Source organism: Alnus glutinosa, chromosome 13, assembly GCF_958979055.1.
Source record: "Alnus glutinosa chromosome 13, dhAlnGlut1.1, whole genome shotgun sequence".
In the NCBI taxonomy this organism is placed as follows: domain Eukaryota; kingdom Viridiplantae; phylum Streptophyta; class Magnoliopsida; order Fagales; family Betulaceae; genus Alnus; species Alnus glutinosa.
Window position 1 is genome coordinate 13,263,684 of NC_084898.1, and position 72,089 is coordinate 13,335,772.

Consider the following 72,089-nt stretch of genomic DNA (forward strand, 5'->3'; position numbering starts at 1 on the left):
TTAGCTTCGATTACCTTCTCTTCCTTCGAGGACCCCTTCTAAAACTGTGGCTGGATCGCTGTCAAGATTGAATTTTCTTTTTGGTCTTCGTATTTTGGATTTTGTAATTTTCTGTTTTTGTGACTGCGCTATTTATTTGTATTTATTCTTTACTCATCGATAATATAAATAAATAAATAAAATAAAATAAAAGATGTAAGCACATTTAAGGTATTAAAAATGCAAACATTTCACAAAGTCAGGGTGACCAGGCGATAATATGAACACTCATCCTAAACTAGCATCTCAACACCAGTTTATGGCCTCTTTGGCCCTTAATTAAACGACCATACAGGCTTCACTTGAAAAGTTCTACGACCTTTACTCTTTTTTGTGTTTTTAACACGTCGACGTAAGAGAGAGATTCAAACTAGTGACATCTGTTTTATGAGACGTGATCCTCAGCTGATAGAACTACCCCTTGGGGACACGACCTTTACCACCCACACGCGCGTCCTCCTCCATCGCCAGCCACTACTACTAGCCTCCTCCCTCGGATATGTACCCCACACGCCGTTGTGGCGTGCATGAATTATATGTGTTGTTATTCTTTTTTTTATCTCCTGCAGCATATCTCCTTCATCACAGCACCTTTAGTTCTCATTTGTAAAGCTCTTTTGGTCCACCAGAAATTCCGAATCCTGATCTAAAAAATATCCAATCTTTGTATTTTTTGCCCCACCGCCACAAATAGTGCCCTTACACCATTGTACAACTACCTCTTAGTCTATCCAGTTCTCCCATTTATTTGTATTTATTCTTTACTCATCGATAATATAAATAAATAAATAAAATAAAATAAAAGATGTAAGCACATTTAAGGTATTAAAAATGCAAACATTTCACAAAGTTAGGGTGACCGGGTGATAATATGAACACTCATCCTAAACTAGCATCTCAACACCAGTTTATGGCCTCTTGGGCCCTTAATTAAACGACCGGGACGAAAGACCCTTTTAAAAGTGCTCATCTTTAGAATAATAATAATAGTAATAAATGTATAATAAATTATTGATTCGGCGCGCGATTTGAAAATGGTACCTCACTTTTTGATTTTAAATATTTACTTTTTAATCTTTTTTCACATTTTTGAATTGGATTCTTTCGTCTATTTTCCATCCAATTTTGTTAACTCAATTTGGCTGAGTCACCATTTAGCCATGTTTCCATCAACAACTAAGTCTAAAATCGACGTCATTTCAATATTTTATTTTATTTTTAATAATTTTATTTAAAAATACTAAAATAATAAAAATTGAAAAAAAAAAAAAGGAAAATAAAAAGAAGGGGGTGGCCATTTTGGCCAAAGGGGTGGCTCAACAACCCCCTTGGTCGGTCTGGGGCATGGGGGTGGTTCGGCCACCCCATGGCAGAAAAAAATAAATAAATAAATAAAAATTGATGGGTTTGACCATTGGGGTTGCCGAACCATCCCTGTGGGCCATGGGGTGGCTCGGCCACCTCCAAGGGCCAAACCCTCTAAAAAAAATTTAGAGTTTATGGGGCCCAAAGGCCAAACCCTCTAAAATCTTTTTAGGGTTTGCTGGTGGCCGAACCACCCTCATGGGCCACAAGGGTGGTCGAACCACCCCTATGGGCCACAAGAGTGGTTAGGCCACCCCCAGGGCGGCCGATCTGGGAGTAATTGAACTACCCTGTGGCCCTTGGGGTAGTTCAGCCATCACCAAGGGCCAAAACCCATCAATTTTTATTTTTTATTTTTTTATTTTTTCTGCCATGGGGGTTGCTGAGCCACCCCTTCTCTCTCTTTTTTTTTTTTTTTTTTTTTTTTTCCTTTTTCTTTTTTAATTTTTATTATTTTTAAATAAAATTATCAAAAAAAAAAAGAGAAAATATTAAAACGGTATCGTTTTTAGGCTTAGTTGTCGATACTGACGTGGCCAAACGATGACTTAGCCAAACGGAGTTAATAAAATTAGATAGAAAATGGACGGAATGACCCAATTCAAAAACGCGAAAAAGTTAAAAATTTAAAATTGAAGGACCAATTTTAAATCGAGTGTCGACTCAAAAATTTATTATATATTTACCCTAATAATAATAATAATATATTTTTTTTCCTTTCTTCCTTTCTCTCCAAAGAAACTAAAAGTCTAAAACAGCCCATCTTTCGGTAATGGGCATAATTGGGAAGCTTGCGCTGATAGATAATGCGATATCATCTTTCAACGAAGTAATGAGAAGGGGATGACAGATTTTGATTTTTGACAATGGTTACCATTACGTATGCTTCCTCAAAGATGTCAAAAACTTTGGCCCCACTAAGACACCTGTCACTCTAAGCGTGACAGAATCTTAAAATCAGATGGAACATCTGTTTGGTAAACCACTCATTAAGTATTTTTTTTTTTTTTTTTTTTTTTTTTTTTAAGCTGGCTTATATTAAACAGAAGAAGAATACTGATTTGACTCATAGGAAACAAACCCGACACACAGGGGGGGAAAGAATCGAACCACACTCAGTTCTGCGGGAGAGAGATCGGATATTTAGCTAAAGTGTAGGCTACCTTGTTCCCTTCACGTTTTACATGAATAAACGACCAACAGCCAAATCTTCTTAAGAGGATACGAATTTACCCTATCAAATTACCGAGGTGACCAGCATCCTCATTTACCCGTTGAAGCTCTTGGACGACCTCCAGAGCATTTCCCTCTAGAATCATAGACCGAAGCCCCAGAAACAAACCAAATTCAGCACAAAGACGAGCACCAAAGGCCTCCGCCACAGAAGAATCCGAAATATACCTTTGGGAGGAACACATAGCCGCAATAACCTTCCCTTCAAAGTCTCGGGCAACAACTCCCACCCCTATCAATTTCTATTTCTTGTCCAGAGCAGCATCTCAATTTAACTTGGAAAAACCTTGAGGAGGTTTTGTCCACTGAGCTAGCAGAGAGGGAGGCTGAATTTGAGAGTTCATCGACAAAAGACCGGATATGAGATTTTTTTTATTTTTTATTTTTGAATGGTTGTAAAAAATTATTGACGTAGTATAAGTAAAAAGAATTTATATAAAAAAGTGGAGAAAAAAAAATTGTATAGTAATGAATTTTTTTATTTAAATAGTAATAAAAAATTATTGAAGTAATATAAAAAATAAAAAAAGTTACGAATGTTTTGAAATTGATATTTTTTGGAAGAAGTGAAAAAAAAAAATGGAAGGGAGAAATGAGGGGGTTGCCAAATGGAACCCAATTTTAGCTATGTCATGATCTTGCCCTCATTAATAGTAATATCACGTCACTTAGTTTAATGCATACAGAAAATCACAAATATTTTTTTTATATTTTTATTTAATCATATTAATCTATAGAAATCAATTTTTATTCACAACTGAAAAATATTAGGGAAAAATGTACATACATCTTAAATTACCATCTCATTATTAATGTTTCTCCATTGACAAAAATATTTTTTATAAAATTATTAAAATCATATATAAAAAAGTAAATCTATAAATTATATAAAAAAATGATTTTTTATTTTTTATTATGATTTTCATTTTTTTTGTTTTTAAATTTTTAAATTTTTTTTTTTTATATTAAAAAAAATCACTTTCTTAATTTTCTTTTGTTTTAATTTTATTTTTTAAAAAATTTATAAGGGCATTTTTGTCTAATTGAAAAAAATTTAAGATCATTTTTTTTCTTTTTATTAGTATTGTGGAGACATTGATATGTGTTGGTAGTTTAGAAAAAAATTGACTCAATTAGTACTGTATTCAAGCCGAGTCGAACTTGAGGCTATCGGATTTGGCTCGAATACATAAAATAGGAGGTCGAACCCGACTCGAGCTCGATCTAAGTTTTGAAGGTTTGTTCAAATTCAACTTGTTAAGAGCATAGCCAAGTCCGAACTTGACTCAAACTCGGTTAGCTTACAAGTCGAGCCTCCAATCGTGCTTAAGCCGCTCGAGCTCGATTGGAGTTTTATAATAATTTTTACTTCAAAAAAAAAACAAAAAAAAAAAAAACCAGTACAATTTTAACTTTAATCTATTTTCACATTCTAAATCAAACGTTTATAATATTACATATATTATGTTAATATTTATACACTATAATTTATAAAACTTTATATATATATATATATAGACACACACAAGCAAGCTAACTATTCGAACCAAACGTGGCGAGTCGAACTCACGAGGTTTGTCTGAGCCGAGCCGAATTTATACGAGTATGTCTCATTCAATATATGGGCAGATTATTGTGTTCACAAATGACTCATTTATTTTTCAAATCAAAACTGAACCAAATTTAAGCGAGCCGAGTCGAATCGAGTTCATGAGCAGTTGGCTCATCTAACAGAACATTGACATTTGTTGTTGTGGAGGGAAACCTCCTGGTGATTTTACGGTTCGTAGTGCGTACCATATGGAGTTAGAATGTCATGAGTCCATGTTGGGAGAGAGCTCTTATCAAGGGGATCTACAGAAGTCATGGAATCTGATATGGGGGCTGAATGTACCTTATCCGGTTAAGATGTTCACTTGGAGAGCTTGTCACAACATTCTTCCCACACGGTCGAATCAGAAGAAAGGTATTGCTCTTGATCCTTTATGTTTATTCTGTCAAACTGAGTTGGAAACGGTTCGCCATGTCCTGTGGGATTGCCCCTCGACTTCTGATGTTTGGGGGGCTTGTGATCGTAAAATTCAAAAAAGCAATGTGGGAGGTGATAATTTTTCAGATGTGGTCCAATATATGTTTGATCGATGTTCGCATGAAGAAGTGGAATTGCATGTTGAGGTTGCTCGTAGAATTTGATTTCGACACAATAATGTGGTTCATGGGGGAGAGTTCACCCATCCAAATACTGTGATTCTTTTAACTTCTACTTTTATAACTGATTTTCGAACAGCTATTATGAAATATGAGGCTTTGGGGAATACAAGGAGTGGGCAGGATATGAGAGTAGCAGGCCAGTGGCAACCTCCACCCCCAGGGGTTCTTAAATTAAACTGGGATGCAGCATTAGACTCGAAGAAGCGAAAAATGGGTTTTGGGTTTCTTGTCAGGGATTCAAACGGGAAGGTGTTTGATGCTGTTAACTGTTCAATGGATTCTTTTGGAGGGCCAGTTGTTGCTGAATCTATGGCTGCTCTACGAGCAGCAGAATTTTGTAGGGACCGAGGTTTGGATAATATCATTTTGGAAGGAGATTCTCTACAGTGATAAATGCTTTGACTCATCCGGATCCTTCATGGAAAATGCATGGTCAAATTGTGGAAGATATTAAGCATGTCCTTCGGTCGTGTCAGTTTTGGATGTTCTGTCATGTAAAGAGGGGGGGGAGGGGGGGAATTCTGCTGCTCATCAGCTTGCACAGTTGGGGATCCAGAATGATCATGAACATGTTTGGGTAGACTGTTTCCCCGGATTGTATTAAAAATATTGTTGTTTCGGAGTCTAGGACTCTGGTTGTATAGAGCTTTTGCTCTGGGTTGTTCTTTTTGTTCAGTTTTATGAATCGAATCAGCATCTTTGTCTAAAAAAAAAAAAAAAATCGTAATATCGCTTGCCAAATTACCAAATGTTATAACTGGTTCATTGAGTTGCAGAGCTGGGTGGTTTTACATACCTTGTGTCATAGAGACATGATTCTTGTTGCTGTACAGGAGTCTAGAGACATTGGTTGGGACACCGGTAAAGGCCTTCTACTTTTTAAATAAAATAAAATTTGAGGACTTGTTTGGTAACTCATCCATAAAATTTTCATTTTCATTTTACTTCTCTCAAAAATATCAAATTAAAAACATTCTTACTTTTTTACACTTTTTACATCACATCAATAATTTTTTATTATTATTCAACCAAAAAAACTCACTATAAAACAAAATTTTTTTCACTTTCTATAAAACATTCTCAAATTTTATATCACATCAATCATTTCTTACTACTATTCAAATAAATATTCTAATTCACAATCACTTACCAAACAAGCTCTGAGTCAATCAGTAATAAAAAAAATTCTTTCAAGAAGTCAAAATCTTCCACCAATCAAAACATCAGGCGAACAATTATGAACCGTCAAATAAGTTGACCAGTCAACACGTGTGCAGTGACGGGCAGGTAGAATAAAACAACAGAACACCTAAAAAGTTAAAATGATTATGAGAATTCATGAAAAGAATATTCATATTGTCAGTTCAAAATCATCCACCAAGACGAGAGAACTTGCCTAGATGCATCAAATGAAAACTGATAATCATACAGATATAAATTATCCAAAATAGTGTCATAAGCTCTACCAGAGTTTCCTTTATAGTGTCATGGCACTATGAATTTGATAACATAAGCAGGAAAGTTCTATGTAGTCATATAACATGGAATTGAATGCTCCAATTCATGGCCAATCAAAATGAGACTCACAACTTCAAGCAAAACATGATCGTGAAGAATAGAGATTAATTATATGCGCATAACTAATTCCACAAGCACAACATAGAAAGCAATAGTCTCCAGATCCTTTCATTTCTATTGATGAAGGCAGATGAACAACAATTAAATCAGTCATTCTTAGAAAGAAATGCAACATTCCTTTAAACCCTACAACACAACAATAATAACCAATAAAGCAACAAGCACACTTTTCATGCATTAGAACGCAAGCATTTCTTCATCCTCAGGAAGGGAAATATTGATTTAAGGGTGGAGGCACCAAGTAAAAAGGGACTAAAGCTAACTAGCTTTTTTAACATGTAACTGAAATTTGCGGCAAAGAATGAGTACATCAATAAGATTGAAAGCCCAAACACATCACCAACACCTCTGCATTAGCCCAAGTTAGGATTACACTCCATAGCCTCCCTTTAGGTAACAGAAGGAATCATATCAACAAGACACACACAAATGTGGCATAATGATGTTTTCCACTTCCATTACCACAGTCAAATAGGATGTTACTTTGAATTACAATTACAAACTCAGAGAATCCCACGCCACTCTCCACATCCTTAAATACCTCGATGACTAACACAAAATTGGAACATAAGAAACTAGGAAACTTGAAAAGAAGAAAACTTTGAGAGGCATCATTTTCCTCAGCAATAGCATCGGGCGCTCGACTAGAGCTGTAAAATGTCTACGATTTTCAGATGCTATATCGATGGCTTATATCATCCACCATCCAATGTTATGACAAAAATTGGAGGGAAGAAGAAAAAAAAAAAGAGAGATTATTTATCCACGTCGCAATTTAGTTGATAAAATTAGCTGTTTCACCATTTCCGCACTACATACTGCTAAGTCAGATGCAATCTACAATTTGTCATCATTATACATGCATGCCATTACCTCAAACGGCAAAGAGGGCAGCAAGGGATACACACATGGATATGCTGACCTGGGGATAGCTAAGAAACTATGTAGATAGAGAGACAATAGTTCCTCCCATTCTCTCCCCTCTCAGGCAAGCAAGCCAGGAAGGAAACCGTTGAAGATGATTGTCAATGCTGACAATGGAACTCAAACCCAAGTCTCAACTGTTCCACCACAGACTAGCAGCAGCTAGCTGGCATCTTGCATGGTAAAAGTATAACCGTGAGAAAAACAAGCGCGCACAATCTTCAGGGGCTTCAGGGGTAAAATATGGATCAATAAACAATGGTAACCAAGACTACCATGAACATCTTTAGGTAACTACAAATCACGCGCAATAATGTATTTTACACTTCTTTTAAAACTAATTGCTTTACTCAAGACAACCAAGTGATCCTAATCATGAAGCAGCATTTGACAGATTCTTCAAATATGTTCAAGATGCCTAGAAAGATTTACCAAAACCACTACTCCTACAAGGTGCCATCCCCATTATGATACAAATACGAAAACTAGAACAGAAACATAGTACAAAATATAAGAATTTCCCAACATGTGCATCAGAACTTTTAAAAAAAAATGCATGCCTGAAATGCTTTTGTTAATCATCTTGTATTCAGATCGTGAAGAACACTTTCAAGCAATCTTAAACAATGAATATGATTAATAATGGGCAAAATGTGAAAACATAAAAAGGAGACATGTAATCAATATAAACAGTCAACCTCATCAGAGATTCCACTTGGAAAGCTCAATTGAAAGGAGAATAGCTCTTCAAGAACCAAGGAAGCAAGCAGTGCCTCCAGTAATATTATTCTATAAATCCTGTATCGAATAATGGTTTTGCAAACTAACTATACGCTTGATATTCTGCCCCCCAACGATGTAGGGAAGCCTGTCAAACATTGTAAACAAATCAAGTAATCAGAATTCCTTCAAACAAGAGACAAATCTTCCAAATTCACAATACCATACACAGCGCTGTAAAATTAAACAGATAATTAACATTCAAATTTGGACTATTCTATTCACTATATGTACATGTTTACATCTTAAAACTACTTGCCCACATGTAAAAACCAACTAAACTCTACCCCTACATCATAATCCCAGATGCGTACCACGGACTGGGAAAAAAAAAAACAAAAACAAAAACAAAAAAACAAATAAAAGGCAAAGAAATTAAATATCTCTTTTCTTTTTCATATTCTTCCATCTATTGATAACTTGGTTTGCTCGTTTTTTACAAAATTCAGCGCATTATACCTCCAATCGAGGTCTGAATTTTGCGGGAACAATGACGCTGAACCTCTCCAGGCTTTCACTAATCACAATTTGCTGTGGTCGTATCTACCTCTGTAAGACACGTCATCAAAACTATTAGCTTCCTCTCCAAAATAAATAAGTAAATTACCAACAATAATTAAAAAAAAAAAAAAACGTACAAGCAGGGAGAGAGAGAGAGACCAGACCTTCGTATGAGGAATTTTAGTAAGCATGAGCTACGAGCATATCTATCTCTGCGATAAAAAGATAAGAAACTTTTAGTACCCAATCATTAAAAATTAGCAAAGCCAATTTCATAGTGAAACAAAGAGCATGAAAGAGAGAGAACCTTCGCCGGAGCTTCGGCAACCCGATAAGAATCAGCTGTCGTCCCCACCAACCACATCCCAGGAAAAACATTCTAAAAATCAACAAAGAAAAATGAAAAGAACAGACAAAAAAAAACGTTAGTCTCTCAGCCACCACACCAAAGCCTAAGCACATAAACAAAAGAAAAAGAAAAATCAAAGAGAGAGAGAGAGAGAGAGAGAGAGAGAGAGAGTTATTACGTCGAGCTGTTTCTGGATGTTCTTGGGGCGCTTCCGGGGCCGGCGAGCGGGCCTGGAGCCAGTCATAACGAAAACGTCCTCCTCGATCTCCTCCTTGGAAAGCGCGATCCAAAACTTCCTCTTCTCTGTGCTCTGCGACTCTGCCGCCCCCCTCAGCCGCAGCGACTTTGGCTGCACGTTCTCGCTCTGATGCTGCTGCTGAACCCCTGCTATCGCTATCGCCGCACTCTCCGCCCGGATCTCCATCATCGCGCTCCTCTGCGCGGCCTTCCTCGGCCTCAAATTCCACGGCTTCTGCGCCTCCGCTTCCTCCTCCTCTGTCGCTTCCCGCTTCCTCTCTCCGCCGTCATCGGCTTCCGCGCAGCTCTCTCCTCGCTCCGGCTTCTGAGATCGGTCGGAGATGGAGCAGGGAGAGAACCCGAACCGGTTGCGTGCGGACCTGGATCCTACCCGCGGGGGCGGCGGGTCGGAATCGTGGTAGTCAGAATCGGGCTCGGAGGATGCTGGAGATACGGTTCGGCGGTAGCGGCTGGTGGTGTTGGTGTGGCTCTTGCCTCCCCATTTCAAGAACGGCAGCGAGAAGTTGTGCAGTGGCTGAGACTGCACCGGTGCCGTAGCCATTGCATATACCTACACAACAATCGTGTATATCACTCCCTTCCCTTCCTCTCTGCAAAGTGCAAAGCCAACAAGGCTTTCACAGGAAGAGGGAGAAAAAAACCCTAAGACGTTGAGAGAGAGAGAGAGAGATGATCTTGTTTGTGGTCCTGTGGAGAAGAGAATCAGGTTTTTGAGTGTATGTATAGCCCAGGCCACATTCTATATACACACAGAGGAGCCGTTTGGTTCTATTCTCCGTCTACGGTTTCCTTCTTTTTACCCGATTTCCCCTTCATTTCCTCCTTATTTCCATTGGTGTCCTTTTGCGGGGCCTTTTATATTTACTTTTTAAGTACAAAATATATTTTAAGCTTCAAACGGAATTGCTCTTTTGTTTTTACTTTTTATGCTTTTTAAAATGCTTTTTATTGTAAAATATTTTCAATAAAATTATTTTTCAAGAAAAATGAATTTTTTGAAAATATTTTTCGGCATTTGGTTCGTACGAAAAAATACCAATGACGTAAAACGGAATCCGACAACATCTGGCTGTCGCTGTCAAATTCCGAAAAGTTTCGCCGGAATTTGGCCTAGTTTGGCCGGAATTCGGCAGAAATTGCCAGATTTCAGTTGTACTGGCTGGAATCTGGTCTGCCTAAATCCGACTGTACTGGTCAGATTCTGACCAATGCCGCCGGATTCCGACAATCAAATACCAAAATTCGAGGATCTTCGACAATAAAGTCCGACTACCAACAAACTCTAATGCCCGGCAGTGGCGAATTCCCATAAACATACGTGCAAGAATTAAGAGTTTAAATCCAGAAAACGATTTATAGTTTTCAAAATCGTAAATCATGTTTCAAAAATTAAAGAGGCTTTTATGGTCAAACTAAAAATTATTTTCGTTGACCATTATTTTCGCCCCCACCAATTTTATGCTGAAACAAACGAAGCATTAATCAAAATGCGTGTTCGTCCGAACAAATAGTTGTCATAATAAAAGGCCTTGAGATAAGATCGTAATGGTACATAATTTAGTTTGGTTTAATTTTCATTATGTGTTTTGGTTCAAAAAAATATAAGTTTGATATTGTTAGGAATTGGGCTGACAATTAGGGCCCAACCTGCTAGCGTTGTTACCAATCGGAGCCCACCATTGAGTTTCACCTCCTAAAGTCCACAATCGATCGAGGTCAAGGCTTCAATTAGAGTCCTCAATCTCAATGGCCAATAAATCATCCTGTCAGCCTAATATTAGGGATTCAATCTCATTTCTCGCAAAATTCGAGATCCTGCCTCCTACTCGCCTGATTGGAAAGTAAAAAAAAAAAAAATCTCCCCACCATACCTTGAATCTCATGATTTTAGGAGTACGAAGATCACGTTAGTCCGAACCACACTCAGACCATACTCCCAATCCCATGATTCGGGGGTACAGAGAGATGATCTTCACTAACACATAACATTTGGCCATACCAACGCCATATCCCCCAGTCCCAGAATTTGGGGGGTACGAGGTTCAGCTCCATCAAGATCGAGCCACTATATACCACATTCGATAGAGATAAAATGATTTTTTTCTTTTTTTCTTTTTTGAACTCTCAGCAAAAAACTCTTGTGATTTATCATTATCCACCTTTAGTGGGATAACTGACTTAGGCATCAAAGCTATCCCCCATCGGCTCACTATGGCAAGCTCTTGTGCCTGCTTGTTTTTTCTTTTGTAGTTGCTAGCTCACCAGTGATAGGAAACTGCACTAACAGCTTGACGTCATCTAAGAGAACGACTTTGTTGTTTCCAAAAACAATTCGAAATGTTGAACACAATATCGCAAAGTGCTCAAGACACTAAGGGAGGGTCGAAACTATCGGGGGAAAGGCCCCTCGAAGGAAATAAGAAGGTCGCAGGGACTTCCAAGGACCTAGAGGGACGTGTTGAGTCCCTAGAAGCACAATTGTAGCGCATGACTCGAAGAGTCGAGACCCTCACACAAAACACCGTGTTGGCATGTCAGACCACACGCATTACAAGGCAAGGAGAATCCCCTCCAGATCCAAGGCAAGAGGAGCCTTCCCATCATTCCAGAGATGAAGACCCTACTTATGAGGAGTAATGATGAACAAGAGGACGGAGAGATAGAAGAGGATTGGCATAACAGAGCATCGTCTCATGGTCGCCGTGATGCGAGAGAAGAATACCATCAGGCAGAAAACATTGTGAGGGGGGAATGACCAAAATGCGATTATCAATGATGTGCAGATCAAGTATGAAGAGATGGCCCAGAAGATGAAGGGGAAGCGAACGGCGGTGGAGGATCTACTCCAGAATACGAATCTATCATTCACTGAATGAGTAATGAAGTTTCCTTTTTCGGAGACGTTCAAAATCCCCCATGTTAAAATGTACGATGGAACCACGAATCTAGGGCAGCATTTGGAGACTTATCAGGCTCATCTAGTCCTTAATGGGACTTCGAACGAGATATCTTGACGTGCATTTCCCTTCACTCTTAAGGGAAACGCTCGAGATTGTTTTGAGAATTTGCCTCCCAACTCAGTTGACAACTTTGAAAATCTGGGAAGAATGTTCATCACGCATTTCATTGCAGGCTGAAGGCACAAGAGACCGCAAGCATACTTGCTTACCCTAAGCCAGAAGGAACCTGAGTCCCTCAAAGACTACCTCCAACGGTTCAAAAAAAGAAAGGTTGACCATAGAAGATGTAATAACCCCGACCCCCTTTCGAGGGTAGAATAGTCTTTACCACCTATGAGAATGGATAACTAGACGGGATTAATAAACACCTGATTTTATATATGAATTTTTAATTCTTGATATTAATTCATATTTCTTGATATTAAATAACCACTCCTATATTTTATTAAAACACCTACTTTTAAATTTAATAAATTTATATCAATTTAAGTTCCACTTTTATATTTTATATTTATATTAAAATATGAGGACCAGTTTTTATATTAAAAATATTAGATATCTGATTTATTATTATTAAAATACCTGTTTTAGTATATAAAACCCTAGCAGCCAAAGAATGAAACTCTACTCCTATAAATAAATCTTTTAGCCGTCACTCTCTCCTCTCATCACAAAAAAAAAGTTTTCCAGCCTTCTATCCCTCGCGTTGTACGTACAAGAATTTTTAGTTTCCTTCACTTCTATTTGCAAGTACTTTTTCATTCTCTTTGTTTTTCTTTTCTTCTCTTTTTCTTCTTTCTCCTTACTGTATAGACGTAACCCCCTGGCTACTGTCTTTTTCCTCTCTTTCACTAAATTGGTAGAATCACAAGCTTGACTATTCTTCTCTTTTCTTTGAATTTTATTTTCTTCCTTTTTTTCTTTTTTCTTCAAGTGCAAGCCTTAACGATTTGTCCTTTTCACCCTTTTACTTTTATTTTTATGTTTATTTTATTATGATTCCCTATTTGTGGTATGATTTCCGTAGCCTGGCATGAGTAGTCTTTCTAATTTATTTTGATTCTTTCCCTTCCTTCTATTTGTGGTAACATAGAATAACCGTGTTTTTCCTTGTTCCATACCTGAACATGTCCTTTGTCCATTGGTTATTTACACTCACTTCTTTTCTATGGAACATGGGGACCGTAGTCTTGCATTTATTTATTTTTATTTTCTTTGTATTGAACAAGTCTGTAGTCACAGGAGAAATTATTTTAGCCAAGTATTCATTGGTTTTCCCCTCTTGTTACCTTACTCTTGGACCTTCTGAATTCTCCCATTCTATTCACAATAAGTTTTCTCATGCCATGTTTCTATCTTCCCAATTATTTTAATTAATTCGCATCTATTCCACAAAGTTATAAGAAAAAGAATTTTAATTCAAGGGTTTTGAAAGTTCTTGTAAATTCCATAAAAATCATGGATCATTTTTTATAAATTATTTTACTTAAGGGTATAGTTTGTGATATCGGAATTTATTAAACTCTATAATTATAAAATAAAATATTTCTAATGACAATTACCTTTATGGAGTCGTATTTCTAATGTCAATAAAAGAAAACGTGTTATTACTTTTTTAATGATTTAATTATTATTAGAATAATTAATGTCGTTAAACATATCTAGAGAATCCATTCTTAGTAGGTTAGCAAGACAAATCCTAGTGGTGTTAGTGTGTAGTTTAATGTCTAGCACGAGATATTGATTTATATAAACCTGTATCAGGTGACTAGTTAGCAGTCGAGATAGTCCAGCGACTTATTGCAATCAGAGAGGTAAGGGATCCTCTACCCCTTTTCAAATTGTTTTATGTCATATTACTTTATCTTATTTTTAAGCCTATTTGCAATTAATTGTTCTTGTTTTATATTTCAAATTATATTGATGCCGAAAGGACTATTTTAAAAGTAGTTTTGAAATGAAAGTTGACGGTATAAATGTTATTCTTGAAATTACAGTTTTTAAGAGAAGCTTTGGTTATAAAAGATTTTTCTAATTATTCGTAAATTGTGTAGTTGGTTCCCAAGACGGGAAGTTACAGCTTTTTGAAATTAATGAGAAAAAGAGAGTAAAAAAAAAAAACCCTCCCACACGTTGCCTCAAGAGTTATCAAAGGAATAAGAATAATTTGTGAGAATGAGATTTTTATAAATGAGGCACGTGTGTGGAGGAGACTATTATTTTGGCCCCAGATATATTCACAGAGATTTGCAGAGATTAAGCTCGGTACCGTTGCTTGGATGGAAGCGCAACCGCTTAAGGACTTAGAGAAAGCGGATCCATCCCTATGTCATGTTAAGTGCACTTCAATTAATTAGCTGACGGGGCAGGGCCTGTGGCCACAGTTTACCTGCCTGAGGTCGCAATAGACCGCGCAACCCTAGTACACAGGGCGTAATAGTGTACATGGGCCCTACATATGAGAAATTTATTTATTAACCAGAAATTTTATGTGTTAAGTAAAATGCTGAATTATTATTTGTATTCTATAAATTTAGATTTCAAGTGTATTTTAATAATTGTTTTAAAGAAAATGAAGTTAACTCAACCGTTTTATGGTTGAGGGTTACCTTACTGAGCATTTTTCGCTCACCCCTTATTTTGTTTTGTTTTCAGGTTATGAGTAGAGAGACCTAGGCGGCCGGGATGGGATCTAGGCTAGCATTAGGACATTGCATCTCAGTTACCTTAATAAGTGCACTTGCACAATAAATTTAGTTTTCTTTAGATTTTCAATTATTAAATCAAACATAATTGTTCATTTCGAAATAACTGTTTCCGCATTTATTAAAGCTCTGAGTTTTAAAATCTTTATTATTTTTGTTATTGAATTCAGCATATTAGCTAGGTTGTTGACAGACCTTACGAATCTTTGCAGTTTGGTGTATGAAAATGGACGAACCTAACCCTTAGCGGTTTGGGGGCGTTACAGAAGATGTGCAGGAGAATCTGGTCTTAGCTGCCTTGTAATACCCCGTATTTTAAGATATTGAATAAAATATCTTAAAATATGATTTAAGGCCTAATAAACTAAATATGAATATTTATTCATAAATATTCATCAATTTAGGTTCAAAGAAATCAAATACTTTGTGACAATATATTTAGAGTTTAAAACGGATTAGGATTCTAGCTAAGTATAATCGATCGATCGATCAATTACAAAATCGATCGAGTGATTATATATTAACTTAGAATCGATCATGCAAGGTTAGAACCGACCAATTGATAGAACTAGAAATCGATCGAGCGATTTAGTTATATAAGCACTGAAACGGATGAAAATCTGACTAAGTATAATAGATTGATTGATTATTTCATAGTGTAAAAATGGATCGATCGAAATGATATCGATCGATTATTCTTCAGTGTAAAATGTATATTGATCGACTTTCTGCAGAAATGCAAATCTCACCCGAAACAACTGTCCTTTGATTTTTATCCAATTCTCATCACTTCTTTTGATGAGTCATGACCCAGCTCGACATGTTCTTGACCTTAGATGAGTTTGTGATCAATCTTAGCCATCAAAAATATATCATTTTAGATTAGATAAGATCTAGTTAGAGATAAGAGAATATTTGAAGAGAATATTGATGATTGCTTGGTGAGTCACTAAACTTGCTTTCCAAGTTGGTTTCTAAGCCATTAGATCATATCAAAATGGTGCAATCTTGGCCATCCAAATCATTATAAATAGAGTAGCACCTCTTTTTCCATTCTTCTTCAAGAATTCTCGAAATTCTCCCAAAACTCTCTTGGTTTCTCTCTTCAGTTTCCATTGCAGAAACTCTCTGCAATTCTCTCATTTCTCTTCTGTTTTAGTGCATCAAAAGGGAAGAGAAACTCTCCTCCATTGTGCTTGATCAAAGGCAGTAAAAGATTACTTTTCTTCTTCTTCTTTTTCTTCTTCTTCAGTCCTTACAAACAAGAAGATCTTCCTTCATCTCTCTTTCTCTTTCGATGCAGCAAAGAGAAGATCTCTCTTTTTCTTGTTTGGAGTCTCACAGCTGGTGGTGTGAAAAACAGAGAAAAATCATTTCCCTTTGGTAAGTTCTTTCTCTCCTTTGCTTGGTTTTCATCACTTTTGTTCAAACGATCAAAGTGAAGAAGTTTACTTCTTCTTCATGAACATGTGTATATATCACTCTCCAATTCTCTCTTGGATCTTTACCATTCGGATTGCATCAAAAGAAACGAAGATCCTCTCCTATTTCTCTCACTCGGCCAACACTAGGAGAAGTTCTCTTAATTCATCTCTTTCTCTTTCTCTGAGGTGTCTTGCAACAAAGAGAAAACTCTCTCTCTCCCTCTCTCTCTCTCTCTTGGGTTTTGATTAAGGTAAGAATCTCTAAGATCCTCTCTTCGTTATCCCTTGATTTGTAGAAAAAAGAAAAAGAAAAAGAATAGATAAGAAAAGGAAAGAACGTATTAAGGATAGTAAAACGGATTAAGAAAGGAAATGGGGTTGTTTTTAGTATTGTGTTACAAAATATCTCAAAAGATATTTTGAGATATTTTACAAAACATCCCAGAAGATATTTTGAGATATTTTACAAAATATCCTAATAAGATATTTTAGATATTTTGATAAGATTTTTATCCTTTAATGATTTAAGTTATGTTTTAAAATAAAGTTTCAAAGCGAAGTGGTTAAAGTATAAATCATGTCATTGTGATGCCCGAGTAAAAATAATCATTTTCGATAAAAATAGATATTTTGGTAATCTTTATGAAAAATGGTATTTTGGTAATTGTTATGGTTAAGGGTATTTTGATAATTTAATAATAAATGTAGTTATTATGCCCCAATGAAATATGTGGCATTATAATTGAAGAATTTTATATGTCGTTACTATGTTAAAACAATAATAGGATTAAGAAATCAGAAATGAGTATAAGGTTAAATCTATGTTTAGTGAATTGTACTGATTCACTATTTGTTTGAATTATATCTGTTTATTGCAGTGGTTTTATCTCTGAACGCTTTCCTGAAGCCAAAAGAACTACTTTGAGTATTTCTTACTCACTGAGGGTGATACGTATGGTTTAGTCTTTAGCATCATGCAAGTTGTTTGACATATGGTTAATATGTTTTGATTGGAATTACATGTATGATGGTTGTATGATTACAAGTAGGTAAGTATATGATTATACTAAGCTTATGTAACAAGTTAGTAAGTTGGTTGTTAATATTGTTGGATAGTGAGCGTTATCAACAGTATTAGGATGGTGGGTGCTATCTGTGGTAAGAATTGATGGTAGGCGCTATTCATGGTAGGTGTGTATAGTTGGCACGTGGACGCAGTCAACTATATTGGTAGGTGTGCATGGTTGGCGTGTGAGCGCAGTCAACTATAACGGTGGGCGCTATTCATGATAGAGTATATCTATTAGTATATTAGGGAACTGTCTTTGCTTGTGAAATTATGTATATAATATGTATATCTGGCATCATTTGGTTGCATTGTATATTGTTAAATAAATCAATATGTTACTATGTGGTTGAGGACCATTGACTCACTTGACCACAGTATGGGATTATGGTGTGAATCACAATCACATGCAAGTTTTACAGGATTGGAGGCAGGAGCTGCTAGGTTATGGACGAGACCTTTAGTATGTAGATGTTTTATACAATGGTTATGTAATGTTTGTGCTGTATGTGGTACGTATGTTGTTATTTGGATGTATTTTATTATATTAGAACAAATGATTATTATTTTATATATTGAGGTTATTCAATCAGCTCTGATTGTTATTGTAAAAAAAAGAAAATAGTTTCCGTTGCCAATTTATACTCTGATGACGTCATTTTCGATGTCATAACGATATATGGAAATTCGAAATTCACTTACACTTTTTTGTAAAAAATGGGTCGTTACATGCCTTCCTTAACAAAGTGTTGCCCTAAGGACCCATCATGGTGGAGTTGGTAGGAAAGATTCCAACTACCCTTCAAGATTTAATGGATAAAGTTGAGGAGTTCATCAATGCTAAAGAGACTATACGAGCACTGGTGGAATCCAGTAGAGAGCAGGTGAAGGTTTCCAAGAAGAAATAGAAGGAGTCGCAATCGGGAGAAGGGAATTCGAAGGACTCGAAACAGTCTGGAAAATGGAAGCTCATAACCGAGCATGACTATAATTTCACTCCCTTGAACACGAATGTCACAGAGGTTCTGATGCAACCTAGAGCTTAATCCAAATATGAAGGCACCTCCTCACAAGCATTGCTACCGCGTCAAAATGACGATAGAAGAAACGATAATTGGAAGGATGACGACTAAAGGGATCGGAGAGACGATCACTAGAATAATGGAGAATTGTGATCGACAACCTCTAAGAGTCAATAGCATAATTGGGGAAATCCGAACGATAGTTAGTGGGTTCGATGGATAGGGACAATCCATCTCAGTAAGAAGGGCTCACGCTCAAAAGTTACATTCGGGGAGATATTGTCACTCTGAAGGCATTAAAAGTCACAGAAGGAGTTTGTGATCATATCATTCACTAACGAAAACGAATCAAGAGTAGTGCTACCACATGGTGATGCTTTAGTGGTCACGCTGGCTATGGTGAATTATGCCATCCATCGGATATCGATTGATAATGGGAGTTCGACTGATATTCTATATTGGCCAGCGTTTGACAAGATGAAGATCGATCGAAAGAGGATAAACTCGGTTTCCTTTCCCCTGGTCGGATTTGCAGGAGAGAGGGTTCGTCTGGTGGGAGCCATAACCCTACTAGTTATAGCAGGGATTGCCCCTAAAAGTCAATGATGATGGTGGATTTAATGGTTGTGGCTCGCCCATCAGCATACACTGCTATAATAGGGAGGCCGACCTTGAATAAGTTGAAGGCCATAATGTCCACACACCACTTGATGATGAAGTTCTCAACCGACAATGGGGTCGGATTTATGAAGGGAGACCAAGAGGCAACCAGTTGTTGTTACAACACGATATTGAAGGAACCATCGTTGAGAGAAACCTTATTTGTCGGGCAAAGGTCTGAGATAAGCAGACATTACAACAAAGAGAACCAATCGAGGAATTGGTCAAAATGGCCATTAATGGTTCAGGTCAAAAAAATAAAGATCGGGTCACAACTTCCTAAAGGGGTTCGTGAGGAGCTTACAAGCTTCCTCCGAAATAACATGGATGTTTTTCCACGGATGCATAAGGACATGTCGGGAATTGATCCCTCAATAATGGCGCACAGACTCAACGTGGAACCCACTACCAAGCCAGTGAAACAGAAAAAAGAAATTTCGCCCTAGAAAGGAATCAAGCGATCACAGAAGAAGTAGACAAGCTCCTGAATGTGATTTTTATCAAAGAATTTCACTATCTTGATTGGTTGGCCAATGTGGTTTTGATTGAAAAATCCAACGAGAAGTGGAAGTTGTGTGTGGACTTTGCAGATCTCCACAAGGCATGTCCAAAGGATAGCTTCTTACTTCCCCGGATGGACTTTCTCGTAGATTCCACCGTAGGACATGATTTGCTAAGTTTCATGGACGCTTTCTCAAGCTATAACCAAATCTACATGCACGAGTTGGATTAGGAGAAGACAATGTTCATTGCCAATCAAGGTTTGTATGGCTATAACGTGATGCCATTTGGGCTGAAAAATGCAGGGGTAGCCTATCAGAGGCTGGTGAATATAATGTTCAAGAAGCAGGTCAGAAGAAATGTGGAGGAGTACATGGACAACATGCTGGTCAAGAGCCTCAAGTCTAAGAACCACATTACGGATTTACAAGAAACTTTCCAAACCATGAGGCAATACATAATGAAACTTAATCTAGCCAAGTGTGTTTTAGGGTGTCATCTAGGAAGTTCTTGGGATTCATGGTCTTGCAGAGGGGGTTAGAAGCAAATCCTGAGAAGATCAAAGCGATACTCGAAATGCAATCCCCCTAAAACACCAAACAGTTGCAGCAACTCACAATGCGTATTGTAGCTTTAAGCAGGTTCATCTCTCAAGCAATCGACAAGTGCCTACCTTATTCAAGATATTAAGAAAGACCTTCGACTGGGGAGAGTGTGAGGAAACATTTTAGCAGTTGAAGCAATATCTTTTCAAACCTCCACTCCTCATAGGACCATTGAAGGGAAACCGCTCTACTTGTACTTAGCAGTCTCTCCTTTGGAGAGTCAGTTCAACTTTGATCTGAGAGGATTGGGGGGTACATAAGCCTATTTACTAAACTAGCAAGGCCCTTCAAGGGGCGGAGACTAGGTACCCCTAAATCAAGAAACTAGCATTCGTGTTAGTTACGTCAACAAGGAGGTTGGGGCCTTACTTCCAGGCTCATACCATCCGAATGTTGACTCATTATCCCTTGAAGAAGACTTTGTAAAAGCCTGACACATCATGCCGATTAGTAAATTGGATTGCGGAAATCGTGAAATTTGACATCTAGTATCTTTTGAGAACGTCTATCAAAGGACAGTCAATAGTTGTTTTCTGGCAAAATTCACAAATTTCCCCAAGCAGGAGGATCAGCTCGTTAGAGAACTATGGGTAGTCAATGTTGATGGCTCCACCACCAAAAAGAACAGAGGGGTTGGAGTGATGTTGTTGACTCCAAAAGGCCGGGAGCTCAAATACGCAATCAAAAGGGGTTTCAAAACGACCAAAAATGAGGCAGCGTATGAGGCTATCCTCGCAGGATTGACAATAGCTTGAGAGCTTGGAGCCGAGAGCATCAAGATTCGGATCAACTCCCAAGTGATTGCTAGCTAGATCCAAGGGGAGTACGAAGCAAAGGGAGAGCGGATGAAGAAATATTTGCTCAAAGTGAAGGAATTAGGAACCTAGTTTAAATATTTCAAAGTGAAGAAAATTTCGAGAGAAGAAAATGAGCATGCAGACTAGCTCACTCAATTGGGCTCAACAACGAAAGAGGAGGTGAATGCTTCCAAGGAACATGTACGATTACTATCCGAACCTACCATAGCCAATGGAGTTGAGGTCTTGCAGATTGGAGGTAGCCCCGAGTGGGTAGAACAAATTGTCCAGTATTTGAAGGAGGAAAAATTCCCTGACGATTGGAAGAATGCTGCAATCGAGAGTTGCCAATTACACATTCATCGAAGACACCATTTACAATGAGATATCACATGCTTAACAAATTAAAAGTATAACTTACCTACTCAATAATCAACATCAAACTTCCAAGGTTAATCATAAAAATCTTAAACAACAAACCCATTAACCAAATACATACTTGTATCACCCAAATCTCGAAATAGTAAATCTATATACCATAAATTAGTACAAACTTCAAGAAAATTAAAGAGAAGTGTGTTAAAATCTTACCCTTGAAGCTTTCTCTTAGCCATCTTACTTCAGGCACACTCACTTATCTTGTTCTCAAAATAAGGTTACGTTTGGTACATTGAAATGAATATTACCTAAGAGTATTACACACACTCCCACTTCTCTACACCCATTTTCCCACACACATTGGTAGCCTTTAATCCAATGGTAATTTTAAAAGTACCCATGGGTGTAGGGAAGTGGGAGTGTGTGTAGTAGTAGTTTTACCATAAATACAAGAAGTTGGAATGGAAAAACCATTTATATTCATTTGTTTGGTAATGACAAAATGATGAGAGAGAGATATTTACACTATTTTCGGAACCATCTAATTTTTGGGTAATATTGAGGAATTCTGTCAAAAAAAGTCTTCCTTTTTGGCACTTTTCCAAAATTCATAATTAGAATGTAATCATATTTCAACAAAAAAAAAAAAAATGCAAAATACATTTACTTATAAAAATAACACATGAATAACACCCCAACACCATCCCCAACCACTGTGCAAGGCTGATTGGACCACTAGATCATAGCTCACTGTTAGCAATCACCCAACCCAACCCACCATCAACCTCTACTCAACCTTGCCACCACTTGCCACCACCTGATCCAGCCCACAACTGGTCACTAGGGGTATACATGCGGATACAAATGCGATTATTTGCAATATTCGTACCCGCATTCGCAAAATGCGGATATAACTTTTAGATATCCACGCCATTTTTTACTATTTCCATTTGTGTGTTTGTTGCGATTATTAAGTGTTGTTATTATATGCAAATAAGTAATGGGCCTATTTCAAATGTTTTTAAAAATAATTTTGACCAGTTTTTAGTCTTTTGGGCTTGTTTTGAAAATATAATGCAACACCGAAAATATGTAGAACAAAAAAAAAAGGAAAGAAAGAAAATACACTTTACCCCCCCTAATGTTTCACATATTTTTCAATCTTGCCTTCAAAGTGAAAAAACAATGTATCCCAACCAAGTTTTAAAAATTTTCAATGTTGCCCATCCGTTACTTAAGTTTGTCTTTTTTAATAGAATTAGACCTACGTCCAATGCACGTGGGTTTTTAAGAGAAAATCTCTCCAAAATATCCTTTAAAAATCATTTTTTTTTTAAGCAAATTACACATAACCCCTTCAAACTACCACTTCATTGTCAATGTCCCCCCTAAACTACCAATTGTGTCAATGTCCCCCCCTAAACTACCAAAAACTGTCAATGTCCCCCTAATGACAAAAATACCCTTCAGAAAATTATTAAAATAAAATAAAAACTAAAAAAATATTTTAAAAAATATAAAATAACAAAAATTTATACAAAAAATAATAAAAAATTAAAAACTGGTATTTTTTTTTGTTAAAACAAATTATTTTTGTAAGTTTCAGTTATTTTTTCGTTTAGTTTTTTTTTTTTTTTTTTTTTTTAAAAAAAAATCATTCTTTTTCGTTTTTTTAATTTAATAAAAAACTGGTTTTTCCTTTTTCTTTTTCGTTTGTTTTTATTTTTTTAAAAAAAAATTGTTTTTATTTTTTTCAGTTATTTTTTCGTTTGTTTTTTTTTTAAAAAAAAAAAAAAACTTTCTTTTTCTTTTTTTTTTTCTTTCTTTTTTTTTCATTTTTTAGTTAATTTATTTAATTTATTTTTTAAAAAATAATTTTTTAGTTTTTTTTTTTTGAATTTATAAGGACATTTTTGTCTTATTAAAAAAAAATTAGGGTTATTTTTGTCCTTTTGTTGGTATTAGGGGGGACATTGACATTTTTTGGTAGTTTGAGGGAGGCAATTAACACAATTGGTAGTTTGGGGGGTACATTGACAATTGAGTGGTAGTTTGAGGGGGATATGTGTACTTTTCTCAAAAACAATGTATCCCAACCAAGTTTTAAAAATTTTCAATGTTGCCCATCCGTTACTTAAGTTTGTCTTTTTTAATAGAATTAGACCTACGTCCAATGCACGTGGGTTTTTAAGAGAAAATCTCTCCAAAATATCCTTTAAAAATCATTTTTTTTTTTTTTTAAAAAAAAGAAAGATAAAAAAAAACAACCAAAAAGAAGAAAGGAAAAAAAAGAAGAAGTTGGGGGGTGGCAGAAGCCACACCATGGACTATTTGGGGGTGGTTTTGGTTTGGAGGTGGCTCGGTAACCTCGTTGGCCAAGTGGGGGTGGCCGGACCCATGGGATGGCTTTGGCTAGCTCCCGATTTTATTTTATTTTTTTTAAAAAAAAAATTGATTTTTTTAAGGATATTTTGGGGAGAATCTCTCTTAAGAGCCCATGTGCATTGCACATGGGTCTATTTACATTAAAAAGGAAGGACTTAAGTATTTTATGTTTTACGTCAAAATAGTTTGTGTGTATTTTATGTTTTAGATTGTTTGTTAATGCTTTTGCTTTTTTGCTAAAAAACAAAAAGATGTCTTAAAAAGTGCTACCAAACAAGCTATAATTCATTTTATGTTTTTAATTCTTTGTGTTCATTTGGTAACTCTTTTTAGAGAGTATTTTTGCTTTTTAGTTGGAATGTGATATAAAAGTAAAAGTAGTTTTTTATGAATGTTTTGTTTTTTTGAAATATTTGTTAATACTTTTATTTTTTAGCTAAAAACCAAAAAGTTACCCTTAAAGGTATTGTCAAACAAAGCCATTTTAATGTGACTAATTTTTTACCTTACACCAACCACTACAAAGTTAAAAAGAAAAAGAAAAAGAAAAAACATTTAAACAAAAAAAAAAAAAAAAACATTTAAACATTTACAGCTCTATTTTACAAGAAATGTTGGAGTATTGTTATAGATGCTATTCTTCGAAGTGTTTGGGATTTCTTCTTGAAAAATCATTTCCTTAAGGAACAAAACCATACTTTCATAGCTTTGGTTCCCAAACAATTAGGTCCCTCTTCTGTTAACCACTTCAGACCTATTAGTCTCCGTAAGATCATCTACAAAATCATTTCTAAAATTCTGGCTAACAGATTTAAACTTCTCTTACACCATTTCATCTCCCCTCTCCAATCTACTTTTGTCCCTTCTAGAAATATCAAAGATAACTCCATTCTTGCTCATAAACTTCTCCACACTTTGAAGAAGAAGAAAAAGGGGAAGAGGATGCCTTATGGCTATCAAAATAGACATGGAAAAAGCCTTTGACCGTATGGAATGGAACTTTCTATTTGCCAGCTTAGCTAAGTTGGGTTTCCACCCCACCTGGATCAATTGGATTCGTATCTGCATCAGTTCACCTTCATTCTCCATTCTCCATCCTCATCAATGGAAGTCCCTATGGTCTCTTCACTCCAGCCCGTGGTCTTCGACAAGGTGATCATTTATCTCCATTCTTATTTATTTTAGGAACTGGAGTGTTCTCCAAGCTTCTTCAAAGGCAATCCTCCCTTGGTCTTCTCAAAGGTATAAAAATGGCTTGGGCATGTCCCCTCATTACTCATCTTTCGTTCGCAGTTGACCTTCTCATATTTGGCAAAGCTACCTCCTCTGAAGCATCTATTATCAAAGATTGCCTTGATTCATATTGTTAATGGTCTAGACAAGCTGTTAATATTGCCAAATCTTTGATACTGTTCAGTAAAAATACTAAAACTTCACCAATTAACAGTGTCAAAAGCATTCTTCCCTTTAAAGCTATTGCAGCAACAACTAAATACCTGTGACTTCCACTTTTCACTAGGAAATCAAAGAAGGAAGCTTTCCAAGCTCTCTTGACAAGAGTGCTCGAGACAATTGAAGGCTGGCAAGCCAAAACTTTATCTCAAGTTGGTAAGACAGTACTCATCAAAGCTACTGTTTCTTCTATTCCTTCATACACAATGAGTACCTTCCTTCTCCTTAAATCTCTTTGTACAGCATTGAATAAGTCTTTCAAAGATTTTTTGTGGGGATTTCCAAAAGGGAAATCTCAAAATCTTTCTCTCAAATCTTGGTGCTCTATATGCATTCCTTGTCATCTTGGAGGCTTGGGTATTTGCAATATGTATGATATCAATCTAGCTCTGGTTACAAAACTTGGATGGAATCTTTTATCCAATCTTGATTGTCTTTGAGTTAATTAGCTTCGGGAGAAATATATTTGTTATGGATCCTTCTTATCTTCGCCAGTGGTTTCAAATGCTTCTTGGTTATGGAAAGATATTCTTCATTGCAAATCACTCCTCACCTCTGGAGCATGCCTATAGGTTTCTATCAATTGTCATTTCCCTATATGGACCACTTCCTAGATTCCTACCTTACCAAATTTCAGACCTTCCCCGAAATTTTCAAGTAATAGGGAACAACCTTCTTTGCTTATTTCAGATCTTTTTATTCCAGGATCATCTAAGTGGAATATTTCTACAATCTTTTCCCTGTTTGACAATCTCTCGGCACAAGAAATTCTCAAAATTTACATATCTCATTCTTTATCACCTAAATACATTTAGACTCCTGCTACTTCAAGAAAATTTTCAATTAGCTCAGCTTATCTTTCTATCCTAGCTACTAACTATCCAGAGTTGATTGTCGCTTCTTCCCAAACCCTTTTGGAAACATCTCTGGAAATCAAAACTAAATGATAGGCTGAGACTATTCTTGTAGAAAATTGCTTGGAACATCCTTCCCACAACCTCCAGAATTAATTCCATATTACTTTTATAACGTCCTAGACTTTAAGACATAAAATATAAACGTCTTAAAATAGGAATTTAAGATTTAATAATAATATAAAAGAATATATGAATATTTATAGGATTAAATATTAATTAATATTTGAGGTATAATTATAGCTTTAAAATTGGCTAGTTTAGACAAACAAGCCTTAAAACTGAAGAAAACCGGATTTGTGGCTCAGAATGCGAGTGCGCTCGATCCCACGACAAGTTGTGCTCGAGCACATCAACAATCTACCCCAATAGTGACGCTTGGCGCGATTGTGCTCGAGCCCACACTAAGGGTGCCCTCGATCGCGATGTTGCTCAAACGACCACGCTGGGCGCTCGAGTGACATTTTTCAGCAAATGAAAAATCTGTTGAACACCTATCCAATTTCCTTTAACAAAATATCCAATCTTAATCGGTTTTTAACTGTTAGAGGTGATCATTTTTTTACGATCTTGTCTGTCCAATTAGCTATAAAAATAGAACCCATCCCTTTCACAATTCTCACGCATCTCTCTCTCAATTCTCTCTCAATTACCTCTCTTCTCCACTTGATTTCTCTCCTCTCCTCTCTACTTCCTGGTTGCATCAAAGGTTGAGCAGCAATGCTCTCCCTCCTACTCTCATCTTTCGGGCCAGCGACTTCTCTTTTGGTTCGTTTCTCTCGGCCAGGTGCATATAGACTTAGAGGAAAGGATCCTCTCTTTGGTACTTTCTCAAACTCTCTGCTCTTCTTGTTTTCTCTGTCTCACACTCTCTCGGTTTAACAGGGAAGAAGAAAAAAGAAAGAGAAAAGAAGAACAAAGAAGAAATAAAAGAAAAGAGAAAGAAAAGAAAAAGGAACAAGAAAAGAAAAATAATCTCTCTCTCACGACCGTTCTCTTTAAAGTGTGTGTGTGTGTGTTTTACAAAATATCCCTTGGGTAAAGTTCTAAATAAGGTTATAGTTATTTTACAAAGTTAATGTTATTATTTTAATAAGTTATTAACGTTTTAAGTTGTGTTTTAAACAGGGCTTTTCAAGTGGTGTAAATAATTTATAAAACACGCCGTTGTGATGTCTGATAAAAAGTCACTATTTTTATAAAGCACTGTTACGCTGCCCATTTTTTAAAATATTTATTAGACATTATTGATACTAATGCCATTATTATATCCAATTTTTTTTTTTTATATAAAAATGATAATATTGGAATTAATTATGTAATTACTCTAATCCACCTGTTTTTAAAGTATAAAATTCGTTAATTATATTAACGAAGCTATTATATTTATTTAATATAAAAATAAGTCACATGTTAGCCTAAATCTATTTTTGGTATCTCACTATTTTAGTTAGAATAACTAAAACAATGCCTGCCTTAATGTTATTTAATAAAAGGTTATATTATTTTGGGTTTCAAAAACCCTATTGTGAAATCAATGAATCATTTTATAACTGTTATGTCAATAAAAATAATATTATGCTATTATGATTTAAAAGTGAAAATGATCATTTTTATTGAAAATGGTATTTTAGTAATTACTTATAAACGCTGTTATAATGCCCACATGAAATATGTGACATTATAATTAACCTGTTTTATATGCCGTTATAATGTCCAAACGACATTATATTAATTAGAGATCAAAAGTGATAAAAGATGTTTACATGCTTCAATAAATGTTATGATGAGGTTCGCATAAAAAAATTAGCAACTATATATAATTGGACTAATTTTATATGCCGTGGTAATGTCTAAGCAACATTAGAAATTGGGTTAAGTGGTTTATAAGTCATAAGTGGAAAGAAGTGTTGAATAGATTCTTAGTATTTTATACTAATCACATGTATACAACTATGCAGTTGTCTTTTCTGTGGATCAATCTTTGTGGCAGAAAACTGTGAGTATTCTACTAACTGAGAATGATACTGAGTTCTTTAATGTGGTGATATATAGATTTATTTAATGATATGCAATTGTTTAGGTCTTGGTATTTGTGTAAGTGAATATTACTAAAATACTTACTGAGTGTAGTTTATTTGATTATATGGTGATATGATTGTTTGATTTTATGGTGTTATTGGTTTGGTTAATTATACGATGATATTGACTTATATGATGATGTGATCTCTATTACATTTAAAGATATGTGATATGTTTGTGAATCTGCATATTTTAATGATATGAGCTTGCTTATGAAATGGCATTGTCTATTACATGAGATATGAACCTGTTAATAAAAAAGACTAAGGGATAAAGTCCTAAGGCAAAGATTGCGGGTTTAAGTCCTACGGCATCAATAAAAGAAAAAGAGGTGGTTAAAGTCTCCAAACAATTATCATGGTAAGACCGGAGATAGTAAAAGACCCACGGCAATGATAAGACCATATCATGAATTAAAGTCTCACGGCATCTATTTATCCATCTACATTAATTAATGAGACTGTACAATAGAATTGTTAATAAGAATATGCATATGAATCCATCATACATCATGTTATAGTATTGTGTGTTGTCAAATGAATTAATATGTCATTATATTATAGGATGCAGTTGACTCACTGTTTTTATAGTATGAGATTGTGGTGATAATCACAATCACATGCAAGTTTATGCAGGTTAGAACGAAGGATGAAACCACTAGGATTATTATATTTAAGGATGATACCATTTGTTATGTGGTGATATGTATTAGGATGAAACAATGATTATATATTATTAAATGCGCATGTGGCACATATGTTATTGTTTTATTGTATTTATTATATTAGCACACATGATTCGTATTTTTATACAAAGAAGCTATTCAATTAGCTCTGACGTGTTATATTCCTAAGTTATTAAGAAAAAATATATTCCGCTGCCAATTCTTAGCTCTGATGATGTCGTAATGTCACGTGAAAATCGAAATTTTCACTTACGTCTTTTTGTAAAAGGCAGGGCGTTACAACCTTTCTATAACAGATTACCAATTTGTTCACTTTGCAAAATTGGTGATGATTCTCTACATCACTTATTTTTCAATTGCATTATTGCACGATTTGTATGGCAGCATTCCTTTTGGCCACTAGATTCTTCAGTCTTCACCTTTAGCACTATGGCACATTGGGTTCAACATATTATTTTTCCTGGGACATTTCTAAATATCCCTTCAATGGATCTTCATAAATTTCAGATCTTTGCAATGATGGCTGGTGATCTCTTGTGGTTTTACAGAATTAAATCTCACCATGAAGGAATCAACATTGATATTCCCCTAATCTCAAAACATATCAATACGATTACTATGGAGCACTTCAATGCTTGGCATCCTTCTCTTCCCATTGTAACAGATAAATGGCAGCCTCCTCCATTTCCCTGAGTGAAAATTAATTTTGATACAGCAATCAGAGACTCCTTCTCAGTCCAAGCTGCAGTCTGTCGAAACTTTCAAGAAAAAATTATCCAAATGGCTTCTTCGCTCTCTCCTCCTTGTCATCCAAATTATGGAGAAGCCCTTTCTGCAAGTTAGTTGTCTCGATGGCATCATCACATCATCTTGATCACTTTATTTTGGAACATGATTCACAAATTGTAATATCTGCTTTACATAATCTTTTTGTCACTCGAGATTGGAGGATTTCATCCCTCATCTCGAACACAGTTGGCTCCCTCTCAGCCTCTTTTTCTTGGAAAGCTCACAAAATCATTTGAAGTGCAAACTTCTGTGCCTGCCACGTGGCACATTAAGCCGCAACCAGATCATTTTCTGGTAGCATTTCCAGTTATTCCCATCCATTAACCATTACCTTCAATTCCTATTGTAAGTGGTAAAGACCCCCTCCACCCTCAGTGATGGTAAGGGTCTTTCCACCTAGTTTCTAGTTTATTTCCCATTTTGTTTGTTTGTTATTTCAAAGTACCTATAATATTAAAAAAAAAGTATCTATAATATAAAAAAAGAAAAAAAAAGGTTTACGTCAAAGTTAAAGAGTCAAAAGTTTGGTTCAGAATTTGATTAAACTAATTAGGGCGCCGACATATGCTTCCCATTGGAATCTTCTGATACGGTGGCTTGTCCACGTACATATTCCAAATTTGACCGCTTCTCCGGCAACATAGCCAATGCGGGAAGACCAATTCTCTTTCCCATAGCCAACGCGGTAATGCCGCTTGACTTTATTTATTATTATTATTATTTTTTTATCAATAATTATAAGGGTAAATGATACATTTCTCTCACAAATTATCACTCTTTATCACTTACCAACTGGAAACTTTAAGTTGAGCAGAAAAGAAAAGTGACTAAAATAACTAACTTTCCTTTTGACAAACATACTCATTTTAGAGCATTCCTAGTAGCCTCACCAAATTTTACTCACCAAAATAACTAAAAATTACTTTTTTCTATTCTGATGAGCCACTTTATTAAAATTCCTCCAGCAGCCTCACCATTTTAACTAGTCAATATTCACTATTCCATTTAAATAATAATTTTTTCATATTTCTTTATTTTTTCTCTATATAATATTTTTATAAAAAATCATTTATATCCATGAAATAAGGACATTATCGTGTGAGAGATGGAAGATGAGAGAAGAAAATGAGAGAAAAAAGGAAAAAGTGTGCTAATCATGTGAGAGAGAAATGTGAAACAAAATTTGGTGAGTGGGTTGTTGAGTGAAAATGCCTGGTCTAATTTGACTAGTAATTTCAGTCATCAAATTTTTTTGGTTAAAATGGTGAGGCTGCTGGGAGTGGTTTTTAAGAGTTTTCATCAAATTGGCTCACCAAAATAGCTAAAAAACTAATTTGGTGAGGCTACTAAAAATGCTCTTACATTTTTTTTAGCAATAAAAATGTTCAATCTTTGATATAAAAAAAATAATGGTACTCTTTACATTTATTTATAATTCTTATGTTATATAAACTAACATTTTGTGTTTTAAAAGTAACTTATAATGTAAACCATTTAAAAAGAAAAAACAAAAAGTGTAAACTGCTTAAAGGATAAATTTTTTCAACAAACAGTCTTGTAGGAAACTCGTACAAATATGTGCTCTTTAAGCAAGCATGTTAGAAGCATATGCTATTAAAAAAAAAAATATACATTCTAACATGTGATACATGTCACTTTTGAGTCTGGTTGACAAGATATTTAAATTTGTGTCCCTACTTCAAACATGTTATGTCAACCAATATAACATAAAGGGATAAATATATTTTAGCCCCCAAACTACCACCATTTCTCCAGATGACCCCCCAAACTACCACTTTTTATTTTTTGGCCCCATCCGTCCATTTATGCCGTCAATTCTAAATAGAAATCCGAAAATACCCCTCCTACACTTTGAAATTCTCATAGTTAAGGGAGGGGTATTTTCGGGTTTTTGGCCAATTTCTGTTAGAATTGACGGCATAAATAGACGGATGGGGTCAAAAAATCATAAAGTGGTAGTTTGGGGGCCAGAATCTAATCATTAGTAGTTTGAGGGGCCATCCGGAGAAAGAGTGGCAGTTTGGGGGGCTAAAATATATTTATCCCTAACATAAATGTGATAAATGAGTGTGAAATGTATGATTACTTTATTAAAAATTGACCTAATTACTAACACAGAAACTTCAAAATAAGATTCCAATCATAGTGGGATAATGCCAATGGAGAGAAAGTGACACACGTATGATAGTTTTGAGGGATAAATATATTTTAGCCCCCAAAATTACCACATCTTCTCCGGATGGCCCCCAAACTACCAATGCTTAGATTCTGGCTCTTCAAACTACCACTTTCTGATTTTTTGGCCCCATTCGTCCATTTATGCCGTCAATTCTAAACAAAATTTCGAAAATACCCCTCCTATACTTTGAAATTCCCATGATTAAGGGAGGGGTATTTTCGAATTTTTGGCCAATTTCTGTTAGAATTGACGGTATAAATAGACAGATGGGGCCAAAAAATCAGAAAGTGGTAGTTTGTGGGCCAGAATCTAAGCATTGGTAGTTTGGGGGGCCATCCGGAGAAAGGGTGGTAGTTTATGGAGCTAAAATATATTTAACCCTAGTTTTGAGGGAAAAGTAATTTTTACCCAAATTATAAAAGAAATAAAAAGGAAAAAGAAACAATTGAGTGGGTGATCCAAGCTGGGTTCAGGGCCAGGCCCAAATAAATCAAAGCGCGTTGGTCACCCCAACCCGAATCAACGCCGATTTGAATTGGGAACCGGAAACAAAACCAAGCCCTCAAAAAAAAAAAAATAAAAAAAAATCGGATCCTCTTTTTCAAAACCCCTCGAATTCTTCTCTCTCCCCCTCTCTCTCTCTCTCTCTCGGTCTGAGAAGCTTCAGTGAGCACCAATGCTTTCCTTCAGTAAGCTGTAACACCCACCTCTCTCCATTTCATTCTCTCTAGGGTTTTGGACAATCAGCTCTCGGCACTCTCCGAGGGACAAAATGGACCGGAGATTCAACGGCCCGACCGCACCTTCGACCTTCATCGCCGCCACGAGATCGCCCTCTCCGCCTCCGCAACTTAACTACAACAGCCGAGCCGTTCAGGTACTCATTCTGTGCAACCCTATACATTCTCGTATAAACCCACTTCTAAAACCTTAGCTCTTTGCTCTTATAGACACACTCTAGGGTTTTAGAATCAATTGCTTTGGGAGACCAGCATAATCGGTTAGCTCATTGGTTCTTAGTAGTGGTTTTGTCCGAAAGTACAATTTTCATTTGGGCTTAAATTGATGCAAATTCTGCTTCCCAAACCAAAGTGGAAGTGTGTTCGAAATGCCAACTATGTTAAGCCTCAGGGTTTTAAAATTGCGGAGTTGGATAAGTATTAGTACTTAAAAAGTGTAGAAATACGTACTACATAGAATAGATTAATGAAAACTTAGCTGCAATTTTTGGGTTATAGGATCCAATTACACTATGGAGAACAGTTGAAGCACTGTAGGTGGGTTGTGTGGCATTTTTTGGTTTTTCAGATTCAATTCCAAACTATCTCCAGCTAGCATTTAACCCAGTTGTTATATTCGGATTTTAGGATTAATTCAAAGTATTTACTTATAAAAAAAAAGGATTAATTCAAAGTATTTAGGGTGGTGATCTTTTGGTTCTTTGGAGCAATATTGTTTTTTTAAGTCATTTCTCGTGCTACAATGACTGAGCTGTTTTAGGTACAAATCTTGTATTATCATTCTGGTTCACATGCACAATATCAATTTATTAAACTGGGTTTTTTGGGTTATCCTGTGGTTTAGGATCAATTACATTGTGGTAAGGCCTTAGAAAGTACATAACGTGTGAAGTATGTTGAAATTGTTGTATTAAAGTTAGTTGAGTTGAGGTTTTTTCTTTCTTAGGTCCCGGTTTATGACAATCCTAAGACTCAATGTTTAGTTCTTATTCTACATTTTCTTTCTGATCAACTTGAGGATGGAAATTTCCAGGTTGGTTGAAACTCATGGATAGATAAAACGTGTGAAATACCATACTTTGAACTCATTTTGGTTTTAAAATTAGGAGGAGAGAAATTTGGAGAAACGCATCTTATACGAAACTAGTGTATGCTTGCACCGATTAATCTAAAAGTTAGCCCTAGTGTTTACTTTATGCTAAGTGTGTTGGTTATTAGGGGCTGCAGATTATGGTAAAACAACGAGATGGAAGGATAATTTCCGGAAAAATCTAAAAGATCCTAAAACTTTTAGGTGCTGAACCCAAAAAAGGGAAGTTGGAGGAGAATTATTAGACCATTGGTTGAAATGTATTCAAGTTTGTATTGTTGTTTATATGTTTATCTTGTAGAATTTTATTTCTTTTATAATTCTATACATATATTATTTTTGCATATTAAAAATAGGTTTCTCAATAAAATGCATACTACCTGATAAAAATATAGTATGACTGACTGAGTGCTTTAGGTGGCATTGATTATGATTCTTTCTTAGATTTTACTGCTCTTTTTAAAAATTTCCATTTGTATCGTCTTTGTTGAACTTGCAATTTAAGTTTAGGTGAGCATGTCTTTCGAGATTGGGTTGGAATGAAGATTTGCTTGCAATGCTGTGATCTGTGTATGGAGTGTCTATTTACTGTTCCTTGGCATGAATTGGGTTACTAAAATTAACTCCTTTATATTTATAAAAGGCTAGTTTACAAAATCTCCAAGTCTGAATGGTAGACTTACAATTGGGCCCAAGTTTTAGTCTCACTGGATGTGCTTTCCAGATTGGACTGGATCGAAGCTCTGCTTGCAATGCTTTGATCTGTGCATTGAAAGCATGGATTGGGTTATTAAAATTATGTATTTTTCTTTTGTAAAAGGCTATTCTAAAATGTTGTTTCAATTTGGACGGCAGCCTTCATTTATCATGAAGAAAATGACATAAATTGAATCTGATTGGGTCGATACTGAATTGATGTATACAAATGTTTTAACCAAATGTCTCCTGTCTCCTATCATCGATTTTGGAGTTTTTTGAGTTCTCTGGATGATAGTCTCTATCGGGATTTTAATTGTTCTTGTTCAAGCGTGGGTAAGCAGTCAGATTGATACTCAATTAGCATTTTTCAGTTTTGATGTTTTCATCATATAGGATAGACCATAACATAACATGTGCTGCTAATTCAAAAAACTAAATGAAAAAAGGTTCAGCTGAATGTAACGTAATTAACTCATGAGAAATTATACCTAGCTTCTAATTTCAATTTCAGGAAGCACTGGAACACTTGGCATCCATTGACCTGTTTGAGTTGTGTGATGAAGCAAAAGTTGAACGTTGTCGGGCAACTAGAGACTTGAGAAGCTGTGGACGCTCTGTACAGTATGTTTTGATCTCATGTGGACATGCCTCTTTGTGTGCAGAGTGTAGTCAACGGTGTGATCTTTGCCCTATATGTAGAATCCCAATACCAAAGAATGGTAATAGACAACGGCTTCGCCTTTATTATGAGTGCATAGCAGCTGGCCTTATCTCCAAAAGATGCGATGAGAAATTTCAAGAGAAAGAAGAGGGGGACAAGCAACTAACTGCTGATGTCCAGCGTCTCTATTCTCTATTTGATGTTGCCCTGGAGAATAACTTAGTTTCGTTGATTTGTCACTGTATCCTTCCTGGCAAGACTGATATCTTCACTTTTTGTCAGGGGCGTATAGATAAGTTTAGAATTTTATACTATCATCTCTGCTTTACTTATCAAAAAGTATCCCTGCTTTGTACGTTACTGGCTGGGAAATTCCCTAGAATGTAGTAACACCTCTTCTTTGGAGAATTTTGGATAAATAAAAAAAAAAAAAAATTAGACAGATAACCTGAACAAGATAACCAAATATTCTTATTAATACGCTATAGGCACGTGCACTGTTAGTAATTATACTGCTGTTCTGTTGAAAATTTTCCTTTATCCAAAGCTCACGTTTCTTTAACAGAGAGTCAACAGATGTAACAGATGTTTGTATGGATGAAAGTGCTGTGTCTAGTGATCCTGTCATAGCTTTCTTGTTGGATGAAGTGGTTGTCAAGGATTGGTGCAAGAGGACGTTCAGAAACATCACAACAGAACTTCAAGGAATTTGTATCCTCAAATTGTTAAAATATTTTGATGTTTGTAGGCCATTGTTCATTTTTGAAAAGTGTGCACTTAACATTTTTCATTAGATAATCTTGAAGTGGGGGGGATGAAAAATAAGTTGAGTTTACTACTTAAGTGTTCTGTACAGCTGGCTGGCATATGCAATGTGCTTGAAGTTTTGGAGTCATCTTTTAAGGGGACTCTTTCAGCACAGCTTCATGACTTGCACCACCTTCAAGAGAGTATATTGAAGACGAAGCAGGTTTTAATTGAGTTTTTTTTTTTTGTTAAGTGGAGCATATATATCTACTGTTTTTATTTTGATGGATTGCCTGTTTCTTATTTGTTTTAGGATATGTATCATCTTTGCGATGATAGTGATGACATATTTCTTTCTTATTGAAAGAACAATTTCATTTATATTTCATATACAAGATTGATGTAAGAGTCCTTATGAGTTGACAATTTGATTTGCTAAAGTCTTAAAAAGCCCAATCTTGAAAAGCCGCCAAGCATATGAAATCACAAGTGATGTTTTGGAATTTTATAAGTAATTATTGTGTATGTCACGTTTTCTGACTAGGCCAGCCTTAAAATTTTTAGTGGCAAGACTACTGCCTGTACTTTTCTCTGATATTTTGTTTAGGATAGGGACCCTTTGTATTTATCAACAAAAAAAAAAAGGATAGGGACCCTTTGTAAACATTTTATGGTCTTATTGGATTTCTTCAGTTAAACTGCCAAAAACAATTTCTATATATCTACACGTAATTGATATTTTCTCTCAGTACTGGTTTTTTATTTTCAGCATTTGGAGATGATGATGTGGTGCATAAGACATCAATTTCTGGAGAATGTGAAATCTCGGTATACTAATTTCACATCATGGCGTTCTCTTGTCCGTGAACGGAAATCAGCTGCAATTAAGCGTTCATGGCCTGATGCAGTAGAGTACTCTGCAGAGCCCACTAGACAGGATGGTTCCTTGTTCATTGAAGATGCGCTGGTGAATCTTGATATAGAGCAGGGAGATACACAGGAAACTGGGGAGCAATCAGAAGTTGCATTGCTGCTGAAAAGTGGAGTCTTGTCAATTCTCCAGTCCAGGATAGAAGGGGTGGCAGGGTGCTATCCCTTTGACAGTCTCAGAACTGCAGTCGATATACTCTTCTTATGTGGAAGTTCTGATTTGGTTGTTGCAAAGCAAGCAATTGTATCCTTTGTCTTGCCTATATGTAGATTGGATGATTCAGTTTATTGTACAAAAATTGTAATTGTGCAGGACTTTTTCATTTTGTTTCCTTAATTTGTAACAGCTTCTCTATTATCTGTTTGACCGACATTGGAGAATGCCTGATGAAACATGGAGAGACATCGTGGAGGACTTTGCAGCTACCTTTAGTATTACCAGGCACTCATTACTTGAATCTTTAGTTTTTTATCTGTTGGATGACTGCACAGATGAGGCTTTGCAGGTAACATTTTTAAGATGCTTGTTTGGTTTGGATGGCCATTTTGGATTTTTGGCAAGGCATTAAATTTATCATTAAACCTATTGTATCTAATTTAATTGAATCTTAACTTCAAATTTTGGTACATAATAAATCTGATAATTCAAATTGCCTATTCAATTAATTGTTTATTATTAGTTTTCTGTTCAGTTATATAGTGACATGATGCTTTTAGGATGTGATTTGGTTTGTATACGATTAGGTTGTAGCACTATTGCAGGGGTGGATCTAAACACCGAATGGGCACATGTGCATAGAGTGGAGCGGAGGCTAAGTTTTCAAAGGGTTATATCTAATGTTGAAACTTTTGCCATATAAATCTCAAAATTTAATTTTGGGGAATTTAGATGCCACCCCCTCCCCCCACGCACTGCCCCACCCCAAAAAAAAAATATTGTCCCTGCACTTTGCAAGTGGCACTTAAATACTCCTGCATGAATGATCTGTGGAAAGGAATTCACTACCTTATGTTATCCGGACTGAGAATTTGACTTAGAAAAGAGTCTCGGAGCCTAATAGTATAAAGGCTTTACATAAAAGTAATATAGTTGGAAATAACTTGTATTTATCAAATAGATAATTGGAACTAAGTTTCTTCTGTGGAAGTTCTGAATTAAATTTGTGTTGGGGTCCACTGTGTTAATGGTGCTGATTGTCTAAGCTCGTCCATATTGCGCTCTGTACTTAACTCCTAACTTGGTGTAGTATTTTATCTTGCTTTTGTTTTTAAATGTTTTAAAGTTGTAGCAGATGAGATTCTATTGAAATCTCCATTAAAAGGAAACGAAGATAGAACAATGTGACATTTCTAATCCCCAAAGTATATCATCTTGCCATAGCCAAGGTGTTTTTGTGTCTTGGATTCTTTCTTTGCATTAAAGAATGCAAGTGCTTGTCATTAATATGGAAGTGCTCTTTGATCTTTCAGAACAATTTGATTTATGCTCTCAATATCATTGGATTGCTAATTATACTTAAACATTATATTGCTTAGGAAGCTTGTTGCCTTCTTCCAGAGATCTCAGGCCCAGCAACTCATCCTAAGATTGCACAAGTTTTGCTAGAAAGGAATAATCCTGATACAGCTCTAATGGTTTTACGGTGTTCTGGGGGTGATGGTGGATTACAGATGGTTTCACTTAGTGAGGCTGTCACTGCTGTTCGGGTGAGGGTGGAGTGTGGACTTCTGACTGAAGCATTTACGCATCAGAGAGTGCTCTGCACCAGAGTCAGGGAAAAGAAGTTGAAGCCTGGACCATCTGGGAATGCTTCTGATAAAGTTAAAGACGAATTCAGGAATTGGGTGGAGATATTGGTAACTGAAATCTGTTGCCTTTGTATACGAAGGTACTTGGTAGATCGAATGATAGAGTTGCCATGGAATTCTGATGAGGAGAAACATATCCATAAATGCCTGTTGGATTTTGCTATTGAAGACCCTTCAACAAGTACTGGAAGTCTTCTTGTCGTATTCTATCTTCAGGTATTGACAAGATTTTAAGTTAACATTGACTCAAAATTGAGTAATGGGGTTAAGCATCTAACTTTGGTACTGCCAAGTTGCTGTCCATTATAATCATGCATTACAAATTTTAAAAAGAATTGTCCTTGTCCATGTCACTTTGTTTTTATAATCATTGTAGTGTCGTTGTGGGATTTTGTTTCTTTGGGTTGTTGGGTTCTTAGTTTGCTTGGGCTGTTTTGTGGGTCTTAGGGTTTTTTTTTTCTTCTTTTTTTTTTCTTTTTCTTTTGTTTGGCGTCCTTGTGTATACTTCTAGTGTACTTAGGGGCACCTTACTCTTTTTATAAAATGCGCTTTGCTTATCAGAAAAAACCTTGTTCAGATCTGTGATAGCTTTTCCGATATTCTTTTTCCCCATGTAACTTCCTTCTTTTGGCTGTTTATTGATTATGTCATAGATTCACATTAATGACTTATTAGGTTGGTTATGCTTCTAGTTCTATGCCAAAATAAATTCTTATTTCTTTAGTTGGTGACAAATAGTTTATTAGAAGGGGTTGGCTTAAGTGATAGTTTCATGAGGTTTAAGGTTCAAATCTCCTTGGATGGAAACGATTTCTTGGGGCCAGCCCGCCGGCATAGTCGAAGTATTACCCGATCCATGTGGAGGGGGCACTTTACAGGAGTCTGAAGTTTACCTAATAGGGGTAGGTACACGAAGTGGCCCTGCCTTGGAGGGTTTCTCGTCATAAGGAAAAAAAAAAGTTCATTAGAATGAATGCACCGTACATAACAATTATAGGTATCATATTGAAATATGAGAACTCCATCTTAGGTTTCATTTTCTAGTTATTTATATACATAAAGAAGGGGGTGTGAGGACAAAAAGAAAAAGTAATGCTACTTTAAAAAATTTACAAGATTTAATTTTGAACTCAATTCCTATAAATCAAATTCAAAACTCAACAACTGTTACGTGATAAGAAGTGTGAAGATTGATACAAAGGAATACCTGGAGCAATTTAGAAATACATGAATATGAATGATAAGGTATATTCTTAGATATGCTACAGAGGGGCTTTTTGTTTGGGGGGGGGGGGGGGGGGGGGGTGTATTGGTGATGAGTTTAAGTACCATTTGGTGAAATGGTTGGCTATTTGTACTCCGATAACATCAGGGGGTCTAGGGGTGAAAAATATGATTCAGTTTTCAAACTCTATCATTGTTTCAAACCCCATTTATTATCTATCATTGTTTCCTATTCCTGTGAGGGTGGCTAATCGTCTTGATAAAATTCGAAAGGATTTTCTTTGGGGTGGCATTGGTGACGAGACCAAATTTCATCTAGTTAATTGGAATAAGATTTGCACACCTTTGCATACAGGTGGGTTGGGAGTTCACAATTTTATCCAGTTCAATCGAGCTCTCTTGGGTAAGTGGTTGTGGAGATATGGTAGGGAGAGAGAGGCTTTATGGCGTTTGGTGATTGATGCCAAGTTTGAGAGTTTAAAGGGGGGGGGGGGGGGGGGGGTGTTCGAAAGAGGCTTCGGGTTCATTTGGAGTAGGTGTATGGAAGCATATTAGGAGGGGGTGGGAGGAATTTCGTAATTTTGTTCGTTTTGAACTGGGGAATGGATCAAATATTAGTTTTTGGCAAGATTGGTGGTGTGAGGATAGATCCTTGAAGCAATGCTTTCCTGCTCTTTTTAGTATAGCAAGGTTTAAAGACGCGACGGTAGAAGATAATTTGGTGGTTCATAATGGTGCTATTCAGTGGAATGTTCTATTCACGCGACAAATCCAGGATTGGGAGTTGGATATGGTCCTTTCTTTCTTCGATCGTCTATACTCCAGTTCGGCTCGACATGGGGAGGGTGACAGGTTAGTGTGGAATCCCTCTAAAAAAGGTTTATTTGAGGTGAGATCCTTCTATAAAGAGCTTATTAGGAAAGTTGGCCCTGTTGTCCCGTGTTTCCCTTGGAAGAATATTTGGCGTGTTAAGGCTCCAACTAGGGTGGCCTTCTTCGTTTGGTCAGCTGCTTTGGGCAAAATATTGACGCATGATAACTTACGTAAGAGGAAAGTGATAGTAATTGAGTGGTGTTGTTTATGTAAGAAGAGTGGGGAGTCTATTGATCACTTGTTGCTTCACTGCGAGGTCGCCTAGGCTCTTTGGAGCTATGTCCTTACTTTATTTGGGGTTGAGTGGGTTATGCCACGTACGGTGTTGGAGTTGCTGAATAGTTGGGGGGCGGCGCTTGGGGGTGGTCATGCTATAGAGGCTTGGCGGTTAGCTCCTTTATGCTTGCTGTGGTGTATTTGGAGGGAGCGGAATGCTAGGCTGTTTGAAGATGTAGAGACATCCATGGTGGAGCTACGGAAGCGGTTGCTCAATACTTTATATTTTTGAATAGCGCTCCATCATTGTTTGAGCTCTTTTACTTATGTTGAATTTTTAAATTTATTCTCTGTTCTTTCCTGTTAGGGGTTCTCTTGTATACTTTCCGTGTATAAGGGTTGCGCCCCTTTGCGCTTTTTTATATTATTGCAATTACTTATCAGAAAAAAAAAAAAAAAGAGATGGATCTTGTGTGCTGTTTTGGCATGATGTTTTTTAACACCCTTGTCTCACATTAGGAAGATGAAAAGTAGCCCACATAGAATATGTGGTTTTGTAAAGATAGTCATGAACGCCAAGTTCCATATTGCCTAGTTACTCGGTGAAATTGGGCTTTATAAAGGATTTCAAGGAAGCTCCAAAATTGATTAGTCATTTTCGGGTGATAGCGCAGATATGATTAGTGCTTTTCCCTGGGTCGTTATATGTTTGGTGTGGGGAGCAACATTTGAAGGTCTCATTTCCGGAATTATTCACTATTGCTTGTGGCAAGGATGCATGGGTGGCGGATAATATGCAGCTTCAGAATGAAAACATTCATTGGAATATTATATTTACTAGACTGGTGCATGATTGAGAGGTTGAAGTGGTTTCGGGGTTCTTTAGATATTGTATTCTCAAAGAGTAAGGCATGGAGGCGAGGATACAATTTACTAGATTCCATCTACAAGAAAGACATTTGAAGTTAAGTCGTATTATTTGGTATTATCTAATAATGTCAGGTCCAATCTCCCTTGGAAGATTATTTGGAAAGTTAAGGTGCCCTCGAGAATAGCGTTCTTTGTTTGGACTGTGGTTTCAGGGGAAACCTTAACTTTTGATAATTTATGAAAGATGAATGTTATTGTAATGGGGTGGTGTTGTATGTGTAAGAAGTGTGGAGAGTCTATTGATCATTTATTCCTTCATTGTGAATTTGCAACTGAATTGTGGAATGCGATTCTTTAGCTGTTTGGTGTTGATTGGGTTATGCCTCGAAGGGTGAGTGATTTGTTGGAAAGTTGGAAGGGACAATTTGGAACTCATCATGCTTTGCAAATCTGGAGGTTGACTCCTTTATGTTTAATGTGGTGTCTTTGGTGAGAGCGGAACATAAGGAGTTTTGAAGATCATGAGAGTGGTTTGCTAGAGATAAATAAGATGATGTTACAATCCCTGTATACATGGAAAGTGGCCTGGAATAGTGTGCATGTCTCTAATTTTTTTGAGTTTCTGGAGTTGTGTGCTTCTTTTTTTATATTTTTGGGTTTCTCTTGTATACTTCCTGTGTACTAGGGTTGCGTTTTTCTGCGCTTTGATTGAATCTTCGGTACTTATATAAAAAAAAAGAGTTATATTCTTAGATCTCATCCTATGTTTTAAATGTAGTTTCTGATTTCTGGAAGCTTAAATGTTGGAGTGAATAAAATAACTTGTGTGTCACGTAGTTAGTGGGATAAGGCTCCATTGAGAAAATCAATACTGTTTTACTTGCTCTCATTGTGTGTTTTGCTATTGTTGTGAATGAGCATTTCACTGTCAGAAGTTAGCGTGTCTTTATATCCATCCAATGAAATTATGAATTACTCCCAGATGTTGATATATCTCTATATCAAGTTTACATCTGTGGATGGTTTGTGAACTTTTATTTTACTTAGAGGAGCTCTCCTTTTTAGCTTCATGAAAGAAAATGGCAAATATCTTAGAATGAGTATATTTTGTTTAAACAGTTTTTGAAAGTATATCCTGGCTTACAAAATTGTCGTTCTTTATCATTTCAGCGCTACCGATATACTGAAGCATACCAAGTTGATCTTAAACTTCAGACGGTGGAGCAGGAGTTCATTTCAAATAGTTCTTACGGTGAAGAAGTTTTATTGAGAATAAGATCAGCAAGTCAGTGGAGAGCAAGATTGATTGTAAGTCATCTAAACTTTTTAGATGTAACTATAAGGTTAAGAATATAGTAAAGCAACTTTGGGTTGAAGTCAACTTGTGAAAACAGTGATCAAAGGTGGTCTATTTTATGGATTATTGGAGGGGTGCGGTTGGGTTGGGAAGGGAAGGTGCGGTATTGCCCAAAAGGCAGTACCTCTTTTGTGTGATGTGGCTTATTTAGTGTGAATGGGAAGGGTGAGCTTTCAGGTGCTCAAGAACAAGTTTGAGATGGAAAAAAATTGGTCCTGCAAGCTAGATCCTGATAAATAAACATGTATATATATATGAATGATATTGTTTGTGCTCTTCTGTAAGTGATTTTGTCGGGAAAAGATTATTTAATTAAAATAAAATCTTGAATTTGATTAGATTAGATTCTTTTAATAAACAGGATAAGTGCATGGAGTTGCTGCCAGAAGTCCAGAGGCAACAAGTGAAGTCTGGAAAATTGCCTGAGGCTGCTGTTAACTTTGGTGAAGAAGTTGAAATGGCAGCAAAATCTGATCTTCCTAGGGTGCAAGAGCCAATATCGACCAGTTTATTGATTCCCTCATCTACTGATTCTTCTCTAGTTCTGCGGACGGACCATACGGCTCCTTTTGTGAGGTCATTGGTTTTTGAAACTCCTACAAGACTACGTGGATCTGTCAACAATCATCGCTCTGAACATATTAAGTATGGTTCCCCATCAATTCTCCATGAAAGGGGACTAAAACCTATAGGTAGCATCAGCAAAGATTTCAAATTGGATGACACCTTTACTCCTGGTACTCATCGGGTTAGTCCCTTGAATGCCTCACCATTGAGAGAAATTAGTAAGGCTAACTATAGCAATCTCCAAGATGCATCACCAGAAACAGAACAAAATGGGTTTATCAACCAATTCCTAAATACTAGTCCTACATATTCCCACAGGGTTACCAGTAATCGAGTAAGTACACCTAGCAGTAACTATGGCTTGTTCAAAGATTCTGTGGAGGGCCTGGACACTAATTTGTCTGGTAAAAGGATCCAGTCTGATAGAGATTATGGACATTGGAATGTAGTCTCGTCAGATGAGTCAATGGACATATCTTTTAGGTAACTATAATTTCTTATTCCTCTTTTCACCATTACAGCCTGTTAGCCTGCTTTGTTGCTTGTGTAGTTAATTGCAGAAACTTTGTCTTCATGTTCGTGGAATTCCATCCCTCACTCTGATTTATATAATCTCCTAACTTTTCAGCCATGGAGAGAAGGGTTTTGCTGCTGCTGATAGCAACAATGTGAATGGTGGACCAAGATGGAGGTCTGATGAAACCAGTGATGAGGAAGAGGAGCACACTCCAGGGAGAAGTATGGGAATGGCTTATCAAACACCTCCCACAAGGAGAACTAGAAGAAGTAGACTTGCCAAGAGGTGAAGGCTGTGCCTGCCGATTTTCAAACTTAAAAATATCCCTGTCCTTCCATGGCTGCTCCTCCGTGTGGTCTTGAAATAAGGGAACCTGCAAGAGAGAGTAATGAAAGAGAGTTGTAGTCTTTCAGGTAAAGTGGTCGGGGTGCTTGAGTTCTGCAGTTCCCAAGGAGGGGTGGGGGTAGGGGAAGCATACAAGTAAAGATTATACTGGTTTATAGTCGTGCTATTATAAAATTCAGCTTAGGAGATGAACTTGTATGGGTCATTTCCTTTGCTCCGTGCGATTGCAATGAGTTGAGAAGGGTGAGTAGGCCTTTTGGGGGGAAACAATCCGTGCAGGGTTGGCGACATTTTTGTATCCTAATTGAGGTAATTCAAAGGCCGAAGCAGTTCCTTGGTAGTGTTACCACATTTTGCTAAGTTGTAGTAAACTAATTTTTATGAATCATATTCCCATGTTTAATCCTCCAAAGTACATGTGTGTTCAAGTGACTGAAAAATATGTGCATATTTTCACTTTGCATGATGTTTAATAGATAAGTAATGCTACATGTTACATTCCTATTATACTCTCATACTATTGGGTTGATGTGGCAGTAGCTGATGGGCATAGTCACATTAGCCCAGTGGAATGAGGGTATAGTAGATAACATTACTCTTAACTGATTACGTGTAGCTTTCATATGTTTTATGGTATTCTTTGTTTTCAATGCGCAAAACGACTTTGAAATTTTCCTTTTAAGCGCATTTCGGTACAGTTGATTATATGATTTAATTTAACAATTAACAGCTTCTTTATTTGTTTAAGCTTTAGGCATGGTAAGAAACCCAAATTGGAATGGAATGATGAAGCTTATTAAAAAGAAGTTGAGTCTACCAAGTTCGGCAACAAGTTCATGTCTTTCTCTATGTTGTGGAAAATTAGCCATTGGTAGGACTTGGGAGTTCGCGGAAGGTTGGAATTGGGATATCAAAGTGTTAATATGGTTTTGATGATTATTGGAATTTGTTTATTTTATACTAATAATTAAATGATTAAATTCATTTTTTTCTTATTAGCTTAAGTTTTTGAATAATGCTACATACACTTATTAACGTGGCTTTTAAAATCACTATCAGATTAAAATCTAAAAATGATTTATTCTAAAAAAAATTCAATGATGATTTTAAGAATCAGTCTTTTTTAGATAAATACTGATTTAATATACTATTTTTGACATTATAATAGCTTCTTTTTTTTTTTTTTTCTTTTTTTTTTTTTAAATAAAATATTCTATATGTTGAGTTGGGTCTATAGCTGAGTTTGAGTCCACATTTTAAAAGATGAGTATTATAATATTAATTAAATGAAAATCCTTTTAAGTTTTATATTTGTATTTTCTTTTTTTGTAACTTAGTAATTTGTATGAAATTTAAGCATTCAATATTAGAAAACAAGTAGATTGTACCTATTGTGAATTTTGGAATGGAAAACATGACTACCAATGTTACTTTGACACAAGATGGACTATTCCATTCAGTTGACAGAAATAATTACCATAGCTATTACTCAAGTAGATTTGGGAATTTTTTTTTTTTTGGGAGAAGTACATTTTTGTCTATGTGGTTTTGAGTTTGACAAATAGCTCCTTGAATTTTAAAAAGTGATTAATCACTTACAGGGTAAGTAAAAAAAAGAGAAAAAAGTTTATACCATTAAAAAAGTTAATAGAATCCGTTAATGTCCTAAATGTAAGTAATCAAACCACCTCATGGCCTTGGAGATTGTCGATCGGCATCTCCTCTGAGCATATCTGGAGGTGGTCGAACGACTCCCTGACTATTGGAGGTGGTTCGACCACCTCAAATGGCGGAGACAAAAATGCATTTATCTTTATATATCTATATATAAAACATAATAATTATGGCAATTGGGTTTGAATGCAACTATATTTTCTTTGATTCCTATCGAATAAAGTCCAAGCATATGTTTTCATAAAAAGCTCGGTTATCTTTCAAAAGCGAACTTCCGTAAAGGCAGTTATAGCAGTCAGCACTTTAGCCGAGAGGCTTGGGAGTCTTATCCGTGAAGAGGTGGAAGGAGATGACGGAGGCTCTGAAACTCCCTATCATAGACCTGTCCTCACCGGATCCCGTCTCCACCGCCAATTCCATCCGTCAGGTGCCACCCTTCTTACTATAATCGGTTTAGCTCAATGTTCAAGAATGCCCCCTTTGTTATTCGACATCAAAAGCACTATTTGGGGAAGCTGTTAAATCAAAATTATCCCTTTTTAATTGCAATTTTCTCGTACAGAAATTTTCAATTAATCACAGAATTTATATAGAAAAAAGGTTGTGCATTTTAGCGATGATACAAGTTTTACTATATTTTTGTTGTGAATCAATTATAGTAAGAAGATTTAGTGGATTGTGATTAAACCAGTTTGTAAAAATACCCTTAAAGATTTTGTTTGTTTGTATAACAATGCAAATTTTCTAAATTAGAATGTGTGTAATGATAGGCATGCACGGAATATGGTTTCTTCTACCTTGTGAATCCTGGGGTGGAGCAAGAGTTGGTTGGGAGAGTATTTGAGGAGAGCAACAAGTTCTTCTCACTCCCTTTGGAGGAGAAGATGAAACTGGCTCGCAAGGAACATAGAGGATATACGCCGCTCTATGCTGAGAACCTCGATCCCACTTCCACCTCCAGAGGTTGCAAAATTTATTTCTCTATGTGACTAATGTGGGATCAATTGCATGTAAAGCACAGTTATTAGTTGTGGTAATTTACTAGTGAATGAGCAAGATTGTAACTCTATCTTAGCTAAGCTCTGGTTATTAATTCTTTTTATTATTTTTTGGCATCTAACTTGTTTATTGTTAGGGAGATTCTCACTTTGGGGAGTCTTAAGTGAAACCCGTTGGGACAACATTCAATCCAAAAGCTTAAAGCTAGGGGTTTCGGCCTAATGATGCTATATTAACCACTTATATATATATGTGATGTCTTTCCAATGTGGGACTCAACATTTCTACACTCATCACACGTATAGATAGCAATTTCCTCCATACATGTGAGTCCATCACTGCATTGTTACACTTTCCCTCGAACAAAAGTTGTATCAATCTTTATCCATGCTATGCATCTTCGTCCTTGCTTCAACTACGAAAAGGATCCACCATTCATGAATGTCCACTGTCCCCACTCCAATTGCGAAAGGGCCTAATAGCATCCACTAAGCTGCACACCGCCATTGTCTTTAGGATCACTTGTGTGGACTATGTGAGCTTTATTCATGCTATGCACCATCGTCCCTGCACATATTACGAAAGGGATCTACCATCCATGCATATGCATTGCCCCTGCTCCAATTGTAAAAGGGACCACTATCCACCATACCGCACACTATCATTGGTTCTGACAACTTGCTAGGGAGGTTACCTTGGAGAATCTTTAAGTGAGACCATAACATAACATGTTGGGACACCATTCAGCCTAAAAGTTTAAGCTTATGAGTTTGGGATTAACTATGTTTTATCAACCACTTACACATGTGACATATGGACTCAATCTTTTTCTACATTCACACTTGTATACTTAATATTTATTATAATCTATTGTTTGAGTCTTATGACCCATTGATCGGATGGATGGACTTAAAGAAGAAATAGCTTTTACTTTTTGTTTCGTTGCTTCATTTGTTTATTGTACTGAATGGAAAAGAAGAAAGGAAGTAAAAAAAATAATATTCTTCAAATGACTTCCAAACAGGTGACTCGAAAGAGAGCTTTTATATTGGCCCTTTAGAAGATATTGCAACTCTGGTTGATTTGAATCAATGGCCTTCAGAAGGTACTAAATCCTTAATCTTTTTGGAGTGTTTCTGTTGTTAAGGTTTGGTGTCTCTACTTTCTGATGTTAACTATGGTACTTTGGGAACATATATATATTAAGACTATGGATTATTACTTAGTAAATGTTTTGATAGATCATTACTTTGTATTATGGCAAGGAAATTCCAGAAGTTCTACCTTCTTGGAGACATACAATGGAAAGTTTCTATAGAAATGTCCTGTGAGTTTTAATGTTTCCTGATGTTGATTGCTTTACCACTGTTTTGTGTATGATAAATGAGACTAGAAATTAACCAGCGATTATTGTAGTTTGACAATAACAAATTATAGAAAAAGAGACGTTTGTATGGTTTTGGATGTGTTGCCTCAGGTCTGCTGGAAAAAGATTACTTTCTCTGCTTGCTCTGGCTTTGAACGAAGATGAGGACTTCTTTGAAAAATTGGGGGCCTTGGATAAACCAATGGCATTTCTTCGGCTGTTGCATTATTCAGGTTTAGTAGCATGATTTTTTTTTTCTTTATCTGTTTAATTATTACAAACATTTATCTTGTTCAGTTTTTGTTTTTGTTTTTGTTTTTTTTTTTTTGGGGGGGGGGGGGGGGGGGGTGGGTGGGGGTGGGGTGTGTCTTTATGATGCATGCTTTGCAGAAAAGAGAGCCTCAGTTCTGTCTCATTCTATACTTCATTATTTTTTTGCCAAGTCATATTTAGTAGCATCTTTAATTGGGTTGTAGTCTAGGTAAAACTTAAAGTTACAGGTATAAAGAGCAGAACCTCATAGTCCAGAATTGTCTTATGCTAATGCTGTTTTCTGATACTACTTTTCTGGACAAGAGCATTTGATTCTTGAGCAATGAGGCCATTAAACCTAAATGGACGTTTGCGCATCAAAACCAATTTTAAGCTGTAGTTCTATAGAACATAGCACTAATACATGTTCCAACTCTCCTCAGCGACCATATTAAGGCATCTGCGAATTCTTAACGATGAGAGCTAGAAACTGGCCTACTGTATCCCAAGATCCATTAGATATTATGTTTAGCATAGCCTTCCAACATGGGGCTAAGCATATTTAGGTACTAACTCAGCTGAACCGGATCCATTTGTTTGATTTCTGCACTGGGTTATAATCTAAAATTTACTCCTAATAGATCCAGTAGAGCACTTTCATTTGTTTTCAAACGGGCCATCCAAGGAGACCCTTATTTCTCATTGACAATATGCTCTCTAACTTTATTTTCAGGTGAATTGGGGTCTTCTGATGAAGAAATATATGGTGCCTCTGCTCATTCAGATTATGGAATGGTCACTCTCCTAGCAACCGACGGTGTTCAAGGACTTCAGGCGTGTTTCTTGAAATTAGCTGTTGTTCCTTTACAGACCCACAATTGTGTAAAAGTTTAGGTTTTCCATGTTAACAGGTCTGCCGGGACAAATTCAAGCACCCACAGCTTTGGGAGGACGTACTTCATGTAGACGGGTGAGTACATGATTGCAAATTTTTATGTAAATGGAAGCATATCTTGTGTAAGGATGTTGAGTCCCTCTGAAATCTTCAGGTAAAAATTAGTGTTGCAAACTGTTTCATTCTTTAGACAACAAATTGACGATAACACTAATCTGGTTATTATGTCACTATTTCAGCATCAATAATTAGGATATTAAATTTGCAGGGCCTTCATTGTTAACATTGGTGACATGATGGAGAGGTGGACTAATTGTTTGTTCCGGTAATTATCATTCTGTTAAACTGCTATTCACATTTCTTATTAGAGGTACTATGCATGTTTCTAAACGAATTTCAGAAGATTAGCAAAGACAGGGAATAAGTTTTCTCCCCTGTTTCAGAAGATTAGCAAAGATGATGATCACGAGGACTTTCTTCTTCCCCCTTTTCATTGCTTTTCCCCCAAAACCTTCTCTCTAATATTTATCATTTATCACTTATTTGTAGATCAACGCTGCACAGGGTGATGCCAGCAGGAAAAGAACGCTATTCTGTAATCATTTATCTGCTTCCTTCTGTACTTTTTGCATGTCATTTTTGTGTAATTATAGACTCAACAGTCAGGAATTATAGCTTCAAGCGTGTAGTGAGTTTCACATGCATTATGTCAAAGGCTTTTGTGATTTTCTCCTTAATTTATCCACTATAGGAGTATAGTTTGTGTGGAAAAGATATTATGCTTTGGAACCTAGTGAATTGAACAGATAGGAATTAATAATGGATTGATTATATGTTGAAGAAAAACTTATTTGTATGGTTGATTGGATGGTTCTGTGCTTCTGTGTAGTATGTTATCCTGACAAAAATCAAAGGCTTCTGTGCTTCTGTGTAGTATGTTATCCTGACAAAAATCAAAGGCTTTTGTGATTTTCTCCTTAATTTATCCACTGTATAGGAGTATAGTTTGTGTGGAAAAGATATTATGCTTTGGAACCTAGTGAATTGAACAGATAGGAATTAATAATGGATTGATTATATGTTGAAGAAAAACTTATTTGTATGGTTGATTGGATGGTTCTGTGCTTCTGTGTAGTATGTTATCCTGACAAATAATCTATTGAAGAAGACAAATCCCCCAGGTCAAGGAATTATTGTGTGGACAAATCATGGCCTATTGAGTCTTATGCTTGGATAATCTAATTCAGCTGAACTTATATGCAGGATTTGTTAGTTTCTAATATAGAACTCTTATTCTTAAAAGGCCTGACTCTATAATGAATCCAAATAGCTTGGAAGTTGAATATTTTTCTAGATATAATATGCCTTAGATATCTTTGTTCTATGAAGAAAAAAATTGTGGTATCTTTTCATAACGTCTCAAGACTGTAATACATCCTGTAAAATGGAGCCCTTAGTATAAGTGGATCCACTACTGCAAATGATAGTGAATATTTTTGCTTTGTCAACTTGCAAGAAAGTTTTCTTGTTTTCAAATGCTCTGAAAGATAGGGTAGTTTTTTCATATACCATGTAATACGTACATTCACTTTGTGGTATCTTTTGATGGTGTCATGGGATGGCCAAACATGCTATGGTTTCTGATGTTAGCACTCTATTTTTCCGTCTTACTATTAAGAATTTAAATTGAAAATGTTGATGTTGCAGGCAGCTTTCTTTTTAGATCCCAACCCAGACTGTGTGGTGAAATGCCTGGAAAGTTGTTGCAGTGAGTTATCTCCCCCAAGGTATGATAAAACTCATTTGCCTCTTCTCTCTCTCTCTCTCTCTCTCCCCCTCCCCTTCTCCCTCCACATTTGACCTACCAAGTGGCAATGCGTCATTAGTACGGCCTACAAACAGATTCATGCTTTCCATGCCTCCAAATTCATGTCTTCTGATCTATTAGTCATTAAAAATATCAAACAATTATTTGTAAGGTTTACCAATTTTTTTCTAGTGGCATGTCTCCAATAGAAGTCGTAGGTTTTTATATGCTGATTAGGCAAGTAAACTCTACACTCCTTTGAGTGGGTGTGGGCACGTGGGCGTGTGTTTTTATTTACTTAGAGCACTAGCAGCAGACACCCAACCATTTTTCTTAAATTTAGGGAATCAAATCACTTTCCATTGCCCTATACAAATACACTCCACAACAGCTTCCCTTTATCTTTCCCTTATTTTTATTTTTTACTCATTTATCTTCCACATCCATCGTCAACACTATGGAGCTCCATCTTGCTTGTCGTGAATTATTCTGCCTTTCAACCATTTTGCTCTTTTTTTTTTTGTTTCTCTCTCTCTCTCTCTCTCCCTCTCCAAATAGAGAGAGACAAAAAGAAAGGGAAATCTTGCTGTGGTGTTTGCTTAGCACAGAAGAATTTGCTGCCGGGTCCATGCCCGGCAGCCCCACCTGCCCAGACTTGCAAATTCAGGCTACAAAAGTGGAAAAAGATGGGACCCAATGATCAAAACAATCGTCTTGCACCCGGTGAAGATTGATTGCTTCTTTGTCCTTCTCGCTTGTTTGTGAATTTTGATATAAAAAAGTCAAACCCATAATTCAACAAGAAACTAAGGACAAAGAAGCTGTTTTTTTTTTTAATTAAAATAATGCATTGGGTAGTACTGTAGATACCCAATGGTTTAGAGAATTTATAGGGTATCTGCTGTGGGTGCTTTTTTGCAGTTTTTTTTTAAAATTTTTTTCCTATATTTAGGGAAGATAACCATATATAGGATATATGCTGCTAGTGCTCTTACATATGTTTAGTTTGTAAGTTCGTATTTACAAGGGATTCGGTAGGGGTTGTAATTTGGTTTTGTGTGTCGGGTCGGGTCATGTCGATGCATGGGTATAAGACTATTAGGTTACAATCTTAACCCGATCAATTTTATTAAACGGGTCAGACCCCTTACCCTAACCTACTAATTTCATGTTGGGTTTATGTCGGATTCATGAATCGTGTTAAAAATTGACTGTCCTATGATTCAGAATATGTCCCGAGTCTTCCTCAGTGCTCATGTTTCTTTAGGTTGTCTACCAATTGAAGCTAAAATGGTTTTCATGCATGCCTTTATAATAAGAATCACATATTGTGTTTATGGGTTGTGCATGCAGATTTTCCCCAATTCGCAGTGGGGACTACCTGAAAGAGAGGCTCAGGCTTACATATGCCTCGTAAGGCATGGGTAAACTTATAAGATCTGAAGTTTCGCTAGTGAAGGATGTCAAGTGTGTCCTGCTAATGTCTTTGCAGTGCAGATTTTTTGATACATAACTTTAAACGCACATATGGACTCATCCAAAAGTACATGGTATAATTTTTCATTGAAACAAAGACATATTATGCTGTCAAAGTTTCCTGTAATCGAAATTGCTTTGGCTTTGGAAACCCCAATGGGTTGGCTCAAGTGGTAAGAGCCTTGGTCTTTGTGGTAGTCTCATGAGGTCTAAGGTTTGAATCTTCTTGGATACAAACAATTCTTTGGGGTCAACTCGCCCGTGAAGCCGGAGTATTACCCGATCCGTGTGGAGGAAACGCTTTATATAGATCCGAGGTTTACCTAACAAAGGTGGGTATACGAAGTGGCCTTACTATAGAGGGGTTCATCGTCATAAAAAAAAAAAAAATAATAAATAAAATTTTTTTGCTCTGGCTTTGGAGATGATTGTAAGTTGGAAATCAATGTGCAATGAAAACACATCAGAGCAGCAGAAAAATAAGCCAGAATTGGACCTCATGATTGCATGCTACACAATTTTAAAAACAAACAAACAAAAACAAAGGTAAGGATGAAATTGCATAGCAGAAACCGAAACCTGTTTGTAAGCTCTTAGAAACTTCTTTGATCTTCTCCTTAATGTTTATTGAATGCCAAATGTGTGGGCTCAAACTATACATGAACAATCCTTAAATAGGCGTATGAGACCAAGAGACCAAGTTTTATCTCTTTAAGTGGCCACACCTAAGCATATTTTCAGTGTAATTCGGCCTCATAATGGGGTTCTTATAGCTTGACGAGAGGCCCTAGGAAAAATAAAAACTTTAGCTACAATGGGCCTAAGACACCTGTCATGATTTGTTCTAAGTTACTATTAGTTATAATGTATTCCACTAAAATGTTGTAATTGTACTCTGTTATTTATTTAAATTATACAAGAGCTCTTTAACAACTTATAATTGCATATGACCCCATCCTGAATTATCCGTAGTGAAATAAAATTAAAACAGGTTTTCTGTCATTTATTTTCACCATCTCTTTGATCATTGAGTCCATTATTTAATCTTTGATTATTCTTATTCTTGTGGAATCTAATTCTATTCGGTATATTTATTTTAATAACTTCTTAATAAAATACTCAAGTCAAAGATTTAGAATAATCAATTAATATTAAATTTAACCCAAGGGAATATTTCATACCTCACAAAAGAGATATCTTAAGGAGCAGTGTTCTCATAATGGAATATGTTGAAAAATAAAAGACTCATAATTTACCGTGTGTGTGTATCAATTTGTAACAAAATATCTAAATGCATTTAAAGAAGACAGATATTTTGTTAATGAAGTGGAAACTCAATTAAGAGAAAAACTACTTCGGGACAGCCAAACCTAGCATATCCATTATTCAGAAAACAAAGCTAGTAACAAAATAGTAACACTCACATACCCCGATGCAGCGATCGTACCTTGCAATCTAACACGTACTTATATGTGAACGCTTCAATGAAATCCTTTAGCTTAGGGCTCCTTCCTAAGCTAGAATACAAAGGAATTCAATACTGAATTATGTAAATAATACATGCTTAAAGGCCTCTATTTATGGGTTTAAGAAAACCTAAATCGACACTGATTCGGATTTCTCTAGGCGGCGTCCGGACGAAGGCATAAAGCATCTGGACGGTGAACTATGCAACTACCTTTCTATAACGCGCTTCATGCATTTCTTTATTAAATCCGTGTCCGGACGGTGTTGCCCTAGCGTCCGGATGGTTGCAAGCTGTTTTCTCAATTCGTGTATGCAAAGGAGTCTGGATTCTTCTTGAACTTTGAAGAGCGTCCGGATGGTGTTGCCCTGACGTTCGGACGGATGCACTCTGGGCTGTCAAAATATTCTCGACACAGGAGGGCGTCCAGATGCTTCACTGGATCATCCGAACGAGAACAAGGGATCCGACTTTTGTTGAGTTGGAAACTTCGCAGAATCTTCCTGGAACTCTGAAATTGCCTTCTTGAAGCTTGTGACACTGAAACTTGTCATAATAAGGCCATTTCCATGTTGGAGGAATAATCTCTGAATATTCTGAAATATTATGGCATCTTACATGACAGTGATTTTGTTAACAGAATGAAGCCAATAAAACTAACAAACTCCCCTTTTGGCAATTTTAGAATAAAAATCACTTGACCGATTTAAAAATACAATCCTAGTCCAAAAATAAAATTACTCCCACTTTTTGTCTCAAAAAGACAAAGGGTAAACAGAGTATTGAAAAACCATAGACAAAAAGTTCTAAAATAAAAAAATAATAAGGATAATAGAGAATTGTTTGCAAGTAGCCCAAATAATTAGAATTTGTAAAACAACTGATAGGGAGATGAAAAAAAATCCTCCATGTACCAAATCCTCCATGTACCAAATCCTACTAATCCACTGAAAGCAAGTGACGAAAAGAATCCGTACATTAAGTTGGATTTGTGCTACTTCGGCTTCTAGCTCTTGAAGCTGGGTACCATAGACTGAAAACCTTCAATCGCTTAAGTTTGCAAAGCCTGAAACTGATTATCTGCAGATTGAAATCCTCTAGTCAACTGGTCTGCAAGATAAATGAGAAGATTCACCACTAAACTTCTAATTAATGCAGATATGAAGAAAGATGTTACAGAAGGCTTTGCATGAGAGCGGGAGAGGGGGTGGTGGGGGGGTGGGGAAGCTCACCTAAATCTTGAGACCTTTGGAACTTGAACATATGACTTCAACATTAGTCTGTTTTTTCAAAGGATCCATCTGTCAGATGTTGTGTTGGGAGCCGCTGGTTGACATATTCTTGAAAAGATTTAAACATAAATATTCTCAAAAATACCACCACCAAGAAAGATTAGATCCTGTTAGTTCCAAAAACAATGTGGTATTATGACGGCTGTCAATTGGATACCAAAATTACATAAACAAATATAGCAATCCAAATGACCCAGATATATTAATAACAACTCAACACATAGATAAAATAGGATTTTCATGCACAATATCTTAAGAAAATATTTCAATATTCTTAAAAAGCACAAAAACTTAAAAGAACAAATGAAAACATAGAGAATATCATGGAATGAGAAGAGATGTGCAGAGAATGCCAAAATCTTGGGAGAAATCCGCAAGAGAAACACACAACATGATAGAAATAAGAAAAAAAATGCAGTGCTGTGCGAAAGTCAAAGAAAGCAAAGGGCTCGTGTCCAGATGGGGTACATACTCATTCGGACGGTCCACTGCCAGATTAGCGAGCAACAGGGCCGCTTGCGTCCGGATTGTAAGCCAAGTCCGTCCGGACGCTTCACACTGAAAAGCTGAAAATCAGAGAAATATTTGCAGAAAAATAATTTTCCTAAAGTTAGCTTCAGAACACGCATGTATAAATAACTGATAAGATAGTCAAATAGCAATTCAAAAATATGTAAAGATATAGTTGAGAGTTAAGTATTCAATAAGCACAAATTTCCCTGTAGATAGAAATGTTAAATAGATGACTTAATTCATGCTATGCGTATGTGTGTGAAAGCTTTCTCAATAAGATATGATGTTCGCTGATATGATTTACAACAACTGAATTTTCTAAACAAGAGAGAAATTCAATGTTAAATCAGTCAAAAGTCAAAAGTCAAAAGTCAAACTTTATTTTACTAGGGCCTAGTCACATTTATCTGATACACTCCCCTAAGAAGCATCACTTTTCTTTTACTTAGTCCATTAGTGACTGTCTATTTCTGCAATGAATTGGTCACTGATTGTTTCTATAAGGACAAGTTCAAGATCATTTTTAAGTGCATTCTAAAGTGGATCTTTTGAATCCAAATTTTCTGATTTTTTTTTTTAATTTTTTTTTTTTATGCTTTTATTTATTGCTTGTGCTGCAACCTAGAGAGAATGCCAGAATTTATGGGTTCTAGGTTCAATTAGCGAGTTAGTCAATTTGACCATCTTGGTAAAAAAAAAATCTTTCATCAGAATTTTTAGAAGCTAAAAAATTGAGAGTAAAAAAAATGTATCTTAGGAGAGCTTTGGATAGTTTTGGATAGTGCACAATTTTTTTTTTCATCATATGAGAAAAGCAACTATTTAACATTAAGATGCAACAGGAAAACTTAGCAGATATCAGGCACAAACTTTCAATTATATATAAGCATATTCAATCAATGCACAATGAACTGAGATATCAGGCAAAAATACATACAATATCTGAAAAGCTATTAAAAGAAAAAAATATATATATATATTTGCATCTTCTCCACCCCCCCCCTTTTACATTGAAAAAAAATAAAACAAAAAAACAACAAAATCATGCTTATGGAGAAAAGTAATAATATATAGTTCTAGCATGTAAGGTAAGAGCAAACCTGACCTCAGGAAGAGAGATTTGGAATTACCAAGACAGAAAAGCAGCCGTCCAACGTGTTTTTTTTTATCATCCCCATTAAATACTTGCATAAATTTTTCTCAAGACAACGAGAGAAAATATAGGGATAGAAAATATATGGTTCCACAAACAGAATGCAAAGAATAAACAAGTATGTCATGATAAATAATGCAATGCAAACATACCTGACATACACTAGGATTTAGGAACTAAAATCCTAGGCATGGTGAGACTGCACCTCTACTAGGCGAGTCCACTACCCCTCAAGGGGTGAATGGTCTCATCCTTCCTTACCCATACCTTATTTACCTGAGAGGTAGGGTTGTAAGCCATGTCCAAATTGTTCAGTCTGACTAGGACACTCTTCATCATGTTGACAAGCCCTTCAGAGATCAGATTCTTCTTGAGCTTGTGAGGCTTCACTCTAGAGCATTCGGCCTTGGTGTGAGGCTTTACTCTAAAGCATTCGGCCTTGATATTGCTATTTTTGCCGAAAAGAATGATGAAGCATGGAAGGTTTAGAGCTAGACTTACTTGTCATTGGCTCTTGTTTCTTGATCCGAGGCTTCTGATGCCGGATCTGATGACAGTGTGGCCTCATGTGTCCTGTGACACTACAATGATGGCAGGTAGGCTGACTTCATTTGCTGGAATGCTTCTTGATAGGCTTTGTAATTTTAAAGTTAGCATTCTTACACAAAACAAAGTTCTTACATTCTTGAGATAAATGTCTCATATGGGGCGAGACATATTTATTAGAAGAATGTTTCACAATATTGTCATTTTTAGGAGCAACCTACTTATTCCAAGGCCTGTGGGATTTTAACAAATAACAATTTGGTCTAATATGACCAATCTTCCCACAATAATGACAAGTAGGAACAACCTTACCTTGTGTTCCTGATTCCTTGGACTTAGGCTTCACACCGTCAATTAAGCAAGAACTTTAAGAATTATCTAAACAAGCTGTATCTAATATCACATGCTTAATAACAATAGAATCTAATTCAGAATCAGAAGCATGTGAAGTAGAAGCACTCAATCATCAATAATTAAGTTAAGCTTGTTAGAAATATCTGTATGAATACAAAGCATGCTTTTTAAATTATCACTAGAGAATTCTTTTCAAGAGATCTTCAGATTCTTTTAATTTATTCTCAAGTGTATCAATAGTGTTAAACATCATGGTATTCTCAGATTTTAAAGAGTCAATCAAAGCATGTGATTCAGATAATTTAATGATTAAAGACTCTTTTTCTTGCTTAACATTTTTGAGCTCTTTACTAGAATTTTTAGAATTTTTACTTAATTTTAGAAAATCCCTAAAGAGCTCATTATTAGAATTCTTTTCAGATAGTTGTGAAGAATTCATGATAAAAGAAGTCAACAAAAATATGGATCTCACTTAAGAAATTAATCCAAACATGAGTGTACCCACTCTGATACCAATTGAAAAATAAAATACTTATAATTTACCATGTGTGTGTGTAATTAATTTGTAATAAAATATCAAAATGCGGAATTTAAAGAAGACAAATATTTTGTTAATGAAGTGGAAACTCAATTAAGAGAAAAACCACTCTGAGGCAGCCAAACCCAGGATATCCACTATTCAGAAAATAAAGCTAGTAACAAAGCAGTAACACTTAGAGAGTTAGCTAATCTCACAATATCTGCCTAAACATCCTCTCTAAGTACAAAAGAATTCAATACTGAATTCTGTAAATAATACATGCCTAGAGGCCTCTATTTATAGGCTTTAGAAAACCTAAATCGACACTGATTCGGATTTCTCTAGGCGGCGTTCGGACGGAGGCTAGAGCGTCCGAACGCTGAACTGTGCAACTGCCTTTCCATAACACGCTTCACGCGTTTCCTTATTAAGGCCGAGTCCTGACAGTGTTGACCTAGCGTCCGGACGGTTGCAAGTTGTCTTCCCAATCCGTGTCTGCAAAGGAGTCTAGATTCTTCTCGAACTCTGAAGAGCGTCCGGAAGGTGTTGCCCTAGCGTCCGGACGGATGCACTCTGGGCTGTCAGAATCTTCTCGACATAGGAGGGCGTCTGGATGCTTCACTGGACCGTCTGGATGGGAACAAGGGATTCGACTTTTAATGAGTTGAAAACTTCGCAGAATCTTCCTGGAACTCTGAAATTGCCTTCTTAAAGCTTGTAATATTGAAACTTGTCACAATAAGGCACTTTTCATAGTGGAGGAATAATCTCTGAATATTCTGAAGATTCCGAAATATTATGGCATCCCTGTTATAGCAGCACACTTACATGGAAGTGATTTTGTCAACAGAATGAAGCCAATAAAACTAACACATGTGATCACCCAATGCATTGAGGTATTGTCTATGCAAGATCTCACGACTCAATACATTAAAGTGATTTACACTTCACATTTGAGTTCAAATTCCTCTCAGGATTGAGAGTCAATGCCATACGCTGTTAGGAGTTCAAGTTATTTAATTGATAGTAGGTCATATAATAATTTACAAATTCAATGCATTCTAAAAACACCAACATATCAATAAGAAGTTCTTATTTATTCTATAATTAAGATAGATCATCATAATTGATATGTTATAATCTTGTTAGATGAAATGTCCAATTTCATCACCGACTACAAAATAGGGTATATAAGTTACAAGAGATTATGATTTAGATCTCTTATGTGTTAATCTTAGAAAATAAACAACTTTATTAATAATGGAAAAATGTCCTACAAAAAATAAATTGAGTTATTTTCACCCTATCGTAGTTTGTTACCCAAATCTCCACCCCGAAGACTGACTATTCCCCTACAAATAGAGAAGATCAAATGTTCGAACCTCATAGGTAAATGCTTGCTTAGCTAATTTATGCACTTTTGTATTGAGCCCCCCCCCCCCCCCCCCCCCCCCTTGCAGTCTTCAATTGAGTTTTCATATGAAATTCTTTCTTGAAACACCGTATTGAGGATTATGCACATTAGTCGAGATCTCGCCACATTTTTTGTACATATCAAAACCATGGAGAAAAACCATAATGAAATATGGATATTTCAATGTTTGTAAAATTCATATATACATATAATACACCAATAGTCGAGTTTACTTAATGTGCAGGGTTTTACATTGTAGGTCTAGCTGCAATTCGTTTGAACCACCAATTCATTCAGTTATAAATGATACTAGGACTTTTAGCAGAGCTTGTTTCCGAAAGTGTAAACATGCAGGCATTGAATCTTACACTGTAGAGATTGGTAATGCAGATAAAAATCATATACTGTAATGAATCACCACAAGTTGGTTCACAATGTGTTGCAAGTGGTTTTTGCAGAAACAAAGCTACGTACAAATCATTTCCCTAGAGACGATTTTGCAAGTCATTTTAACAAAAAAAATAGTGAGAAAGTAAATAGAGAGATGGATAGATAAGGAGTAGGGTGTACAACTACAAAATTAGATAACAGATACAAGTAGTGAGTATGAGTATTGTAAAGGATATACAAATACTTGAATTAAACAAACATTATTACAAGCCTAGCTAAAAAAACCACCATCTTATGATAACTATATACAATTACATTACCTTAAAATTTTCCATTTTGCTCATGCCTCAACAAATTCTGGGTTCCCTATAGTGGTTACAATGGCACCATCTTTCTATAATCCCTTCTTCTCTCTAGAGCACATTTGTCAAACACTCGCCCAAGAATCAAACATGCCTTTTGCAAAGCCACGTCTCTGGGTAACATTTCAGATTCCGTTGAGCATATCATAACACTTGTTTTTTTTTTTTTTTTTTTTGGGGGGGGGGGAGGGGGGGGGGGGTTAGAAAATGCTAATGCATATCATAATGCTTATTGTTTTGTTACAACAAGTACCTTATGTATTGTGTCCATCTAATAGACAAAAGTAATTTTTTTGTTATGCTTTATACAAGATACGAAGTAATATCTTACTCTAATTTATGTGTATGCATACTATATATAATTTTTTTTTTCTTCCTATAAATGACTTATTTTTGAGTTATATGTTGTGATGAATGTATGATGGAAATGGATATTTTGTGATGTAAGGTTGAAGATGATGATTGGAATTATTGAATGCAATATATTGAAATGATAGTGAGCTGTTCGAGATGCTCAATCTCTAGGATTACAAATTAACAATCAACTATTCTATTTCTTATCTCCTTTTGCCCATTTGGGTCCATTCACATAGACCCAATTGGTTAGAATATTCTAATAGAAATCCAGCTGCCTAACAAACAAAACACATAAACACAAGACTGAAAAAAGATACAAGATGCAAGGATGAAAGACTAAAAGACATAAAACGCAGTTGAAAAATAAGTGGATGTCAGCTTGCTTCTCAAGCCTTTCGATGCTGTCACGATAGTCTTGGGAAGCATGCATCACATGCTTCTTTTGACTGATCTTCTTCATTTGAGTTACATGCCTAGGTTCACTTGAGTTAAATGCCCAACTTGTAACAGGTCTAATTGAGGTAGTTGGGCTTAATAAATTAAACCCATTTGCTATTATTAGGTTAATTGAGAGTTAGGCCCATTTGAGTGATAGACCCATTTCGGTTATATGGACCCGATCAATTGTGAGGGTCATTCGGACAGACTTTCGATATCTCAAGAATACTTGTTAGTTTAGCCCTAGTTCTTTGTAATGGAGGCCGATCATCCTCGAATTTCATCAACACTTGTAATTCTCTATTAATTCAAATACAATTCCTTTCACCCATTTCATATCCATTCTATCCTTACATATAAAAATAGTCCTTAATCCCGTTCTAGAATGTATCACAATAAGAGGTGTGTTACAAATTGGTAGCGGAGCACTTTCTTGGCACCATAGAAATTCATGAAGCTTCCATGGCTTACGAACACTAGAATGGGTCAATCTTGCTACATTGAAGAAGATAGTAGAAAAAAAAGGAAAAGGCTAGAAGCAAGCTGAAGTACAAAATGCCAAGAATTTTGAAAAGATGTTGAAAAATATTACAACTAGTTTTTTTTTTGAAGAGATGAAATCCTCGTGGTTGAAGATGAAGGCACATAGAGCAGTATCATCCATTCTTACAACCAAATCTGTTGACAAAGAAACCCCAGTTATTGTTCATTATGGCAATGCAAGAGCACAACAACTTGAATCCAACCATGCTGAGAAAGAAATAAATGACATGCAGAGCCAAAAAATATTGAACCCATTATGCAGTGGCTACGATCAAATGACAACAAGCTTCAACGATTTCAACCAAAACGTCGTTCACAACGATGAAGCTTTAGACATGTTTCTAGAGAAAGAATCCATGGCGTTGCAGATGGTACACCCGGTTCTTGAGCATGAAGATGAGGGTTTAGATCTTTCCACATAGATCGAGCTCATGATTCTCAACAAGCCACCACTAGTCTCCAAGAATGCAAAGAAAATTGTTGAACCACCAACCGTTAGACGAAATTCCTCAACCAAGCCAAGTGGAATTGAGCATCACATAATTTTTCAGTGTGATGATCATTAGTGTGATGTTCCCGATCTCAATCTACATGCTTTGGGATTAGGTACCGTTAAAGCACACAGACTCTTATCCAAGAGTCCAAGTATTGAAGGACTCTTATCAACAACCGAAGATAAGAGCACACAATCAAATATTTCAAATATCTCTTTATCTAAATATAAAGAGATAACATAGCTGGAATTGTAACATAATAGGATATCGTTCAAATCTATACCTATGTATATCTCTCTCATGTATATCTCATAGTTAGGTATATCTTTCTCATGCATATCTCAGAGTTAGAGTGTATCTCTCTCTGTAGCTCTTGTAGGTAGAAGTAATACCCATGACAAACTCTTGTAATCCTTTGATTATAAATACAAGTGCATAGCAACCAATAGAGGATCGATTGAAACAACATTCAAAGAGTTCTTTTATGGTATCAGAGCTACAAAAAGACTAAACGTCTGCTCTTTGTTTTTCTCTTCTCATTGGCTGAGTCTAACATCACTACTGATTCGGGTTCTACCTCGCAATCCCATGTTTTCACTATCCCACATATGAATCACTCTCCTTCCATCAAATTGGCCAAGGACAATTACATGGCTTGGTAGTTCTATCTTCTTGTGTATCTTCAAGGGCAAGATGTGAATGGGTTTATTGATGGCACGATTCTTCCTCCTACCCAACTAATCTTCAATCCCGCCACTGCTCCTGGAGCTCCCGCCATGATCGCCAATCCTGAATACCTCTCATGGTATCAACGGGATCAATTAATCATCATTGTTCTTGTTTTTACGCTATCAGACTCGTATGTCTCTCATATTGTAGGTTGTACCACCTCTCGTGCATTATGGGAATTGCTAAAAAAGATGTTCGCTTCCCAAGCTCATGCTCGAATCATGCAAGTTCACTTTCAACTTGCTACCTTAAAGAAAGGTAACTCCTCTATTACTGATTATTTTCATAAAATGAAAACTCTCAGTGACACGCTAGCTGTGTGTGGGCAACCTCTCAATGATTTTGAGATGGTCTCTTTCTTGCTGGTTGGACTTGGATCAGAGTTTGATCCTTTGTCACCTCAGTAACTACTCGGGTGGATCCTATCTCCTGTGATGATATTTATGGGATTTTACTCGCCCATGAGATGCGCCTTGAGCAACAAATGGCTACCACAGATCTCTCGAATTCCTTTGCTCATCTCATTGCCCGTAATCCTGGCAATTCTGGCCAGCGTGCTAGAGGTTTCAATGCTGCTCATGGATATGGATTCCCTAATGGTTGTAGCTTTCGTGATACCTTTTCTGGCAGACTTGGTCCCTCATCTGGTGGACGTGGACGTGGCCGTGGATGTGGACGTGGCCGTGGCCAGCATTTCAATTCTCATGCTTCGGACTCCTCCCATCTCATCTGTCAGATCTGCAACAAGCCAGGATACAATGCCATCTCTTGCTATCAGCGTTTTGATCAGTCCTCTCAGCATGACTCTCAGTCCCCCTTGCAGGCTTTCTACTCCTCTCCTAGTTTACCGACTAATGACAGTTGGTACCCCGATATAGGGACTACTCACCATTTCATAAGTGATTTGCACAATCTCAACTTGACCTCTGATGCATACGAGGGTTCTGATGAGATTCGTGTGGGTAATGGCACAGGTTTGTCAGTTAACCATATTGGTTTTGCTCTTATTTCTTCTCCTCATTGATCCTTTATTCAAAATCAATTACTCCACATTCCATCTATTTGCAAAAATCTTCTATTTGTTCGTCAATTTGCTCAGGATAACTCTGCTTTCTTTGAGTTTCACTCAAATTTCTTGGTGATTAAGGACTGCCCCACCAGGTCAATCATTCACAGGGTCCTTTTAAGAATGGCCTCTATCAGCTGTTGCCATCCTCCACCTCTTCTTCCTCTCGGTACTCTCTTGTTGGCGAAAGGACTTCCACTGATCATTGACATAAACACTTGGGACACCCTGCTATTCGCATTGTTAAGCATGTGATTTCCAAGTTTTCTCTTCTTGTTTTCTCAAATAAGTTGGATGTTTACTGTGCTTCCTGCCAGCAAGCTAAAGTTCATCAGCTCCCCTTCAAGGCATCCACCTATGTTTTTAGTCGTCCTCTAGAATTACCTTTTTTTTTTTTTTTTTTTTTTTTTTTTATTTTTTTTTATGTATAGGGTCCTTCCCCTGTTGTTTCATCTAATGGAAATAAGTACTATGTTTCTTTTATTGATGCCTTTAGTAGATTTACGTGGTTATCTCCAATCCAATGCAAATATGATGTTTTATCAGTTTTTCATAAGTTTCACACTATGGTTGAACGACTCTTCAACACTAAAACCAAATAGGTCCAAACAGATTGGGGTGGAGAATTTCGCTCTCTAAACACTTTCTTTCACAAACTTGGAATTGTTCATCGAGTCTCATGCCCTCATACTCATCAGCAACAAGGCTGTGTCAAGCGCAAACATCGTCACATCATTGATACCTCTCTTGCTCTTCTTGCAGACAGCAATGTTCCCAAAACCTTTTGGGATGAAGCATGTCAAATTTCCTGTTATTTAATCAATCGTCTCCCTACACCTGTCTTACAAAACAAATCTCCTTTTCAGAAACTATTTCATTGCAACCCTGATTACAAGTTTTTACTCATTTTTGGCTGTGCAGGCTTCCCCAATCTTTGTCCATATAATCAACATAAATTTGATTTTCTTTCAAAATGATGTGTTCCTAGGTTACAACAGTAATCACAAAGGTTACAAATTCTATCATATTCCAACTAGCAGGAAGTATATCTCTCGTGATGTCATTTTTCATGAATCTACATTCCTTGTTGCTTCAAATTCCTATGTCTTCATACCACATATCCAGTCCTCTTCTACTTGGTTACCTTTCTCCTTGCAATTGCCTTAGTATCCAGTTATTTCTCATCTTGCAACACCAAATTCCAACCTTACTGCAGCAGCGCTTGCCTTTGTGCTCAACTTGTCATCAAATGAATCCATCTCTGTATCCAGTTCTCCAAATTCCTTGTCACCAAGTGCCTGCCTTGTACCCACTTGGACTCACCACATGGTTACCTGTGCACAAAACCAGATTGTTAGGCCTAGAATATTCACTGATGGAAGAGTGAAATATCCTCTCTCTCGTACTCTGCTGGCTGTGACAGATTCAGCTCTTGATGAACCTACATGTTACTCTTGAAAATTAAAGGACTTCTAATTTTAACAAGTGTGTACAATAGTGTGCAACAAAATATTACAATGCGGAAAATACAGAGACAAATATTTTCTTGATGAAGTGGAAACTCAATTAAGAGAAAAACCACTCCAGGGCAGCCAAACCCAGGATATCCACTATTTAGAAGACAAAGCTAGAACATAGACAGTAACACTCACATACCCGATGCAGCGATCGTATCTAGCACTCTGACATGTAACCCAACACGAACACCTCCCAACCAAGTCTCCTACTTGAATGGGTCTTCAATGGAATCCTTTACCTTAGGGCCAACCCTTAAGATAGACTTCAGTTCAGCACAGCAACAACACTTGGCAATGGTTTGAGAGAGAATGTTACAGCACAATAATTCTTACAATAAACTCTCTAAGTTTCTACGGAATTCACTACCAAATACTTACAATCAACATGCCTACGGGCCTCTATTTATAGGCTACAGAAGACCTAAATCACGTTTGATTAGGTTTTCCTAGGCCCAGTCCGGACTGTAGACATAAGGCGTCCGGACGTACAACTTTGCAACCAGCTTTCCAAATTCACACGATATTCTTTCCTGAATAGAGCCGCGTCCGGACGATGTTGCCCTAGCGTCCGAACGGTTATAGTTTAGCTGCAGGCAATTTCCATATCAAGGCTTAGAGCGTCTGGACCATGAAGGCTGTGGTACGGAAGGTTGAATTGATGCATGCAATTTTCATATATGAAGCTAGAGTGTCCAGACCATGAAGAATGACATCCGGACTATTGAACTTTGTATGCATGACTTGCCTTATGAAGGAGAGCGTCCGAATGGGAACACACATCGTTTGGACAGTTGCAGCTGTCTTCCCATATTTGTGTTTTGGAAGAAATTCCATAGCTGGTCGAACACTGAACGGCATCCGGACGTGTTGCTGAGATGTCTGGGCATACGCAACTTGGAATAGTTCGAAGCTTCTTGACATAGAGGAAGGTCCGGACGAAAAGTTCTCGTCGTCCATACTAATGATGCTTGGACAGTTGAGCGTCCGGACGGAATATCACGTTGTCCGAACGGATGCAAAGGATCCTATTTTTCTATCTTAGAATCTGTGCAGAATCTTCTAGAAGCATAGCTTTGGAAGGAAGACTTCTGAAAAAGACTGAATCCCTGATAAAAAGCATCATTACATGAAAGTGATTTTGTCCAACAGAATGCAGCCAATTACAACTCTAATGCTATCAAACTACCTGAGTGGCGGCAGGCCATGCAAGTAGAATTCAATGCCCTACTTCAGAACCATACATGGACCTTGGTTCCTCCACAAACTGCTACCAATCTTGTGGGATGAAAATGTGTATTCAAAGTAAAACATAAGGCGGATGAATCTATTGAAATGTGATAAGCGTCGAATGTTGCACATTCAAGCCCCTTAACTTGCATATGTTAATTCCTTAGCATTGTTATTTTTTGATTTTATGTTGTTTTATTGTTTTCAGGTTTTAAATAAGGATGCAATTAATTCTATTGATTTTGAGCTTAAAACACACTTTGAGAAGACCTAGAAGATATTGGTAAACTTAACCAATCATAATAGAAGACTTACATGATGTGGTTAAGTTTAATCAAATCCACTAAGAGTCAAATCGGATTGGATTCAAATTTGGATTATGCACGTCTCAGTGTTTTAATCATAACTTTTGGCTCAAACATTGAATTGCAATAAAATTGGTGGCGTTGGAAAGCTAATAAAAAATAAAACAAATATGTCAGAAATAGATTTTCCCTAATTATGACGTTTACTATGCCAAAGTCACCCCACAATAAAAGACAACAATTCAAGATGAATTTGGAATCCTTTTCCTACTTGGATTGAAGTTTCAATCTCATACTTGGACAAGAAGACTCAAGAGACAGTTTTTCTGGAATTCCAAGAGCTTCTAGGCCTCTCCTAGTCCCTACAAATAGACCCCTAAGCTTCAAGAGAATGTGTGCTTGTGCTTGTGCTTAGCTTTAGACAAAAAATTCTTCTCGGAGGCTTGACAAAGTTGAAGAGGAGAAGAATATGGCAGGATGCCATCTCAGCACCACGATGAGCGGCTAAATTTGTACTAGGGTGTTGATGTAGCCCTTTCCAAGTAACAATGGTTTAATTGTATTTTAATTTGGTATTTTCTATATGCATGATGGTTGTATAACTGTGAGAATTGATCTTAATGTTTATATTCAATCATTATGAATTTCTTATCTTGTATTAGGAAGTCTTTTATATTAATTGAACTCAATCCTTCATATTTTCTGTGATTATGTGAATGATTGTTATACAACGGTTTTAATTGACATATGATCAAGAGGGTTAGATAGGTCATGCCTAGGGAAGACGGGTTGTACCGCATCTTAGTGGTTAGGTGGATGGTCCGTGCCAACCGAAGATGGATTATACTTATTCTTTAGAGGTAATTTCTTGATTACTTGAGTGAGACGAGCCCGTATCATGCATAGTATGAATTTCCCTTGTTAACTTATGATTGACCATTGTTATGCAGTGAGTGGTGAAATTAATCCCCTATTCTTTATCTCATCCATACTCTCTTTACATTTATGTCTTTTTACTTTTATATTTATTTTTAGAAAAATCAAATCAAACATCTTTTAATTAAGTTATATTTAATCTTGAAAAGCTTGATAACAATACCTACGCAGTCCTGAGGTTCGACACCCTCTCTATAGCCTTATCCTACAAGGATTCATTCTATTGCGAGTGGTTAATTTTATTATTGATATATTTTGGTAAACAAAAGACCACATCAGAATGCATAAATCTCGACTTGTAGTTAAAGGTTTCCATCAACAGGCTGGTCTGGATTATGGAGAGACTTTTAACCCGGTTGTTAAACCTACCACCATTTGAACTGTGTTGTCCATTGCTTACTCCCGCGGTTGGGAAATGCGTCAAATCGACATTCAAAATGCATTTTTGCATGGCTTTCTAGATGAAGAGGTGTATATGTCACAACCACTTGGTTTTTCTCATCCCTCTCTACTCAATCATGTATGCAAGCTACACAAGGCCTTATACGGCTTGAAGCAAGCACCAAAGGCCTAGTTTTTCTGTCTTAGTACCAAACTACGTGAACTGGGATTCGTTGGCTCTAAGGCGGATTGTTCTCTCTTTATTTTACGATCTGCATCACTTACTATGTTTATAATGGTTTATGTTGATGATATTATCATCATTGCCTTTGCTCCGGCAACTATTAATGAACTCTTGCAGCAACTCCAGATGTCTTTTGCAATAAAGGATCTTGGTATGCTTAATGTTTTTCTTGGTGTGGAAGTAACTTCACTGCAATCCGGTCTTCTACTTTCTCAACGACGCTATATTATGGATTTGCTCAAGCGCACTAACATGCTTGAAGCTAAGCCCATTTCTTCCCCAATGTCATCCTCCAGCTCATTATCGGCATTTGCTGGAGACCAAGGGAAGATCCTTCTGTCTATCGTAGCACGGTAGGCTCCTTACAATATTTATCTCTCACGCGACCGGACTTGGCCTTTCTAGTAAACAGTGTGTGTCAATTCATGCACAAACCTTCTAAGTTTCATTGGCAAGTAGTCAAAAGAATACTCCGCTACCTAAAGCACACAATTACTCATGGCCTCCTACTTACTCTCTCACATGTCTTCACACTTGAAGCCTTCTCGGATGCAGATTGGACAGGGTGTCCCGATGATCGAAAATCCATTGGCGGTTATTGCGTTTTTCTGGGATCCAACTTAATCTCATGGAGCTCTACGAAACATCCTATGGTGTCCAGGTCAAGTACGGAGGCTAAGTATAAATTTGTTGCAAACACCACTGCTGAACTGTTATGGCTCCAATCTATCAATTCACCAACAATGTCGAAACAGGTCTCGACATTAAGCTACTGCTGCTCCCATTCTATACTGAGTAATTCACCGACGGGTACGGGACTGACGGGGGAGTAGGCTTCAGTAAATTCCATTGAAAACTTTCTTTGTGGACTTTTGACAAACACCTAGTGTCCCAAACGAAAATGGTAGAGAAAACTAAATTTTTGGGTGTGTGATCGGTGGGGAATGTGAGGAAAGGGATGGGGAAGGGATTAAATGAAAAAGAAATGAAGGATAATGAAGAAGAAATGAGAAAATGGGGTAGATGGGATGAATGGTTTCAGTGGTGGGGGAGACAGCTCTTGGGTGTGGGGGTAAAATAAAAGAAATGAAGCAGTAGATCGGTTTTAAAACCGGTCACATGGCTTACTAGGCGAAGTCGATCGATCAATTTTTTTTTTTTTCTTTCTTTTTATTTTTTTTCTTTTTTTTTTTTTTTTTTTTTTTTTTTTTTTTTTTATAAAATAAAATATTAAAAGAAAACAGACAAATAATAAGTATAAAAATAAAAACTATGATACAAAAAAAAATATAGCAATTTCTAAAAATTTCTAAATTTATGCAAAACAAAATAAAAATGAAACCTAATATATTTAATACCCTAATATATATATACATATATTATAAGGTGGATATATTTATGCAAAATATAGGGATCCATTAGATCAATGGACTCGACATCTGCGTTATGCTCAATACCCTGAATGTAAGGTTTCAGTCTCTGACCATTGACTTTAAAAATTTGGCCAGACCTTGGACTTCTTAACTCAACAGCTCTGTGAGGGTATACGGATATAACTATAAAATGTCCATCCCATCTCGATTGGAGCTTACCAGGAAATAGGCTAAGTTTAGAATTATAAAGCCATACCTTTTGGTCCAGAATGAAAGTCTTAGGCCGGATGTGTTTATCATGAAATGCTTTGGTTTTCTCCTTGTACATCTGTGCACTTTCATAAGCATCATTTCGCAGCTCTTCAAGTTCGCTCAATTGTAACCTTCGGTGAGATTCTGCAGATTTCATATCAGAATTAAAGGTCTTTATAGCCCACCAAGCCTTGTGATCTAACTCAACAGGGAGATGGCACGTCTTGCCATAAACAAGCCTGTATGGCAACATGCCAATCGGTGTCTTGAACGCAGTGCGGTATGCCCATAATGTATCATTGAGTCGCAAGGACCAATCCTTGTGATCCGGCCGAACTGTTTTCTTTAAAATACACTTAACTTCCCTATTGGATAATTGTACCTGACCACTAGTGTGAGGATGGTAGGGTGTGGCAACTTTGTCAGTGACAAAATATTTGACAAGTAAGGTTTTCATAAACCTATTGAAAAAATGTTTTCCTCCATCACTGATAATTGCTCGAGGCATACCAAATCTACTAAAGATGTTTGCCTGAATGAACTTGACAACAACTTATGATCATTGGTTCTGGTAGCCACAACCTCTATCCATTTGGATACATAGTCCACCGCCACTAGAATGTATTCGAATCCGAAAGAAGGCGGGAAAGGTCCCATGAAGTCTATCCCCCACACATCAAAAATTTATACAATTAAGATAGGGTTTAAAGGCATCATGTCCCTTCGGGACATTGTTCCAAGGCGTTGACATCTATCACACGCCTGACAAAACTTAAAAGCATCCTTAAATAAGGATGGCCAAAAGAATCCACTTTGTAAAACTTTCGCCGCGGTCTTTTGAGCACTAAAATGTCCTCCACATGCCAAAGTGTGGCAAAATGTGAGGATGCTATTAATTTCACTTTGGGGTACACATCAGCGAATGATTTGATCAGCACAATACATAAAAAGTTCTAGATCCTCCCAAAAGTAGGATCAGATCTGCTTATAGAAATGGTCTTTCGTTTGCTTAGACCAATAAGAAGGAATTTTACATGTAGCCAAGTAATTAACAATGTCAGTGTACCAAGGTATTTCTTGAGGCTTGATCTCAAACAATTGCTCATCTGGAAAGGAATCATGAACTGGAATGAGAGAGGACTCAAGAAAAATCCAAGAAAGATGGTTAGCTACAACATTGT

General features: G+C 36.5%; 4 protein-coding genes across 7 annotated transcripts; 3 read left to right on the plus strand and 1 right to left on the minus strand.

The window, feature by feature from the left end:
- Positions 1-4,437: 4,437 nt before the first annotated feature.
- On the plus strand, positions 4,438-5,238 carry LOC133853906 (uncharacterized). Its single transcript, XM_062289930.1, has 2 exons — positions 4,438-4,819; positions 4,925-5,238. The coding sequence occupies exons 1-2, from the start codon at positions 4,438-4,440 to the stop codon at positions 5,236-5,238; spliced, it is 696 nt and encodes a 231-aa protein (XP_062145914.1).
- A 1,908-nt stretch (positions 5,239-7,146) lies between these two features.
- Positions 7,147-10,063, minus strand: LOC133854846 (uncharacterized). 3 transcript variants are annotated; one of them, XR_009896869.1, is made up of 5 exons: positions 9,219-10,063; positions 8,999-9,070; positions 8,856-8,903; positions 8,650-8,739; positions 7,147-7,576 (listed from the first exon to the last, which is right to left on the minus strand). XR_009896869.1 is itself a non-coding variant. In XM_062291115.1 (4 exons), exons 1-3 carry the CDS (start codon positions 9,837-9,839, stop codon positions 8,898-8,900), a joined length of 699 nt encoding a protein of 232 aa, XP_062147099.1. In that variant the 5' UTR covers positions 9,840-10,063; the 3' UTR covers positions 8,368-8,739; positions 8,856-8,897. The 3 variants fall into 3 exon arrangements, 1 of the variants encoding a protein (XP_062147099.1); XR_009896870.1 differs by lacking the exon at positions 7,147-7,576 and adding an exon at positions 8,153-8,278; XM_062291115.1 differs by lacking the exon at positions 7,147-7,576 and having other exon boundaries at positions 8,368-8,739.
- A 22,438-nt stretch (positions 10,064-32,501) lies between these two features.
- Positions 32,502-45,008, plus strand: LOC133854292 (E3 ubiquitin-protein ligase HOS1). The gene is made up of 10 exons (XM_062290417.1): positions 32,502-32,800; positions 34,964-35,354; positions 35,690-35,824; positions 35,908-36,083; positions 36,630-37,034; positions 37,138-37,296; positions 38,327-38,815; positions 42,953-43,090; positions 43,501-44,189; positions 44,335-45,008. Exons 1-10 carry the CDS (start codon positions 32,696-32,698, stop codon positions 44,510-44,512), a joined length of 2,865 nt encoding a protein of 954 aa, XP_062146401.1. The 5' UTR covers positions 32,502-32,695; the 3' UTR covers positions 44,513-45,008.
- A 1,481-nt stretch (positions 45,009-46,489) lies between these two features.
- On the plus strand, positions 46,490-53,188 carry LOC133855064 (2-oxoglutarate-Fe(II) type oxidoreductase hxnY-like). 2 transcript variants are annotated; one of them, XM_062291358.1, is made up of 11 exons: positions 46,494-46,669; positions 47,013-47,205; positions 48,266-48,346; positions 48,517-48,568; positions 48,719-48,840; positions 49,593-49,693; positions 49,771-49,829; positions 50,023-50,079; positions 50,304-50,349; positions 51,462-51,541; positions 52,915-53,188. In XM_062291358.1, the coding sequence occupies exons 1-11, from the start codon at positions 46,592-46,594 to the stop codon at positions 52,976-52,978; spliced, it is 933 nt and encodes a 310-aa protein (XP_062147342.1). In that variant the 5' UTR covers positions 46,494-46,591; the 3' UTR covers positions 52,979-53,188. The 2 variants fall into 2 exon arrangements, 1 of the variants encoding a protein (XP_062147342.1); XR_009896923.1 differs by lacking the exon at positions 50,304-50,349 and having other exon boundaries at positions 46,490-46,669.
- The last annotated feature ends 18,901 nt before the right edge of the window (positions 53,189-72,089 follow it).

Coding starts and splice junctions, on each gene's coding strand:
- LOC133853906 (XM_062289930.1), top strand. CDS start 4,438: ATGGAGTTAGAATGTCATGAGTCCATGTTGGGAGAGAGCTCTTATCAA. Junction 4,820..4,924: donor ATTGCATGTTGAGGTTGCTC/GTAGAATTTGAT, acceptor ATTTTCGAACAG/CTATTATGAAATATGAGGCT.
- LOC133854846 (XM_062291115.1), bottom strand. CDS start 9,839: ATGGCTACGGCACCGGTGCAGTCTCAGCCACTGCACAACTTCTCGCTG. Junction 9,071..9,218: donor ACATCCAGAAACAGCTCGAC/GTAATAACTCTC, acceptor GTTGATTTTTAG/AATGTTTTTCCTGGGATGTG.
- LOC133854292 (XM_062290417.1), top strand. CDS start 32,696: ATGGACCGGAGATTCAACGGCCCGACCGCACCTTCGACCTTCATCGCC. Junction 43,091..43,500: donor AGTGGAGAGCAAGATTGATT/GTAAGTCATCTA, acceptor TTTAATAAACAG/GATAAGTGCATGGAGTTGCT. Junction 44,190..44,334: donor TCAATGGACATATCTTTTAG/GTAACTATAATT, acceptor CTAACTTTTCAG/CCATGGAGAGAAGGGTTTTG.
- LOC133855064 (XM_062291358.1), top strand. CDS start 46,592: ATGACGGAGGCTCTGAAACTCCCTATCATAGACCTGTCCTCACCGGAT. Junction 48,569..48,718: donor AGTTTCTATAGAAATGTCCT/GTGAGTTTTAAT, acceptor GTGTTGCCTCAG/GTCTGCTGGAAAAAGATTAC. Junction 49,830..50,022: donor GACGTACTTCATGTAGACGG/GTGAGTACATGA, acceptor TTAAATTTGCAG/GGCCTTCATTGTTAACATTG.